At 35.2% G+C, this 72,089-nt stretch overlaps 3 protein-coding genes, 1 non-coding gene and 1 pseudogene across 6 annotated transcripts; 2 read left to right on the plus strand and 3 right to left on the minus strand.

Moving 5' to 3' along the window:
- The first annotated feature begins 35,644 nt into the window (after window positions 1–35,644).
- On the plus strand, window positions 35,645–39,616 carry LOL2 (lsd one like 2). Its single transcript, XM_039037854.2, has 4 exons — window positions 35,645–35,941; window positions 36,855–36,965; window positions 38,016–38,125; window positions 39,330–39,616. Exons 1-4 carry the CDS (start codon window positions 35,830–35,832, stop codon window positions 39,399–39,401), a joined length of 405 nt encoding a protein of 134 aa, XP_038893782.1. The 5' UTR covers window positions 35,645–35,829; the 3' UTR covers window positions 39,402–39,616.
- A 900-nt stretch (window positions 39,617–40,516) lies between these two features.
- LOC120083550 (DNA ligase-like protein) lies at window positions 40,517–42,898 on the minus strand. Of its 2 annotated transcripts, none has more exons than XM_039039349.2 (8): window positions 42,546–42,898; window positions 42,375–42,464; window positions 41,904–41,963; window positions 41,760–41,799; window positions 41,533–41,626; window positions 41,095–41,154; window positions 40,921–41,012; window positions 40,517–40,817 (listed from the first exon to the last, which is right to left on the minus strand). In XM_039039349.2, the coding sequence occupies exons 1-8, from the start codon at window positions 42,671–42,673 to the stop codon at window positions 40,731–40,733; spliced, it is 651 nt and encodes a 216-aa protein (XP_038895277.1). In that variant the 5' UTR covers window positions 42,674–42,898; the 3' UTR covers window positions 40,517–40,730. The 2 variants fall into 2 exon arrangements, with proteins under 2 accessions (XP_038895277.1, XP_038895278.1); XM_039039350.2 differs by having other exon boundaries at window positions 41,533–41,608; window positions 42,546–42,796.
- A 17,601-nt stretch (window positions 42,899–60,499) lies between these two features.
- On the plus strand, window positions 60,500–63,215 carry LOC120083879 (E3 ubiquitin-protein ligase RMA1H1-like). Its single transcript, XM_039039785.2, has 2 exons — window positions 60,500–60,660; window positions 62,298–63,215. The coding sequence occupies exon 2, from the start codon at window positions 62,342–62,344 to the stop codon at window positions 63,062–63,064; it is 723 nt and encodes a 240-aa protein (XP_038895713.1). The 5' UTR covers window positions 60,500–60,660; window positions 62,298–62,341; the 3' UTR covers window positions 63,065–63,215.
- Window positions 63,216–63,924: 709 nt separating this feature from the next.
- LOC120083349 (pentatricopeptide repeat-containing protein At2g20710, mitochondrial-like) lies at window positions 63,925–66,090 on the minus strand (annotated as a pseudogene). The gene is made up of 2 exons (XR_016531032.1): window positions 65,746–66,090; window positions 63,925–65,093 (listed from the first exon to the last, which is right to left on the minus strand). The product of XR_016531032.1 is annotated as a pentatricopeptide repeat-containing protein At2g20710, mitochondrial-like (transcript).
- An 82-nt stretch (window positions 66,091–66,172) lies between these two features.
- On the minus strand, window positions 66,173–66,245 carry TRNAV-UAC (transfer RNA valine (anticodon UAC)). Its single transcript has one exon. It is a non-coding gene; the product is annotated as a tRNA-Val (tRNA).
- Window positions 66,246–72,089: the final 5,844 nt, after the last annotated feature.

Raw genomic sequence — 72,089 nt, forward strand, 5'->3', positions numbered from 1 at the left:
AACGCTAATGCATTAGACAAGTGCCGCAGGAAAAGCTCTAACACATGGGCCATGCGTTGGAGGGAGTTCAACGCAAAGAAGATTCATTGCTCCAAGGTGATTGTGTCACATCACCACTTGCAAGTATGGGCACCTGCAGTAGGCGACGTCTGAAAAGCTTCCAAGAGTCAGGCGGCTAATCAGGGCATAGACTTTAATGCTGACCAGGACATGGACTTTAATGCTACCTATTCACCCAGTGGACGTGGCCAACGCCTATAAATAGATGAAGTCCCTCCAGAGTTAAGAAGTTCAAAAATTATAAAGATCCTTACTCTCTGTATATTGTAGTCATAATCCTAGTTCTGTAGAGGCTGTGTTGTGGTACCAGACGATCAGAAGGGTTGAGAAACACCACCACCGCCAGTCAGGGAGCGGAGGAAGCTAATCTTGAGAAAGACACTTCATCCAATTCCTAAACAAGTGATTATACACAACGAGATTGAGCCAAAGAAATACAAGAGATTGTATTCTTTGGCTTGACTCAGTTTCCTTCTTCTCATTTATCACTTTCATTCCATTTGATTAAATATTGCTTTTGTAAAGACTCTCTGTTTCTTTATAAAATTCATATGTTTGATCCATCATACTTGCCATTGTTTATTTCTTGTTTATGTTGAATGCATTGATATTTCATGCACAACTTCATTCTAAAGCTCAAGCCAACATGACAAATTGGTAAAAGCATCTTTAACTTAGATTGTTCGAAAGAATAATTAAGTTGCATGGGATGCCTAGTACAACTAGAGATAGACTTACTGGTGTCTATTGCATTTTGTGTTAAACGCATGCATCCTAGAGATAGGCTTTGTATGTTATTTGCATTGAGAAATGTTGAATGAAGTCTAACGCAGAAACAAAAGATAAGCAAACCATCCCATCTCATTCACATCGCATCCTTGTTGTGTACACTCGTCTTAGACCGACGCGTCCACTTACATTAAACTCCATTCTCACATGATCCATCACCAACTACTCAACTCTTTTGCATCTCTTGCACAGGCACAACAATTTAGTGTAAATAATACATTTCTCACATTCATTTAGGAAAACCTCTATAGTAGATACAACGCAAGGTCTGAGTTTGGTTAACTGAATCCCTAAGTTCGACCCTGGACTTACCGGAACCTAAATTAGATTTATACTTGGATCTGGTTTAGGAAAACTTGAACGTCATTATTAGGAGTTGTGTGCGTTCTATGCATATATCTAACGCCCAACGCGTTACAATTATTTAAACGCATCGAAGTATAAATGCATCACTTATACTTGGAACTTATTTCTTCACTTTATTTTATACAATACACTCTAAGAGCAAATCACGATAGCAACGAACAAGTTTTTGGTGCCCTTGTCGGGGATTAAGAAACAAAAATAACCAGAAATTTCATTTGTATCTGTTGTAGGAACACTTTGGTCGAAGGAGTATTACGAGTTAAGCCTAAGCTTGTGAACGTTTATGAGTAGGGAGAGCACTCCTGAACTCAGATACAACCCCGAGATTGAAAGGACCTTCCGACGTAGGAACCGATCTAACCACCGTTGAAGGTTGAGGCAGCAATTTCTCAGACAACAGAACAGGCAACAAGTAATGGCGGAAGAACAGGAAAATCAGCAACTAGCTCATGCTGCACAGAATCCAATCCTGATGGCGAATAGCAGCACGCGTCCCATGAGGGAGTACGCGTCCCCTGTACTGTATGATTTCTCTCTAGGAATCATATACCCAACGCTGGATGGAACCAGGTTCGAGATGAAATCTGTTATGCTCCAAATGCTCCAGTCTGCTGGAAAATTTAGGCGTGGTCGTGGTAAAGATCCTTACGCCCACATGAAGCATTTCCTAGAAACGTGTAATTCATTTGTGATTCCTGGAATCACCCCAAAGGCGATCAGGCTGTCTTTGTTTCCCTATTCTTTACGTGATGACGCAAAACAATGAGTGAGCTCACTGGAGCCTTGTGAAATCACCACTTGGGAGAAGTTAGTGGAAAAATTTATGCAAAAATAGTTCCCACCTACCACCAACGCGAGGAGGAGTCGAGAGATTATGAACTTTGAACAAGAAGATGCTGAGACCTTAAGCACCACATGGGAGTGTTTTAAGGGCTTGGTCAAGAATTTCCCGAATAATGGACTACCTCTAACTATCCAAATAGAGATGTTTTATGGAGGACTGAATAGAGCATCGCAGATGGCAACAGACGCAGCAGCAGCTGGTGGACTTATGGACAAATCTTACACTGAGGCTAAAGAGATACTAGATCGCATTGCTAAACACAGTATGGAATGGGTGGATGATACATATGATTGAAGAGCTGATAGGAAAAAGAGATCTCAGAACGTTAATTCTATTGATGCCAACGCAATAGCCACACTTTCTGCTCAAGTGGCTACGCTGACCAGCTTTCTGCAGAACATAATACTGGGAAGCACATCAAATGAGCAGAAGGTGAATCAGGTAGAGGCATTTGGGCAGTCCATGGTTAGTTGTGTGGGCTATGGAGATCCTCACTCCTATGTTGAATGTCCACAAAATCTTCAGTCAGTATGCTTCATCAAAAACAACTCATTCTCTAATACATATAACCTTGGATGGAGAAACCATCAGAATTTTTCTTGGACAGGAGGAAATCATCAAGAGCACCACCCAGGGGAGAACCATCAGCAAAGGAATGGACCACCGCCTGCATTTCAACAAACACATCAGCAACATCAACAGCCCTTTAATAAAGGAGGATAGGCGTCGAGCTCAAGATCTCTGCTTGAGAATCTATTGAAGGAGTACATAACCCAGAATGACGCGTTGCTGAAAAGCCAGGCGTCATCTATCAGAAACTTGAAAATCCAGGTAGGGCAGATAGCGAGCGAGTTGAAAAATAGGCAGCCTGAAGTTCTACCTAGCAATACTAAAACACCTGGGAATAATAATAGGAAGGAGCAATGTCACGCGGTGACGCTGCGAAGTGGAAGAGCTCTTGAAGAAAGAAGAATGAATTCAAGAAATAACAGTCCTTTGAAAGAACGCATCACATATTCAATGGATCAGAAAGAAAGATCGCCTAAGACTACAAGCCATTCAGAACCCAATACGTCTAATGCGGGCAAGCATGAAGTGACTTTGAACACACCATTTCCTAGGCGTCTGATGAAGAAGAATGATGAACAACAATTCAAGCGCTTTCTTGAGCTTCTAAAGCAGCTGTATATTAACATTCCACTGATAGAGGCTTTGGAGTAGATGCCAACATATGTAAAATTTTTTAAGGACATTTTGACGAATAAGAGAAGAGTCAATGAGAAGGAAGTAATAGCGCTAATGCAGGAGTGTAACGCGTTAGTAAGCAAACTTCTACCAAAGAAGCAGAAGGACCCTGGGAGCTTCACAGTTCCTTGTTTGATAGGAGGATTGGATGTGGGTCATGTGTTGTGCGATCTAGGAGCCAACATTAATCTCATGTCACTTCAATTTTTAAGAAATTGGGGATTGGCGAAGCACAACCGACTTCTGTTACTCTTCAACTCGCTGACAGAACAATTAAGTACCCAGAAGGGAAGATTGAAGACCTTCTAGTGAAGATTGACAATCTTATATTCCCAGCAGACTTTATTATCTTGGACTATGAAGCAGATATGGAGGTACCAATTATCCTTGGATGCCCCTTCTTAGCTACTGGGAAAGTTTTAATTGACATGTATAAAGGCGAATTAACTATGTGCGTGGACAATGAAGAGGTGAAGTTTAATGTGCTCAACGCATTAAAGTTCCTAGATAGTGAAGATTGTCAACTAAACAATATTGAGTTTCCTGAAGAAGAGACTCATGTATATGAGGTCCTCGCGTTAGAGGAGAACCTGAAAGAATCAGAGCCGCCAAGTCTGAGTGAGCGGCGGACAAAACCAACGCGTCCATCACTTGAAGAACCACTAGAACTTGAGTTGAAACAATTACCTAGACACTTGAAATATGCATTCCTTAGAACCAACAATACTTTACCTGTGATCATTTTCGCAAATCTTACAGAGCCTAATGAGCAATCTCTCTTACAGATGCTGAAAAAGCACAAGCGTGCAATAGGCTGGACGCTTGCGGATATCCGTGGCATTAGTCCATCTTATTGCATGCATAAGATTAGGCTAGAAGAAGGGAAGTCGGGGTCAATCGAGCCTCAAAGAAGGCTGAACCCCATGATGAAAGAAGTGGTTAAGAAAGAAATTCTAAAATGGTTGGACGCGGGAGTTATTTGTCCTATATCTGACAGTAGCTGGGTAAGTCCAGTCCAATGCGTTCCCAAGAAAGAGGGAACGACCGTGATAGTCAATAGCAATAACGAACTCATACCCTCGAGGACTGTCACGAGCTGGCACATCTGTATGGATTACAGGAAACTCAACGCAGCAACTAAGAAAGACCATTTCCCCCTTCCTTTCATCGATCAAATGCTTGACAGACTTGCGAGCAAAGAATTTTATTGCTTTCTCGATGGATACTCTGGTTACAACCAGATTTTGATAGATCCGAAAGATCAAGAGAAGACTACGTTTACTTGTCCCTTTGGAACATTTGCATTCAGACACATGCCCTTTGGGCTGTGTAATGCACCTGGGACATTTCAAAGATGTATGATGACTATCTTCTCTGACTTCCTAGAAAAAACCGTTGAAGTCTTCATGGATGACTTTTCTGTCTTTGGAGACTCGTTCCAGTCATGCCTAGATAATTTGGAGGCCGTCTTCGCGCGATGCAAGAAAACTAACTTGGTGTTGAATTGGGAGAAATGTCACTTTGAAGGAATTGTCTTAGGTCACAAAGTATCTAAGGCTGGCTTGGAAGTAGATGAAGCCAAAATAGATGTCATAGCAAAACTTCCACCACCATCAAATGTTAAAACGTAACGAAGTTTTCTAGGGCATGTCGACTTCTATAGACGGTTCGTTAGAGGTTTCTCTCAGATTGCGTGACCTCTAAGCGCATTACTAGAGGCGAACTGACCCTATGACTTTAATGAAGATTGCACTGACGCGTTTGAAACCTTGAAGTATGCATTGACGACAGCTCTAGTATTGGTAGCACTGGACTGGACGCAGCACTTTATTCTCATGTGCGACGCGAGTGATGCGGCAATAGGAACAATGTTAGGGAAAAAGAAGGGTAATTTGATACACCCCATCTCCTACGCGTCCAAAAGACTAAATGACTCTCAGGAACACTACACCACTACTGAAAAAGAAATGTTGGTTGTAGTGTTTGGCATTGAAAAGTTTCGATCTTACTTAGTTGGTGTGTTAGCCACCATATACACCGACCACTCAGCCATAAATTCCTGATGAGCAAAAAGGACACGAAGCCAAGGTTGATAAGATGGGTGCTGCTGCTATAGGAGTTTGATATTGATATCCAGGACAGAAAGGGAACAGAAAATTAGGTGGCTGACCACCTGTCTAGGCTAGAGAATCAAGAAATCCAAGCCCAAGAAGGTGAAATCAAGGACGCATTTCCTAATGAAAGCCTGTTTAGAGTTGAAGGCAGGGAACCTTGGTATGCGGACATAGTCAATTATTTAACCACCAACCAATTCCCTGGGAAGTTCAACTCTCAACAAAAGAAGCAGTTAATTCATGACAGCAAGTTTTATTTTTGGGATGAACCGTTTCTATATAAACATGGCCCTGACTCCATAATGCGTCGATGCATTCCGGAGGAGGAAACATAACACATATTAGCTGAGTGTCATGACTCTCCGAACGAAGGGCATTTCGGTGGGTAAAGAACCACAACGAAGATCCTTCAAAGCGGATACTCTTGACCCACCCTCTTTAAAGACGCGAGGAGTTTGTTCGAAAATGTGACCCCTGTCAACGCACCGGGAATATTTCTTCAAGGGACGCAATGCCCTTGAACAATATTCTCGAAGTTGAGCTGTTTGATGTTTGAGGCATAAATTTTATGGGACCTTTTTCTCTGTCCTATGGCCAACAGTACATCCTGCTTGCAGTAGATTATGTATCTAAGTGGGTAGAAGCAGTAGCCTGTGCTAGGAATGATACGTCCACTGTATCTAAGTTTCTTACCAGGAACATCTTTACACGCTATGGAACGCCAAGAGCCCTGATAAGCGATGAAGGTACGCACTTCATTAATCATATCATTCCAAATTACTTGCAAAATATAATGTCATGCACAAGATCGCCACTGCTTACCACCGACAAACAAATGGTCAAGCAGAAGTATCAAGTCAAGAAATTAAGTCTATCCTGGAGAAAGTCGTTAATCCGACGTGGAAGGATTGGGCACAGAGGCTGGATGAAGCACTCTAGGCCTATAGGACTGCTTACAAAACTTCTATAGGTATGTCTCTATACTCTCTTGTATTTGGAAAAGCCTGTCATTTACCTTTAGAGTTGGAGCACAAGGCGTTTTGGGTAGTTAAGAAATTAAACATGAACTTGGATGCCGCAAGCGCTCAACGCAAACTTCAGCTCAACGAGCTCGAGAAGTGGCGATTGAACGCATACGAAAACAACAAGCTGTACAAAGAAAAGACAAAGCGTTGGCATGACCAACGCATCAGTAAGAAAGAACTTGTTGTTGTCCAAAAAGTTATATTGTTCAATTCACATCTACGTTTGTTTCCAGGAAAACTAAAATCCAGGTGGTCAGGACCCTTTATCATTAAGACAATCTTTCCATATGGATCTGTGGAAATAACGTGAGAAGATGGCACCAACGCATTCAAAGTAAACGGCCAGAGAGTGAAACCTTACTTTGAAGATGGACTGGAACGCCAAAAGTCATCTCTCGCACTACGCGAAGCCAATTAAGGCTCGCGACGAAGTATCCCTGCGTTTGCATCGCCATATATTCCAAGGACACATCCTCTATTCTTATCTTTTTGTATTCTGTATTTTGCGATACGTTTGAGTTTGTTGATTTATTTGTTTGGTTTAAGATTGTTCTTTGTTTTTGCTTTTATAAAAGTTGGAAACTTGTTTGTTTTTCTTTAAAAGTTGTGTATAATCGAGTTAGGAATAACGGGCGTGTTAGACGCAAGTCTAACGCATGGCCCAGTTGAGGGGACGCGTCTCGAGAACACAAAAACACTCGAGTATTTAGAAAACCGAGATGTACCTTCAGCTTTACATTTATTACAAACGTCAGGCGCCGCCTGACATTAGCCACTAACCCTCTCTCTCAGCCTATAAAATGACCCAACGATTCAAAGCCTTTTTCTTCTTCATTTTCACTCTCGAGTTCTCTGAAACAAAAGAAAGAAAGAAAAAAAAACCTCTCCATCTCCCTCGCTTCTGATTCGCTCGAGCTTCTTCGGCCACAATGTCGCCCGGCTCAGATAGCCAGAACCAGACCATGAGCTTTGGGAATGACTCACCGATAACTTCTTTTTCCTCATTCTCTTTTTTTATTTCACCTTCTATGAGCCCTAGAAAAACCACTAAAACCCTCACCCAAACCAAACTCACATATGGCGAAGCCACCTCTTCCCAGCGGCCGCCTGTTTCGAAACCTTCCACAACCCCCACAAAACTCGCTTTCAAAGCCTCCAAAGCTATCGTTACCCCTCCAACCAAGATCCTTCAACCTAAACCTAAAACCCCTCAACCAAAACCCAAAACGACCCCCAAGCCAAGGGCCAAGACACCTGCAAAACTAAGGATGCGTCCGTCATTTATGGCCGCCTCCAAACCCTACACTAAGCCTGCCTCACCACCAGTCATCCCTAACATCACTATAGTGGGTGCAACACATAATCCACTCCCAGCCTACGTCCACAACGCACCATCACCAGTGGTGCATCCACCACCTCCACTTTCTATTGAGCCCTTGGCCACCATTTATCCAGTGGAATCAGACGCGTCGAGCCAACCACCTCATTCGTCCATCCTCATATCTTCCCTTGGGATGCCTCATATCCCAGTGGGTAGCCCTTCATTTATTCCACCCATACCACCCTCTGACAGTCCTGCATCAGAGCGCAATCTTGAAGAGTTGGCAGAATTGGCTCGACTGGACGAGCAAGAAGTTTTGGTGCGATCTTGGCGTCCCTCAATCAAAGCCAAGAGGAAGAGCAGGTGATGCGTTTAGACCCACCTAACGCATCACTTGAGTTAGACGAAACGGAGCGGTATGCTATGATGCTTGAAGAGGAATTAGAAGAAGAAGAAAGGGAAGAAGAAAATAGAGAAAGGAGAATTAGCCCTAACGCATCTCAACCACGCCTATCCGACGCGAATGAAGGGCCTTTAAAATAAAAAAGAGTAACAAGAAAAAGAAGATTGATATTTGAGGAAGAAGAAGATGGGCAATCTGCATCCGGACCTGAGGATGCAACGCATGAAAACAGCTCAAGGCACGACGCACTAGAGCAGGAATTGGAAAACTACCAGCCCGCAAGGCAAGGGCAAAGGAAGACGGATCTCCAAGAGGAATTGAAGAATAAATTGAGAGAACTGGCAAGGGAAGCAAAAGAGCATGCAGCAGGAAAATGCAAGGTAACCGACGCGTTACCTAAGAAGACCTCGGGAAGAAAGCGTCAATTTAGTGACATACTCGTAGAAAAGTGCTTCTTTCCCGAACGCCACCCACTGCCAATTTACATAACTGAGACAATAAACGCTTTGGGGTGGAATTAGTTCTGCGTTGGGCACACCCGTATTTGGCCCAACCTCATCCGCATGTTCTACAACAGTGAGTTTGATATGGAGAAGAACACAGCTTTTGTTGATGGGGTGTTAGTACGTTTCTCAGCTGACAAAATAAATGAAGTGTTCAACATTGACAGTAATTCGGACGCGAAAGGAAATCGCATCTTGGAGCAGGCTACGCCAAGCCAGTTAGAAGATGCGTTAAGGACGGTAGCCAAACCTGGAAGAAAATGGCAAACATCGAGAAACAGGGTAAAAATGTTAGCTTCCAGGAATTTAACTCCAGACGTGAATTTGTGGTATTACTTGATCAAACGGAGCATCATGCCTACAATGCATGATGAGACATTATCAAAGGAACACGTCCTGGCTACCTATCAGTGCATCCCTTTGGATGTTGGAAGAATTATAAGGGATCAGATCAAAGCCGTCAAGACTAAGCCACGAGGGCAACTCTACTTTCCATGGTTAATCTGTGCACTATGCGAATGCAGGGGCATCCCTCTGGGGGATGATCATGAAGATATCGATGGCTTGATAGACATAAAGTTAGTAAGGCATTTACTTCGCGGTTTGCCGCATCAACTTGCCTTACATACCAAGGAAGTGGCAACCAAGCCTCGATCATCCAAACGCGCCCCCAAAAGAAGACGCGTCCAGATTATTGAACACAACGATGAAGCTTCAGAGCATGAAAAACATGAAGCTGAGCTTGAACTTCCGGTTGAAGAAGCACAACCACCCCTCAATCTTACTTTCCATGACTCACCATTGGCCCCGCCAGAAGGGAGTCCTGATCAAACGCACCAAGAACTAACTCATATAGATCAGGACATCCCTTATTCCCTTCCTTCGCCCCAACCAAGTCCAATTCCCAACTTTATGCCTCCTCCAATAATTTTTGAGCCAACTGGGCTAAGGTCAAGCAACGCAGCAAATTTTGAAAACCCAGTTGGAAGAAATGAAGAATCAACACCACCTCAACGCAGTGCAGACTTAGAAGAGTTGAAAACTTTTATCGGTGATCAGCTCAGACCACTGGCCGCATCTATCGAAGGTCTTCAGCAACAGAATCGGGTTCTAAGGGATTATCTAAGGCAGCAAACAAGACGTATGCAAGACCAATTTGTTTACACAGCACAATACATCAATCAGGTCTTGGTTGGAATGTTTGCTCTGCCTCCACTACCTGCCCATCTTAGAAACCCCTTGCGTTTCATGGATGAAGACCCTGAAGAAGAACGCAGAGATGATGCGCCAGCACAATAGAGTTTTGGGGTGTTCGATTATTTTTATTTTGATTTAATTGTTCTTTTGTATCTACTTGACTTGTTTGTTTACTTCATGTGAATTTATGAAAATGAATGAGAAATTCCTATCATTTTGTTCCTTGCGTTTGACCTTGGAATACTTGATTTTTATTCTTTAGATATTTTCTAAGTCTTGTGCTGTACCTGACCTCAATGATATCAACTATATGAAATCCATAAGTATAGAGTAGGCGTTAGGAAAATCAACAAGGCCTGAACTTCTCTAAAAAGGTTATGTTTACTTTCTAACATGTGCAAACTTTAAGTCTTAAACTCCTTTCAGACTCTCAAGGCCTTTTTGAAATTTTATTTCTCTTTTAGCAATGAGGATTTAGCTCGTCTCCAAATTTGGGATGAGTAGCTCATATCCAAATTTAGGGATGAGGGAAATCCGAGTTAAGATGCATCAAATGGGTACATCACAAATAAAAGGGAACAAAATAAGAAAAATGTTAAACGCAACTCCTCTATCATTACTTCAAAAAAAAAACCTTAAAATGGCATGAGTTTAGTTGGAACAGGCACTTAGCCGTAGTTGGATGCTTGCATGACACCCGTGGGGGCAAGCCAAAACGAAGTTAAGTCTCCTAGACCAACACGTCCCATATAACTCCTCTATCTAGTCTGAAGAAATTATATCTTGAAATGCATGAATATTAGATATGAGTTTAGTTGTTAAGGGTTTTCACCCGTAGTTGGATGCTCGCATGACACCTGTGGGGACAAGCCAAAGCGAAAGTGGGATACCTGGAACAACGCATGGGTAAGTAAGTTCATAATTTTTTTTCTTTTTATCCGACATTTATTGTAAAAAGAGCATCTAACGCATTGCTGGTTTAAAAAAAAGGGGGGAATGTTTTGAGAAATGAAAGGAGTTGTGATAAAAGGCCTACTATACCTGAAACTAAATGTTAGTCCTTTTAGAAAAGAGTCAAGCTGAGTTATATTTTCCAAACTCTTATCTCAAGCTTATGACTGAATATGATGAGAGGCGAACTCCGCACACTTAAGACAAAGGAGATGACAAATAATTATTTTGGAATGCTTGAGGACAAGCATTGTTCAAATTTGGGGGTGGTGATAACTTGTAGAAATACAAGTTATTTTTGCTCTTAAGTTGGAACAACTAAGGTTTTTAATGATAGATTCTCCTCATCTTTTAGAAGAAACACATGGATCTATTCAAACATTAGCAAACTCATGCAAAAAAAGTTTTATTGCTAAATATCGCGGCACTAACACATTGTATTGCAGGATTTCAATGCAAGGATTAATGCTAACGCATTAGACAAGTGCCGCAGGAAAAGCTCTAACGCATGGGCCATGCGTCGGAGGGAGTTCAACGTAGAAAAGATTCATTGCTCCAAGCTAATTGTGTCACATCACCACTTGCAAGTATGGGCACTTACAGCAGGCGGCATCTGAAAAGCTTCCATGCAGCAGGCGGCGTCTGAAAAGCTTCCGAGAGTCAGGTAGCTAATTAGGGCATGGACTTTAATGCTGACTAGGACATGGACTTTAATGCTGCCCATTCACCCCGTGGATGTGACCAACGCCTATAAATAGATGAAGTACCTCTAGAGTTAAAAAGTTCGGAAATTATAAAGATCCTTATTCTCTATATATTGTAGTCATAATCCTAGTTCTGTAGAGGCTGTTTGTGGTGCTAAACGATCAGAAGGGTTGAGAACCACCACCACCGCCAGTCAGGGAGCGGAGGAAGCTAATCTTGAGAAAGACACTTCATCCAATTTCTAAACAAGTGATTGTACACAATGAGATTGAGCCAAAGAAATACAAGAGATTGTATTCTTTGGCTTGACTCAGTTTCCTTCTTCTCATTTATCACTTTCATTCCATTTGATTAAATATTGTTTTTGTAAAGACTCCTTGTTTCTTTATAAAATTCATATGTTTGATCCATCATACTTGCCATTGTTTATTTCTTGTTTATGTTGAATGCATTAATACTTTATGCACAACTTCATTCTGAAGCTCAAGCCAACTTGACAAATTGGCAAAAGCATCTTTAACTTAGATTGTTTGAAAGAATAACTAAGCTGCATTAAGTAGGACGCCTAGTACAGCTAGAGATAGACTTACTGGTGTCTATTGCATTTTGTGTTAGATGCATGCATCCTAGAGATAGGCTTTATATGTTATTCGCATTGAAAAATGTTGAATGAAGTCTGACGCATAAACAAAAGATAAGCAAACCATCCTATCTCATTCACATCACATCCTAGTTGTGTACACTCGTCTTAGACCAACGCGTCCACTTACATTAAACTCCATTCTCACATGATCCATCACTAACTACTCAACTCTTTTGCATCTCTTGCACAGGCACAACAATTTAGTGTAAATAATACATTTCTCACATTCATTTAGGAAAACCCCTACAGTAGATACAATGCAAGGTCTGCGTTTGGTTAACTGAATCCCTGAGTTCGACCCTGGACTTACTAGGAACCTAAATTAGATTTATACTTGGATCTGGTTTAGAAAAACTTGAATGTCATTATTAGGAGTTGTGTGCGTTCTGTGCATATATCTAATGCCTAACGTGTTACAATGATTTAAACGCATCGAAGTATAGATGCATCAGTTATACTTGGAACTTATTTCTTCAATATATTTTATATAATACACTCCTAGAGAAAATCACGATAGCAACAAACAAGATGTACTAGGGCCTGTATGTATGAAGGCGATGCATACCTAAAGGGTGCTCAAGTGAACGAAAGAGGTGCACGCTCAATGGGTTATGTGTATATGAAAGAGGTATATACATAACCATGTGTATGAAAGAGGTGCACATCCCTACATTCATAGAGAAGACCTAGGGTGTATGAAAGTGATGCATTCCCAGAGGGTTCAATGTATATGAAAGAGATATACATCAGACCTAATGTGTGTAAAAGTGTCACACGTCTAAGGGAAAGGTAAAAGAGTGAACCAGTTAATAGAAATCTTCTGATCCTACTAGTATAGAGTTTCAGCTATTGTAGCATTCATTAGACATAAATGCTTAGCCTGACCCCGATGGTGGGGTTACTTACTGAGTATTTTATACTCATTCTTTCTTACGTTATGTTTTTCAGGTAAGAGCAAGGATGTACCGGCGGGTGATAGAAGAAATTTGTGACCGTGCCATTGGGACCAAAGAAATGCTTGTGCTCACGTTTTCATGTTTTAGTATTTTAAAATTCCAGTCTTGATGTGAGAATTTAGAGTTTCATGGTTGAAATTTTTATTTATCATACTTCATGAAATTTATTTTGAAAGATTTTTAGTTATTTGGATGTTACAAAAGTATTTATGTAAATAAATTCGTTTGATTTAATTAAAATTTGTGAGAGAGTCGTTTTGAGGTTTATGCATATATGAAGCAAAGACCTAATGGCAGTTCTAGAAATTCGGGTCGTTACAAGTCTCCTAGAACTTAACTTGCACTCAACAATAAAATCAATTCAAAACAGTCATTGAAGCACAATTTAACATTAATTTTGAATTTATTCGTACAAGAGTGAGTTCAAAGCCCTTCTAACTAAGTCCTAGCAATCTGGAATTGTAAGACCCTAACACTAAATCTAAAGTGGGAGGTTAAATAGATAAGAAAAATCCTAAGTAAGGCTATTGGAGCAAAGAGTGGAAAACATTAATAACTAAATTATCCAAAAAGGTGACCAAAAGACCAAACGCATATGGAAGGCTTAAATATGTTGAATGAAAGAGTGCATGGAGGATGGAAGTAAGAAGACTTGAAAAATGGCCAAGGGCTTGCATACAACAAATGCAAGGGCATGCGTTGGAAGCATGCGTTGAGTGAGCATGCTAGGCGCGCAGGCCATGCGTTGAGGCCAAGCACATAGGTCATACGTCGAGGCCAAGTGCACAGGCCATGCGCCGAGGCCAAGCGCGTAGCCCATACGTCGAGAGCGCCCTACCTATGCATCGAGCAGGCAATCCGGACGCCCATCCTATGCGTCGAGCGCTACCGAGTCTACCGAGCAGCCATGCGCCGATGCTTAATGCCAAGCGCACACCCATGTGGTGAGACATGCCCACGCAGCCGAGCACACCTATACGACCAAGAGCGCCTATGCGACCGAACGCACCTATGCGGCCAAGCGCGTAAGTGCCTAGGCAGCACACGCATGCGTCGATGGTCAGCATCGTGCGTCCATGCTTAGTAGGTCGAGCAAGCACACCTAGCAAGCCATGCATCAAGGGTGAGTGGCCACCCTATGCGTTGGTGATGGTCGACTCATGCGATGGCTAAATGGGACTTTGATGAAGGAAGGGTGAGTTCCTATGTGTTAAGGACAAAAGGTAAGGCTAATTGATGGAAAAACTCCAAGGGAAGATGCCAATAGTTATACGAGCATAAGTCTTAAACAATTTAAGTAGAGAAATATGTTTAAGTATTTAAGTGATTTAGGTGGCAAAAAGAGGATCACACAAAGTTCTAACAGGAGGTGGACAAAGGAGATTTCATGTAATGGAAGTCTTATCACCCTAAGTAGGAGGTGGGTGAAGGAGATTTCATGCAAAAAAGGGAATTTTGGCTGGCAAGCTGAGATGAGAACAACTCAAGGCTAGGCTGGGTAGGCTAATTGTTTACAGCTCCAAAGTGAGACAAATGGGAGTTGAGTTGTCACAAGGGGATGAGTTTGGAATGACTATAAATAGAGGGGTTGGGCGAGAGGGATTTATTCATACCATCACCAAAAATCTTGTGTTGAGAGCATATTTAGAGTGTTACGTTTGAGTAATTAGGCTGCTAAATTAATTGAAGATCAAAAGAAACAAAGGTTGCATTGGTGAGGCATTGAGTCAGCCCAGACGCACAGCCAACCCACACCCTGCGCGCACACCTTACAGCGCTGCGTCCGTCCGTCCACACCCTGTGACGCATCCTGCGCGCTAGCCCAGTGCAGCAACCCCACTGTACGACGCATCACGCCCAGCGCAACAAGCAACCGTGCAACGCACGCCCAACGCGTCAGCCCCCTGTGTGGCACAGCACGCCCACCCTGCCTATTGCCAAATGCCCAGCTGCCTACCACGGTCCAAATAACCTTTAAAGAGGCTAATTTTAGGATTTTGGCTAAATTGGAGTAGGGTAAGCTGGTATTTTCATTATATAATGGTATTTTGGCTATTTTGACATTTCTTATTGATATAACAAGTATTAATTGAGGAATTTTCATTGATATGGAGGAATTCTCAGGAAGGTATTCTCAAGGTGATTTTATTAGAAAAACTTGCTTGCGGTGAGTGTTTACTTAGTTTTATGCGTTAATATGTGGATAAATGCATATGTAAGTGCAAAATGCATGCTTATGATGTTATGTTGTTTGTCATGATATTGTTTGTGAAATTTCTATAGAAACTGAGATTATACCCAGACTACATAAGTTAGCATGCTTAAAAAGGGCACTTGACGGAAAAATATAGTCGGTCTCGGTCGGCGGGAAATAATAGTCGGTGACGACCGACGGGAAATATAGTCAAGTTACCTAAGCATGACTAGCGGAAAAAGAATTGTGGATGTGCATATTGGCGGGAAAAGTGGATTATAGGAAAGTTTCCATAAAAAGTTGTTATGATTGATAATATGTCCATGATATGAACATGCCAAGTATAGCATGGAACTGGAGGATGATGGTTGAATGAATGTACACATGATCATGCATAAATTATACTGGAATTGTGATTATGTGATTGATTTCCCAAAAATATGTTTTGCTATTTTAAAAGCACCACTCACTAGGCTTAGTAGCTCACACTCTTCCAAATGTTTTCTTATATTCCTCCCCCCCTAGGTGGCTAAGCGGAGCGTTCAGGAAGGAGTCTACAAACCACTATAATACTGGGACTTGGTAAATTCTCAGGGCACGGCTCGGATCATGTGATAAAAGAATATAGGAAATTGAACTATATGTATGAAAGATAGATTATTGTAAACATGTTAAAGTCTTTAATAGATAAGGGGGGGAAATGTTAAATTAAAATGTTGTCTTGGAATACTACTGGTGTATCCTCATGCATCCTTCCAAGTCTTGGGGGTTAAGGCTAGGGAGGGGGTGTGACAACTTTCAAAAAGTCTCAATCTGTTTTCCCCTACATAGGTTCATGCACTAACCGTCTAGTGCTAAAAAAAAAAAAAAAATCTAAGTAGTATTATGTCAATTAAGGTACCTGAAATTAAACTCTAGGGCCCTAAACTTGCATTTATTTTACCTAGAGGCATTAATTTTCACACATTACTAGAGGGAACTATACTCACTCTTTTCTCGCAATATCCTAATTAATCATAGTAAAGTTAACTTTTTCGACACATTACAAGTTTAAATTTTCTTTTTCATGATGTTATCTTTTCAATGCAACATTTCATCTGCAGATTTTAAAGTAGGCATATAAATTGTTTTTCTCACGGTATTACATTACAACATATCATACAAGAAATTATCTAATTAGTAGAGCCTTTTAGGGTGACAACAAAAATACAAGCCAAGCAATACAATTCTAAGCATGCAAGACCTATGTAGGCAGACAGAGAACTTAAACGTGCATGAAAGCAATAAAACTTTTTTAAAAAAAGCTAAAGACCATGATTAATCATCTCAAACATCATCAAGCAAGTGAAATCACAAGAGAATGCGTCATCAATTAGTCATATTAATGAACCACACAACTTGAGCAAACATGCATATAAAGCACACAAACAAAGTAGCCCGAGATCAAATGCTCAAGGGCTTCAGCCAAAACACAGACATCTCTACCCCAACTTAAAATCTAATATTGTCCTCAATGTGATAAATAAATAAAGAACATGGACAATTGCAAAGGAAACATAAAACTTCCCTAAAATTGGCACAATGGAAGGCGATGATATCTGGCTCATAAAATAAAATTCTCTTTATCTCCTCATTGAACTACAAAAACCTAAATATCAAAGAAAGCAATAAAAAGGGTAAAGTCTGGCTGCCTCGAGGTAGTGCAATTTTTTAAGGTCGTTATGCTTGACCCGAATCAGCTTTATCATCCATATTCACTATTAACAACCGTGTTAGCATCCCCCACCCACAATTAAGAGGTTGGCCACTAGCTTGAAAAATAACAGAACTAGAAAATGCAAGATGAACGGTAGTGGGAATATCAGAAACAAAATACTTTTCAAACTTTTTTTCGTGCTTAAGAGTTAAGGACCCTTTATCTATATCAATTATAGCTCTAGCACTCCATAATAAGGGTCGACCTAATAGCACAATAATTTTGAAGAAGAGGAGTTAACGCTCATATTAATTACATAAAAATCAAAGGGAAAAGTTACGCATTTGACTCTAAAAAGCATATTTTTAACTAATCTTACTGGCCTAACCAAAGAATGATCAGTTAACTGCACCAAAATATCAGCAGGGTGTAGGATGTGAGACTTTAACTCATAACAAATAGAAGCAAAATGTTTATAGAAAATCCTAGATCTAACATGGCATGCTAAAATTTTCTAGTGCCTATTTGATAGGGCACATAAAACATACCTAGAACCTCCTACTTAACACGTAGATTACTTGCTCCTGTTAAACTTCCTTTTCTTTATTTTCCTTTGATGGAGCTTCAACCCAAACCTTCTTGCCCCTTGTTAGGTATTTAAAGGATATATATTTTCTATGTTAATTCTCCCAAAATAGTGTTGATTATTTGCTTTAATTGCTAATTTTGTAGGTAAAACGGTCCTTGAGGTGTATAGAAGTCATTAAGAGAAAATTGGGCCAAAAAGATTAAAAAAAAAATGACCAAAAAATCAACTAAATTGAAGAGAATAAAATAATTACCAAAATTCCATCAAGTACCATCGAGTACCATCACGTATTCTATATTTTTTTAAATACCATCAAGCATCAAGTAAATGTTATTGAGTAATCGAGTAAGGCCATCGAGTTTTAGCATCATGACCCTAGGAGAGGCATTCCCTTGAAGACAGAACGCTTACTTCTGCCATCAAGTAATCGAGTAAGGCCATCCCTTGAAGACAAAATGCTCACTTTTGCTGTAGAACAAGGAAGGGTTGCAACGCTCCCCTACAGCATCGCAACGTTCCGGATTTTAACGCGATTCATCTCGCGTGCGCACGCCTCACGCAATGCAACGTCAAGCACCAGCGTCATGTCCCAACCGCGTCTTGGCTTTTTTTTTTGTGATTTAGCATTGTAACGCTGACCCCAACGTCATGACGCTACACTGCAAGTATAAATAGTTTTCTTTCATTTTTGCTGAAGAAAGGAAGCATAATTTTGATGGAGGTTGGAATTTCTCTTTGTATCAAGTAGTCTCTATGGTAATTTTATTTCCTACTTAGGTTATATTTTGATTTCTTTTTGGACTGTAATCAATAACTTGTAATTCTTCATGAATTTGTCTATGGAATTGTGAAGTAATTCAATCTTGTTTCTATTTCAAGTGTTCTTGCAAATTCTTTTGAGTTTTCTACTTATCTTTATCATTAGCAGTGTGATTTGAGCATTCTTGAATCCATTTTTAATTCTTGAAGCATGTTGAATGATCTATATCTTAAACATGTTTAGTCTAGATGCTTGGTTTTGTCACATTCACTCATGATTGAATGCGTTGCTTTCAATGTGTTTGATAAAATGTCTAGCCAATATCTCCAAGAGATAATAGTAATTGTGTATTGAATGACTTTCCTAGGACGCACTAATCACTAGATTTGAAGAAATTCGATTAATTGAATAAGCTATCTTAACAATTAATCAACACAATTGAATCCTAGAACTTAATGCACGTGGTTTCTCTTCTATATGGCTGCTATCGAACCCAATAGAGATAGAAGCATGTAGATTAATTAGGATAAGGGTTATCCTACATTAATCGTTGATTAGGACGCTTTCTTAACTAGGTTATTGCTAGTTGTCTGGCTTTGTAGAGACTAGTTTAATCTAGTTAAGTAAGTAGTGGCGAGCATAATCTGATTGTGAATTAAATTTGTAAAATTCAATGATAAGAATTGCATTGAACGTCTAACTTGGATTAGAAGTAAGATTGTTCTAAATTTGGTTACAACTATCCTTTATCTTTCGATTTTTAGCATGTTTCTTGTTTTAATAAAAAACTCCCGTTTTATAGCTTTCATAATTAAGCATGGTTAAAGAAAAGATTAAATAACATTTTCCTATGGATCGAAATCTTACTTCCACTTTAACTACAAGTTAGTTTAGGTTGTCGTTCGACTATAAATATTGTTTGTTTCGGGTTAGGTAGAACTAATGACACCTACTTAGCTCCGAGCAAAATGGTGCCATTGTTGGGGAGATGGCTAACCATTTAATCTTTTTCTTAGCTAAAATTAACTAACAAACTTTAAAACACCAAAATATTTTCTTCTTTTTGTGTCTACTTATTTTAATATGGCGAATATGAACATCTACTATGCATTTCAAGCGATGTAAGCGACCCATCAGAGAGCACAAGAGGTAAGGAAATTTAATGAGTTTAAGAGTGAAATAAATGAACTAACCTCTCTTGTTCGAGTTGTGCTTATTGAACAGATACAAGTTTTGCGTGGTCCTGAATGCGAGTACTACCCAACTTGGGAGAAGCCCGACCGAACTCCATCATCAATGCCGTCTTTCTCTACCAATATAGGTAATTCCTCAGAAAATTTAGTTGATGAACTATCTGACTGTTCTTGTGAGTTGGTGTGGAAACATTCTTATCTTGCTCAAGAACCATCGAGTTTTCAGTAGAATGGGTTTTATTCGAACACGAAGTTAGAGCCAACGTTCAAAATCTGTGTTACCTCATTGCCCAGATTATCGATTCGGTTAGGAAAGTCGAGGAGTGTTGGGAAGATACATTTTCTGAGAACACTGAGTTAAGCGGTGGAGGAATTCACATCGACAATCTAGAAGAGCTGTTGATTCTTTGAAATTCCTATCAAGGAAAGATATTGGATTTAGAAATGTGTGAACTTGCTAATGGCTTTTCTGATTATGAGCATAATTCAATTGAGTTTCACCTGGAAACTCAAGCCTCCATGCCAGTTGAGGTCCATCAAATGCCTGAGCTTGCACACTCCATGCTTACATTGGAGAACCATTCAGAGCTTCTCGTCGTCTGTGGCATTGAAGTCGATCTAATTGAGGAGTTTTCCTGGACCGACAGTGAACATGATGTTTATCCCACGCCATGTTCAAAACAAGTAAGTAGGTATAAGTATAAGCCCGTACCACACCTTAAGGAATCTCAGGTAAAATAGTTAGAGCCTTCCAAGCCTAGAACCGTACTTTGTCATGGAATTTTGCATCTTTAATTGTTGCTTGTATTTTCTTTATGAGTCAAAGTCAGTTGTTGAGTCTTTTGATTCTTTCTTTTTCTCTTTTTTACCAAATATAAGAAAACCCAAATTCGACCTGTCTGGTTCTCATAAAAGGTTGAGTTCTCTTACGACCCTTCTAGGCTATATAGATTCATCCAAGAGAGGACCGAAGAAATATGAGAATTTTTATGTACCTTGAGAGGCATAAAAGACGAATCACGTCGAGCAATCGACGTTAAAAATTTTTCCTTCCTAGAGGTAACTAGGCGTTTAAAATAAAACACGATTTTTTTTAGTTTTAGTTTTCATTTTTTTTGGAATTAGTTTCAGTTGTAGATTTGAATTTTACTTCTTTATTCTTAATAAGGTAGGATAGTCTTAATTTCTATTTAAAATAATAATAATAATTTAGGGCACAGCGTTGCAACGCTGTGTAACTAACGTCGTGACACTGCGAGGTAGAAACACGTTTTAAAACCAGTTTCTATCATTCGAAGAAAGTTCATACTCGATTCCTTTTTCTCAAACTCGATTTTCTCTAAGAGATCTTCCCACCCCTCATCAATTTTTCACCCAAAACTCCAAATCCAAGCGATTTTTTCTTCAAAATCTCTTCATTCTCTTCACTTTTCAAGGATTTCTTCCTTGAAATTTTCGGGGTCACCAAAATACCCATTTTAGGGCTTTCTCTCTTCCACTCAAATAAAAGCTTCAATCAACCCAAGGTAATGCATTCCTCTTTCTTTTAACTCTTTGATGATTATCTTGATAGTGATTTGAGTTTTGCTTGATGAGATTTGAATTTTGGTTCATGGGACTTGAGATTTTCTCGTTTGATACATGATTTGCTTGGAATGAATGATTTTTGCTTTTAAATTGTTGAATGTTTGATAATTAGAAATAATATGCTTGGGAATTTTTCTACGTGCAGGGGTCTAATTGATTAGTGGTGTGTGATTATTTTGCTTGAGAAACCTTTTAGAAGACTGATTTAGGATTCTCTTAGGTTTTAACCCTAATTCTGAAGGCTTTACTTGGAATATTTTCCATGGGTCCTAAGCCTAAAAGGGAAAAAATGTTTCCATATCTAGTGGTAGGCATTCTCCTCCACATCCCGTGTCTAATAACCCTAGGTTTGTTTCAGAAGGAGTTGATAGTAGATACCACCAAGTGGTAGCTCTTAGGAACCTAGTGCTAGAGAGAGCTTTGACCTTAGAGCCCAATTTCTATCCTCAAATCACTTCCAAAATATGGGAGAGAGGATGGAAAACTCTAGTAGCTAACCCTGGTGAAGCTGTCATTCCTTTAGTTAGAGAATTTTACACCAATATTGACCTCGATAGAGATGTATACTTAGTGAGAGGTGTTAGAGTCTATCTTTCTTCCTTCAAAACTAATGAAACCTTTGGCCTAGCTCAGTTTGACGATGAGTATGGACGATTTCTATCTCAACCACTAGATGAACAAGAGATTATAGAAGTCCTCTGTGGGCAAGGAGCTCAGTGGACACGTTCTAGTGGAGTTGCATTAAGGTTTAGATCTACAGACATGTCTGTAGTAGGTCAAATTTGGCATGCTTTTGTATGTTCCAGATTGATGCCTGTACTTAGACTAACCAATGTGACTCGAGATAGAGCCAAACTTCTCTACCGTCTCTTTCAGGGTATGTCCATTAACGTTGGAAGAGTTATCCATGCTTCCATCCAACGATGTGGATGGTGTTCTACAACGGGTAGCCTTGGACACCCTAGCTTAATAACTTTATTGTGTCAGAGGTTCGGGGTAGAAATACCAAGAAATAAGGAATGTATAGGTCATAAATCTCCAATTTCTAAGACGTCCATCTTAGTCTTTCGAGGCCGTGGATTTAAGGAACTCCACGACAAAGAAGAAGAAAAGCTAGGTGGGGAAGATGAGCATTTTAGAGAAGAACCACTTAAGGTAGAACTTCCCAGCCATCCCCATGAGCAATCACCTAGTAATGAAACATTAGGTGAGCAAGGACTTAAAACCGCCAGTGAAGCCTTAAGGGTGAGCCGAGAAACCGCTCGCCAAGTTAGGCGTATGCAAAAAGCTATCAATTTCATGTGTGAAAGAGACTGTCTCTAATACGCTAGCATAGGTTTTCAGTACGACCTTCAGCGAGAGCCCGATTCACCTGACTCGGACTGACATTGGCCACACATATATTTCCTGGTGTCTTCTTCATTTTTTGCCCTATCTTTTATCTTTCATTTTAATTTTCATTTTCTTGCTTTCTTTTATTAGCTTTTTAGGATTGAAAATTTTAGACTAACTTTCTCTTTTTCTTGTAGCTTTTCTTTTCCTTTCTTTTTCTTTTCTTCTCTCTTTTTTGTAGGAACAATAAAATAAAAGAAAAAGCAAAAATTGATGCAAGGAAAGAACAACAAAGAACAACGGAAACAAAAAAACAAAGAATTGTCGCTCTTATCTTAGTTTTATAAACATCGAAGACAATGTTTAATTTTTAAGTTGGGGGTGGAGGTACATTGCATGTTCTTAACATTTTCTTCTAGGGTTGTAAAATGAGCCTTAAAATTTTTTTGCTCCATTATCTCTATTATCTTTGCATGTCTAGAACCCTTGAGCACCTGAGCTCGGGTTATGTGGATTTTATGATCTTAATGAAATTTATCTTGATTAGGCTCTATTACATTTCTATGACATTCTTTTTTATTCTCTTAAGAAACACAATATCATTATTTTGGCATTTTTCCTTTTATACGACTCTTTTTTTTTTTCGCTTTCAATGCATGACTAATTACTAAGCATGTTCATTCATTCAAGAATAACATTCACTTTGTTTGTCATGATCATTTGTTTTTCTCAATATTTTTTATTCTTATCAATGATCTTTGATGACACATTCTCTCAAGCAATGATACAAATCAAATTTTAAGCTTAAAATCTTTTCTAACAAAATTTTAAAACTCATTTTTCAAAAGAATCTTTCTTTTCCTTTTAACTTCATAAAAAATCGAATACTTAGTCTTTTGATTTATTTAAAATCTAAAAACTCTTAGAAACATCATAACCACTTAATTTTCTTTGTTACCTCAATAGGAAAAACTTTGGTCTAAGGTAAACTATCTTGTTTTAGAGGCAAGACTAGACAAAGAGGATAAAAAAGGGTCGAGTGTTTTAAGTAATAAAAAAATAAAAGCAAAATTACTAGCACAAAAAAGAGAGAGAGAGAGAGAGAGAAAGCTTGCTTTTGCTTATTTATCTGAATCTTTACTAGCATGTGTGTGCATGGATAGAGGTGAAAAGAGCTACTTCCATCGTATTAGTTAGGGCCGGCAAGAAAAGAGCGATAGGGTCTCGGTGGTGTGAGTGTGAAAGTTATACCTCTAAGCAAAAGAAATGTCATTTACATTTTGAGTGCGTGAGTTTAAAAGGAACCCTTGTCCTAGAATTATCTCTCTTTTTTGCAAGATAGATATTCTTTATACCAATAACCGAGCCAGTGTAGGGCAAAGAGAAATTGAGAATTGGATATAGCCTTTTTACTAGTTTTAGCCTTTAAATAAACTAGAATAGAGTAGGCTTTTCTTTTATAGCTTTACAAGAAAAAGAATGCTTTCTTTTCAAAAATAGGCTCCAATACTTTGTTAGAAAAATTTTAAAGGTTTAAACGCCCATTTGTATCATTCGTTTGTTTGATTATCGGAAAGAGACATATGAATAAAAGTTTTGAGTAAACCATATGAACATATTAACATTTTTGAATGACTTCTCTAAATGAATACACAATTGATATTCATGTTTTTATTTGAATGTATGCATATTTCTAGTTTAAACTTGCTCAGAATGACCAAGAGTTAAGTTAGGGGTGTTTTGTTAGGTCTTTAAAGGATATATATTTTCTATGTTAATTCTCCCAAAATAGTATTGATTATTTTCTTTAATTGCTAATTTTGCAGGTAAAACGGTCCCCGAGGCGTTTAGGAGTCATTAAAATAAAATTGGGCCAAAAACATAAAAAAAATGACCAAGAAAATCAACTAAATTGAAGAGAATCAGAAAATTATCAAAATGCCACCGAGTACCATCGAGTATTCTATATTTCTTTTAAATACCATCAAGCATCAAGTAAATGCTATCGAGTAATAGAGTAAGGCCATCGAGTTTCAGCATCACGACCCTAGGAAAGGCGTCGAGCAACGCTTGAAGACATGCTTACTTCTACTGTAATACGGGCCAGCATTGCAATGCTCTGGATTTTGATGCGATTCATTCTGCGTGCGCGTGGCTCACATAATGCAGCATCAAGCACCAACTTCACGTCCAAAGCGCAACACTTCTTGGCTTTTTTTTTTTTTTTTTTTTTAGATTTAGCATTGTAATGCTGACCCCAGCGTCACAATTACCCTGCAAGTATAAATAGTTTTCTTTCAGTTTTGCTGAAGGGAGGAAGCACGATTTCGAAGGAGGCTGGAATTTCTCTCTGTATCCATTAGTCTCTATGATAATTTTGTTTCCTACTTAGGTTAGATTTTGATTTCTTTTTTGGACTGTAATCAATAACTTATAATTCTTCATGAATTTGTCTATGGATTTGTGAAGTAATTCAATCTTGTTTCTATTTCAAGAGTTCTTGCAAATTCTTTTTAGTTTTCTACTTATCTTTATCATTAACAATGTGGTTTGAGTGTGAATCTGTTTTTAATTCTTGAAGCATGTTGAATGATCTATATATTGAACATGTTTAGCCTAGATGCTTGGTTTTGTCACATTCACTCATGATTGAATGTGTTGCTTTTAATGTATTCAATAGAATGTCTAGCCAAGATCTCCAAGAGACAATAGTAATTTTGTGTTGAATGGCTATCCTATGATGCACTAATTACCATATTTGAAAAAAATTTGGTTAATTAAGTAAGCTATCTTAATAATTAATCGATGCAATTGAATCCTAGAACTTAATGCACGTGTTTTCTCTTCTATATGGCCGCAGTCGAACCCAACAGAGGTAGAAACATGTAGATTGATTAAGGTTAGGGCTATCCTACGTTAATCGTTGATTAGAACGCTTTCTTGACTAGGTTATTGTTAGTTGTTTGGCTTGCGAGCTCAGGTGGCTTAGTAGTATGCATCGGGGAGTTCTCAAGGCAACAAATAGTAAAAGTGACTCCTACTGTCTAGGAAGAGAGCTTTCCACACTGAGCATCTAGCGTGCTAATCGTGCTTTCCAGTTGGGAGAGCTAATTGGCCATGTTCTGCATGTGAGAGAGGGTTGTCTCTTGGCTCTGCATGAGCTTTGAAGTAGTATTTGCTAAGCTCTTCACTATATTCTCCATAGAGGGTTGTCTCATAATACTCATTTTCATAAATAATATCGTGAGCAACATTGTATGCAAAATTATTGTCAATTTATATAAGTATGGTTCCATATTTTTCCTGTCATGACATATAATTTATCAAGATCTCTTTAATATCCTCATTTAGTTCAATATTCTTATGAGTACTCATATTCAAGATTTCTTCTGGAATATCCATATTCTTAACTGAGTTATTTTTATTATTGACTACTTTTTCAAGGATTTTAATCTTTGGAACCCATTTGTTTACCATGCTTCAGGCATGATGTATACTCATTAGTAGGACAGCTTCTTGCATTGGGATATATATATATATTATGGTGTATTTGTAACCAATATATATAATTTAGCCATTTTCTTGCTACTGTAAATGTTCTATAAATACATCTAACATTTGATTTGCAATATTTTACAAATGAGTTATCTTTTGAACTTCTAGTTCAAAGTGATCTGTATGATGATCAAAAAGACATACATATGCATTCATTCAATTTCTTTTTTCAACTTTCTTATTTCCTCCCTCCTAATGTTGGATTCATTAAAATCATGCAATAAATACTCACCCATCAGACGTTTAAGATATTTAATAGTTGATGGGGAATCAAATCCAACATATATTCCTAACCTCTTTTGAAGACCCATCTTAGTACGTTGTGGTGGAACATATACTACACATCCAAAAATTCTCAAATGAAAAATACCTGGCTTATGGCCATAAGCTATTTGTAATGGTGGGTACTTATGATAAGCTACTAACCTAATGCATGCAAGTGATGCAACATGCAAAATAGCATGTCCCCATATAGATGTAGGAAGCTTAACTCTCATAAGTAATGGTCTAGTAATTAATTGCAGACATTTTGTAAATGATTTTGCTAAACAATTTCGTGTATGAACATAAACTAAAGGATGTTAAACACTTATCCAATTGACATATAATATTTATGATAAGCTTGGGATGTAAATTCATCAGCATTATCAATACGAAAGGTCTTAATTGTATAATTAGGAAATTGTGTTCTTAACCTAATTATTTGAGCAAGTAATCTTGCAAATGCAAAATTTTGACTTGATAATAAATACACGTACGACCATCTACTAGATCTGTCTATTAAGACCATAAAATTTCTAAATGATCTACTTGGTAGGTCAGTAGGTCCACATATATCACCATGAATTAGTTCTAAAAATGTAGGTGATTCAGTCCTGACTTTAGCGGATGATGGTCTAATTATTGATTTGCCTTGAGAGCAGGCATCCCATGACAATTCATTAGATTAAAGAATCTTCTGACTCTTCAATGGATGTCCATGTGAGTTTTCAATAATTCTTCTCATCATTATAGACCATGGATGACCCAATTGATCATGCCAAATTGTAAATATGTCTGAACTCATGAACTTTGGGTATATTGTTGCATATGTTTTAATTACTCGTATATGAGTAAATATAATCCAGAAGATAAAGCAAGCAACTTTTCCACTATACATTTTTCATGTGAAAAAATAGATATAATATAAAGATACTCCATATTATTCCTACTATCAGTCTCAGTATGATAACCATTGTAGCGTATGTCCCTAATATTGTATTAACTTTTTCTTTCAACATTGTCAATTTAAAAAAAAATGATTTCTACTAGTAAGTATTGTATGCATAGTTGCATTGTTTGCCAGAAATATATCTTTTTTGCTCATTTTTTAGTCATTCAACATATGAAAAATATCCATACTTCTTCATTAAACAAAATAATTACAATCAGAGAAATGAAACTTTAAATATTAAAAGTTTAATCTTACCTAAAATTAAGGTAGATTCTAAAAAAAAAAGAAGTAATCTTGGATATTCTCAAAATTGAAAGAAACACTTGTTATGCCATCAATTCTGCCAATTTTTTCTTCAAGAGATTAAAAAAAAAGTTCGACACATCCAAAATTTTCATATTGGATAGGTAAAATATATCATTTTCCTGCTATGCAAAACTTGCTTCCATATTGTCCATTTTTCTTGAATTATTACGTTGTGGAGTTTTTCCTTTATAATCATCATTTCATGTGGTTCTTTTGAAATATGGGTGATTATAACGACCACCACGAAAAAAATATTTATTTCTTCCTCTACCACGGTCATGACCTCAACCACGACTACGATTATTGGAATTCACAACATTCACTTCAAGAAACGGTGTTGCTTCCAGTTGGTCGAGATTCATGATTTTTCATCTACGATTATTAAAATTCACAATATTCACTTCAGGAAATGTTGTTGCTCTATTTGGCTGAGATTCATGATTTCTTTTTAATTAATAACTCGTTATTTCATTCAGTCACGAGAAGGCATTAGATGAGTTCAAATACTTTTTAAAATATTTCTCTCGATATTGCTATTGCAGGAGCATATCCGAGACACAAAATGTAGAAAAATATCTTCTCCAACATATTGATTTAAAATCTTAGAGCTTCAAGTGAATCCATTCATAACGAGCTCTAGAAAGAATAGGTGTTTTGTGATGATCATATTTTGATGGTATCTAGATATATTCTGGTATCAAACACTCATGAAAAATAATTATTATCATTAATATTAATGCTACAAAGTCTAATTTTGTAAAATTTGTCATGGTAATGTTATCAACAGACATTGTATTTATATTGAAAATTTAATACATATATCAAACATGCAAAACAATAATTTAATTTACTAATTATAACGAAGACGGAAAAACAAAATACTTTAAGGACCTAACTTTAACGGAGAAAATAACAGGAGTTCGAAATGTGATGTCACCTTCACACCTATTGGACCAAATAAATTTGTTCACTACGTTCTTACTCCTATTACTACTAGAGAGTAGCAATAGTTACAATTCCATGATCGTCTATAAAGAACCGATATCTAGTTTGAACCGTTGATGAATTCCATGGTATTGGGGGAGGGTTTTTTTACAAAGTTGGTAAAATGGTGCAGAATGTAAAAACAATAAATGTAAATGCAAAAGTGAAAATGAAAGTGACTCAATTTTTAAAAGGATTTAACCTAGGTGTAGGTGTCATTTTAACATTCTTGGTTGTTTATTGGCCTTAAACAAGTGCAACATAAAAGCCTAGAGATGCATGCCCTAATTTCTTGACTAACAATACAATCAATTCTAAACGTAGAATTAATTAGGTTTGGTAGCATCCACATTAATCAAGCACTTGCATAACGAAAGGAAAATTAGCTAAGATGAATTAATAGTTCGTAAAACCTAGATTATTAATTCATTGGTTCTTGAATTTAGCTATCATGCAATATTATGAAAAAGATTAATCTAATTAACCTAAATCATACACAAGCATGCTTAGTTCTTACTCTTTGAAATTAACCACATAGACATGTTCAAAATCTTGAATTCAAAGAATTAAAAAGAGTTGGCCAATAACCCTAAAATTCAACGCATAGAAATTTATTTATCATTTAAGAATGAAATTACAACAAGCAAACCATCAAGAAATCAGAAATTACATCAAGAAGTGTAAAAATTACAGTCTTGTAACCAAGAAATGTTAAAATTCAAACCTAACCTAGACTAGAAATGCTTACTTTTGGCCTTGCATTTCTTCAAGATACATTAAGGAATAGCAAGGATGGATGAAAGGTGTAAAAAAAAAAAAAAAAAAAAAAGGTGCTTGAAAAGTTGAGAGAAAAATCGAGTTGAAGCGAATCTTTCGTGCAAAAGGTCTGAAAAATCCTTTTGTAATCGAGGTAGAGTGTAAAAATGCTATACTAAGCATAATAAGGTTGCCTTTTTTCTTATCGAAGCGTAATGCATAAGGTAATCAAGTTGAGGGTTACGCTGGGCTGATGAAGACACACGCACGCACATCTTAAAACTTTCGTCAATTGTTGTAGCGTAACTACGCTGTGGGTAACGTAATTAAGCAACCTTATTTTTTCTAGCTTCTGCCTTCAAGCGTAATGTTCGAGCATAAGGTTAGCACAATTACCCTACTGATCAGTGGCTATTTCGTAATTTTTCTGTCCTTTTAATATTTGATGCAATAAAGCTTCAAATTAACTTCTTTATTATCCCCTTTTTGCTCCAATTGACTTTTCTACCCTTTGAACGATTATTACCTACAAAATACAACATTTAATTCATAAAAATACATGAACAATAATAGATTAAGTCGAAAATCATTTTGTTCACTCAGTTCATCGAATCAAATCTCAAGTTTTAACAATCATCAAGTAATGCAAACAACCACTTAAGTAGTCTAAATTCAAGCATTAATTTGAAACTCGTTGTAAAAGGTTTTTCAAGTTAGGTCATGAATGAATGAATGAAAACGAAGCCTTGAAATTTTAAAATCAAAGAAAGCCTGGAAAAGTTTTATCATACTCCCATTTCATTGTTCCTCTACGCTGGCTCGATTACTGGCTTTAGACATACCAAACATGCAAAAAAAAAAAAAAACACTAAGATAAGGGTGCCTTACTCACGTACACAAAAAATAGAGGGCATTTGTTTTACCTAGAGGGCTAGCATTCACATTCCCATTGCAGGGGACCAGTCCACATTTTTCTCACGGGGTCCTAACTAAATACATGGGAGGTAGCTCTTTTCACTTCTATTTATGCACACACATATACTTTTATTTTATTTTATTTTATTTTCTACTAGCTAGCATTTTTTTTTAACTTACGTTTTTTTTTCAGCACCTATTTCGCTTCTCTTTCTTTTTTTATCACACCCAAGACTTATTTTATCCACTTTGTCTAGCATTATCTAAAACAAGAAAATGTTACTCTCAAGCCAAAGGTGGCCATTTCAAGGTGACAACAAAAATCCGAGAAAGATAAATCGTTTCTAAAATTCTAAGATTAAAAAATTACTTAATAAAGTTCTCAAATATGCATGAAATAACAAGAAAAAATCGTAAAATTGGCTCAAAATCATGAAAGAATTTTTCATACTAAGATCATGAAAGCATAAAACTCAATAAGTGTATCATCAACTCTCATTAAAAAGAAACGAAAAAACTGAGCAAACAGATCATCATGCAATTTCCAATCATTCAAACAGTCACTCAAAGCAAAAACTTTCTCTAATCAGCAAAAATACAATATTCGAGCTCAAATGCTTAAAGGTTATCCAGATGTACATTAAGAATATAGAATATATCATCTTTGAAATTTAGCATCAACTAATCATTAAGATATCTAGCTAAACTAAAAACAACATACATGATAGTGAACAGACATGCGAAACACCTACACCCAACTTTCAAAGCAAACATTGTCTTCAATATTTAAAAAAATAGAAACTAAGGCACAAGGACAAAGAAAATGAAGGTGAACAAAAAACTCCCCGGATTTGGACGAGTGCTTTGGTTGAGCATGCAACACTTCTCTCAAAGTACAAGATCATCTGTAAAGAAGAAACATTCACAATTTTCTCAGTTATTTTAAACTAAACTAAAACTAGGATAGACTACAAAAAGAAAAACAAACAAAAACAAAAGAAAGAATTAAAAATTTGACGTTTGGCTGCCTCCAGGAAGCGCAAATTTTTAGGGTTAGCCACTCAACCATTCAGCCTGATCATCTTGGATTGGAGTTGATTGGCTTTCTCTATTCGTCCATCTTTATTGAACTTGCTTCTCCATCACCTTGCGACAATAATAGTTCATTTGAGGCAAACAGGTTAATGGAGGGATTTTCATTTAATTTTTTTTTTAACAATTCCTTCAAATTTGATAGACAATGATCTTGCACCTACATCAATTTTTGGTAGAGCAGTTTGTAAGAAAGGTCCACCTAAAATGACAGAGTTCCTAGGGGAATGAGCATTTTGTTCGTTGTTAAGAACATAAAAGTCGATCTAGAAGATTAGGCCATCTACATTTATAGAAACATCATATACTACATCTAATAGCTTACTCAAACTATGGTTTGTCCAGTTGGATTACAACATTTGTGCTTTTAAGATTTAGCAACTTAAGCTCATAAAACAAAGATGTAGAAATAATACTCACAACTACTCCTAGATGTATTAGAGGATTCTGCAGCTTCTTCTTACCTACAGTGCAGGGTAGGCAGAACATACCTAGAACATCTTGTTTCAAGGGTAGCTTACTTGGTATAACCATTGTTTCTAGAGTAAAAATTATCTCTTCCTCTTTATTTACCCACTACTTTGAGCTCGTTTCAGGAAAGCTAACAGTCACCAATCCAGTGCTCTCAGTAGACTTAACTTTTTCTTCTTTCTTCTCAAGACTTAAGAGTCTACCTGGAAAAGGAGTAACAGGAATATAAGCTTTAAAATAAAAAATTTCTAAAGAATCAGAACTAACCTGTTTAGAGCTCCTAGGTCCTCTGGGTCTACAACTGTGTTCGTCAAAACCAAACAATTGATTGATTTTTTTTTCCAAAAATTAAATTGTCAGATTCAGATTTCATAAATTCAAGTTTCAAAGAGTCTAAAGATCGAGGATAACAAATTCAAAAGGTTCAAATTCAAAAAAATCAAGAGAGTAAAGAGATTCAGTATTCACAAAATTATAAGATTTAAGTTCAAAAGGTTCTAAGCAAGCAGAGACACTGACTATAGTCAGGGCACTTACACTCTGGCACTTACATTCTTAAAAGAGTGTTTCGGTTGTGCAGAGAGCTTACCACATTTGATATTAATTTTACTCATCGTGGTGGCCAACTCGATTTGATTGGCTAGATGTTGCATACCTTGCCTTGTCTTTTTTTGGAAAATAGCATTTTCTTCTTGTATCTTCTTTGATTCATGTTGGAAGGTGCTTACATCTTTTTGAAATGACAATATAGTGGTAGTCAATGATCTCACCATATCCTCTATTAGTGCACTAGAGCTAGATGTACTCCCTTGCTAATCTCCTTGACCTTTCCAATGGAGGTTGGGATGGTCTTGCCACCCAGAATTATAAGTGTTGCTATATGAGTCTCGTCTTTTCCCTCCAAGAAAGTTGACTTCCTTTATAGGGGTTTAGGCTTTTAACTGTGCTTGAGCCATTTTCTACACAAGAATAATGGGATTAGTAAGTTGAGAATGTAACTCTTTTATCTCTTCTATGTCGGTTAAGTTGAATCCAGTTGATCTCAAGCTAAATTGTTGAGAATTTTCTACCATAGTTAAAATCAATCGACTTGCTTCCGATGGTGTCTTATCGGCAAGAGTTTCTCCCGCCACCGCATCGCTGGTGCTCTTGTCAAAAGCAAGCAAATTGGAGTAAAAATACTGAATTAAAAATTGATCATTAATTTGTTGGTAGGGAGTGGTTGTTTATATCTCTCCCAATACTCAAATAAAGTATTCCCACACTTTGCTTGATTCCATAAATTTCCTTTCTAATTGAGTGGGCTCTAGAAGCCTAAAAGAACTTTTTAAGGAACTTTTTCTTAAGGCAACTCTAAGTAGTGATTGAGCCGAACGGAAGATAGTATAGCCAATTCTTGACGCCATCCTTTAAGGAGAAAAGAAGGCCCTTAGATTCAATTGCTCCTCTATCATGCCATGCGGTCTCATCCCAGTACATACCATATGAAAGTCTTTGATGTGCTTGTAGGGATCTTCTCTAGGGATTCTTTTGAAAATTGGCAATAAGTGAATAAGTCCTAGTTTGAGCTCAGATGAGATGGTAGTCTCTGGATAGACTATACATAGCAGTTGCTGAGTCATATCCGGTTATGTTAGCTCTCTTAAAGTTCTTTCTCTTTCTTCACCCATGTTGACTACTTGCTCTTGTACCTCTTCTTCTTCTTGGGTTTGAACCTCTTGTTACTCTTCTTTTAAATTCTATTCTATCTCCTCAATTGCTTCTATCCTCCTCTCCTTTTGAAGTCGACACTCTTCTCAAAAAATGTCTACAAAAAAGTCAAGCACAAAATTCCTAGAGGAGCAGGTCATACAATAAAGGAATTCAATTGCACACAATCTCTTTTTGGGTAATTATATATATATATATATATATATATATACTAAAGGGATTCAAAAATTGACTAACTAGTTGCCTCAGTTCTCCAAAACAACGCTAATTTAATCGAGCTAGAAATGTGACGTCGCCTTCACACGTATAGGACCAAATAAATTTGTTTACTCCATTCTTACTTCTATTACTACGGGAGAGTACCAATAGCGGTAAGTCCGTGATCGTCCACAGGGGACCGATGTCTGAACAATTGATGAATTCCATGGTGTCGAGGGGAGGGAGTTGTTTTGCAAAGTTGGTAACATGGTGCAAGAATGTAAAAACAAGAAATGTAAATGCAAAATTGAAAATGAAAGTGACTCAATTTTTAAAAGGATCTAGCCTAGGTGTAGGTATCTTTTAACATTCTTGGTTGTTCATTAGCCTTAAACAAGTAAATTTGCTTGAGAATTAATGACTTACCCCATGCAACCTAAAAGCCTAGAGATCATGCCCTAATTTAATGACTAACAATTCAATCAATTTGTAATGCACAATTAATTGTGTTTGATAGCATTCACATTAATCAAGCACTTGTATTGCGAAAGGGAAATTAGCTAAGATGAATTAATTGTTTGGAAGGCCTAGGTTATTAATTCATTGATTTTTTAAGTTAATTATCATGCAATATTATGAAAAAGATTAATTTAATTAACTTAAATCATACGCAAGCATGCTTAGTTCTTGCTCTTTGAAATTAAAAACAAAGACATGTTCAAAATCTAGCCTTCAAAGAATTAAAGAGAATTGGCCAACAAAACCCTAAAATTCAATGCATAGAAATTTATTCATCATTCAAGAATGAAATTACGACAAGTAAATCATCAAGAGATTAGAAATTACATCAAGAAATGTAAAATGCTTACTTTTAGCCTTACATTTCTTCAATATACATCAAGGAATTGCAAAGATGGATGAAAAGCGAGAAAAAGAGAGAAAGAAATGTGCAGAGATATGAAAAGTTGATAGAAAAATCGAGTTGAAGTGAATCTCTAGTGTAAAAGGTTTGAAAAATTCTTATATAAACGAAGTAGAGCGTAACGATGCTATAGCTAAGCGTAACAACGCTGACCTTTTTCTTATCAAAGCGTAATGCATAGGGTAATCACACTGAGGATTACGTTAGGTTGATGCAGACGCGTGCGCGTGGATCTTTGAATTTCCGTCAATTAACGTAGCGTAACTACATTACCCTATTTTGTTAGCTTCTGCCTTCAAGCGTAATGCTGGAGCATATGGCTAGCGTAATTACCCTATTGATCAGTGATAATTTCGTAATTTTTCTGACTGTTTGATGCAACAAAGCTCCAAATTAACTCCTTTTTTATTTGTTTTGCTCCAATTGACTTTTCTACCATTTGGATGATTATTACCTACAAAATACAATATTTAGTGCAGAAAAATACACGAACAAGTATAGATTAAGCCGGAAATCATAGCACTTTTATGGTGCTATGAAACGTGTTATGGAATTTAGGAGCGAAACACGAGAATTGATAAAACATAATATAATATTAAATATATAAAATAAATAACTAAAATTTAGAAAAGAAAGAAATAGGATAATATGGAAATTCAAAGTAGAATTCCGAAATAAATTTTCTTACAAAAAATGTATGTCATTGCAATATTCATAATAAGCCACTATTTATAGATAATGGGTAATTACTAATTAGGATGTGATATTTCATGGACACTAAAGGTGCTTTGACATTAAACACATGGAGTAATTATAGATTGACACTTGGATTGATGGTAGAATGCCATTGGTCTTATTAGGACACTAAGCATTTAGACATTTATTTTCTAATATTTATAATAATAATAAAATTTTGTCAATACAAGTGTAGCTCAACTTACCTAAAAAATGCACTATCATCAAGATTCGATATTTGAATCTACCACCATCTATGTTGTTAAACTTAAAAAAACAAAAAAATAAATTAATAATTCAACCTAAAATGGCATAAGGCTGAATTGTTTTAAACCACAACAATTTATCAATTGTTTTCTTATGCCGCACAAGAATCAAGAAAGTAATTGAGAAGTCAGTGCGTCCATTGTTCTCCCCATTAGCGCGGGACGCCGTTGTGGTTCACAGTCCTCCCATACAATACGAAACATGATCGATTCTTAGACGACAGATCGAGCGAATGGATGTCCTTGAAATCGAGAAAGACGACGATGACGGGCCTCCTCCTGGATGGGAACCCATCACTTCGCCGCTTCCGCCACCACCGCCGCCGCCGCCGCCGCCACTTTCTTGTGAGTGCTTCCGAGGTTTATTTCAGATTTTGTGTTTCCGAATCTTCGTCTTGGTTGTTAGATTCGATGCATTTCATTATTTTCCATCTCTGGCTCTTTATACATCTGATTGAACTTCTGCTGATTGACTTCAAAAATTTAAGCTGACATTTTTCTTCAGTAATTTTTGCACAATATCTTCTCGTGTTCATGTTTGTGAGCGAATCGATTTGGTGGTTTCTTCCCACTGCTTATAACGGTGAATGTGTTAACCTAACTTAGCAAGAAAACACTTTTTGAAATTAGTCCAATTCACATCTGTGCAGTTTGCGTTATTAATCCGCTTAAGCTATTTTAGTTCACACGTAGTTTCAGTTCATGGAATTGATGTTCATTCAACAAAAAAGCGCAGAGAAGTTAGAGATTCTTGTTGAGTTTTTTTGTATGGTTGACACTAATTTAGTTGGGTTAATGTAAAAACATTGAAAACTAACTTAACATCCAACTTAACTTCTCCTTCCTGCCCATTTGCGTTCACAGGTTCGCGCCCATCTCGGATTCATGAGACCCTGGACGAAGTTTGACGACGCATTGCAATTTTTTTTTTTAATACAAATGCAAATTTTTGCCCATTGTTAAAATTTCATGATCTTATGATTTTTCTTGAATGTGAAATCACGTTCAAGGTCTCATCCATTCGTGATGGATGAAAACCCTCAATTGCAAATGTTATTTAACGTTGGTTAGTATTTGTGACGTAGATAAAATGTTAATTTTCGTTGTTTTTAGAATCTAAGTCATTTAACATTAGCGAAATCAAATTTGAGTCATTGGTACAAAAATCTCATACCTGTTAGCATGTTTTATTGCAAGTCCCAAATGTTGTAATTGTATGTATTAAAAATCTTCTCACTGGAAACGTTTTGATCTGCAGCTGATATGGCACAAATGGTCTGTGGTACCTGCCGTCGCCTGCTTAAATATTTAAAGGGAGCCATATATGTTCAATGCTCTTGCTGTTCAACAGTTAACTTTGTGTTAGAAGGTTCCTTCTCTTTTTCTTCGTTTTAGTTTTTACTATTATTTTCTTCCTTAAAAGTTGTCTTGTTCATATGCTGTTAGCTTTTTGCTAATTTGCAAGAACCCCTTTTTCCACATATGTTGGTTTCAAAATGCTATTAGCACTTCCGAACTCTATGCTCTTCAATTCTGTTTTCTTCCTACCGCATCCTCTTTCATTAGGGAGTCAAGTGTTCGGCTTTAGTTCTGAATATCTGTTTCTTGTGCTAGTGCTGGGTGGTGCCTGTATACCACTTTCTTTTGACCTATATGCAATAATTGAGGGAACGGGTTATAGTGTTAAAGGATTTACATTATGTGATTGTGCCTCCAAATATTATTGTAGGATCTACCATATTTCTCAGATGGGTTATAGATGAGTTTAGGAGGTTTTACTGACATTGAAATCTGGAATCATTTTCCCCCATCCCAACATACAAGTTATCCACATCCTTGTTGTTGGAGCCACCAGGTACAATTGTTGAGTTCCATCCTCTTAGCATTGAGACGAGCTAATAATAAAAAAGTTTGTAAATTAAATAATTTTATATAGCCTGAATCCAAATGTTCATTACTTTTTTCATTTTCTTTCTTTTCTCATTACGTGCACGAAGTTGAAACTTGAAAGCAAATTCTGGCTTTCGAAGTGTTTCTACTATGTGTGTAATTGTCCAAGTATTCTGTCCTTCCCATTGTATTCCCGTTGTATTAGAGTCTGATTCTGCCTGAAAACTCTCATTTCCGAGAATTGGATCAGGGGATGTGATCAATCATTTCGAGAACTTAAAAATTGAAATTCATGTTTAGAAGAAAAAAATACTCCAGCATCACGTTTTTTGGCTGTTCAAATCTATATTGTCTTGGAAAGTCCACGTCTGTCCCAAGCCCCAGACTTGGGAGTCAGTTCAAGTTTATCTATTTTGTCATTTTGTCATGATCTATTATCCAATATTAACTCAAGTCTTTATAACAACTTGCTGTCAATGTCTTATGATTCTAGTTTTCCTTTTCCTTAAACACTTCATTCTCTTTCCAGCTCATGAGGTTGGACAAGTTAAATGCGGTTCTTGTGCAGTGTTGCTTATGTACCCATATGGAGCATCATCGGTTAGGTGTTCCTCGTGTACCAGTGTAACAGAAATTGGGGTATGTCAATCCTCATTCTAGCAAAGATATTGCTTAGAATATGCTTAAATATGTACGGTACAGTCTTAATTTTCTGGTTGTTTCATACATTTACTATGTTGATGCACAATTTGATGAACTAGATCCTTTTTTAATCATTGGTTGAGAAATTTGTGCCATTTCTAAAACAAACACAGATGCATAAAGCATGGATGTGTTGAAACTAATCCTTCCCATCACTTAATGTGTTGGCAAGGAGCATGGAGTGGAAGCTATTTCTACTGCCTCCTTGATGGATGAAATTATATTGTAATGTGCAATATGGATCGAATTAGTAGCTTACCAATTCACTGCAATTGATAGCATTAGAACCCTTTAGAACAGTTATATAGGTTCGGTTTAAATATCAAAGTAGTTCATTTCCGTCCTTGTACTTTTAAAATGTTCATTTTGGTCCCTATACTTTCAACTTTGGTTCATTTTAGTCCTTGTACTTTCAACTTTGGTTCATTTTGGACCTTGAATTTTCAAAAAGTGACCACTTTGATCTCTTAAAAATGAAGTAAAAATGAGAATGCCATGACTAAAAAGGTTACTTTTTGGAAGTACAAGGACCAAAATGAACATTTTGAAAGTACGAGGATCAAAATGAACAAAAACTAAAAGTATAGGGACCAAGGTTTAATACTACTTAGGTCTAGTACTCTCAATTTTGGTTCAATTTGGTCTCTCTGTTTTTAAAATGTTCGATTTAGTTTCTATACTCTCAAAATTTGGTTTAAATTGGTTTGTACCCTTTAAAAAATTGGCCATTTCGGTCCCTATTTGCTAAAAATTTAAAAAAATAAAAAGAGCTAAAAATGAAAATTAAGAGACCAAAATTGCCGCTTTTCAAAAGTACAGAGGTCAAATGAACATTTTAAAATGTATAGAACCAACTTGAACTATATGTGAAAGTACATGGACTAAATTGATCTAAAATTGAAGGTACGGGGACCAAATTAGTCTTTTAAGTCTTCATGTGTGCGAGTGTACTGTGTATATGTAGATCTCTATTATGCTTTTGTTGCGAGTTCTTCATATTCTATGGAAATGAGGGTGATGATTAGGGTAATTTCAACTGTTACTTAGCTTTGATACTTGATCGATTACTTTTATCAGTTGTAAAAATGAGAAATCATGAACAATAAATTTTCACCCCTGACGGCTTTACGTGGCTGTGCAGGTGCATAATAGACGCCCACCGTGGTCTGTCCAGCAGGGGCAAGCAGCCCTTCCTACCAACTTTGTCCAGTAGAATTTGTTCATTTACTTGTGTTTAGGAAAGATGTGACATTCTCTGAATTTTTCTTTTCCTTTGATCGTTAATCAGCAGGCAGAGAAGGAAATCAATATTATCATTCATTACTGGCATTTTTGTTTCCTTATTATTAATTATTGAGTTTATGTAAAGAAACTTAGGAACTGACCTTCCCAACTTCTAACATTTTTTTATCTCAAGTTTTTTTTTTACTTGTTTTTGCCTTGTGATTTGACTTCCCGCTTATGCTCAGTGTTTATGCTGCTGATTGGTGCCTTATTAGGTGCTGCCAACCTCTGAGGTGTTCTTCATTGTAGTTTGTAAATGATAGGAGCCTACCGTTGTGGCGTAAATTAATGAGATCAGTCGTCTACATTTTATCTTCTATTTGGAGATCCTTTGAGGTCTGGGGTTAAAATTTTTCTCATAAGCATTTTCTTTTCTGGTTTGAAATTTAAACTTGAATATTTAGACCCAGTTTAGTAACCTTTTTTTTTTAAATTAAGCCTATAAATACTACTTTTACAAGTTAAAATTTGAAAACTAAAAAAATGTAGCTTTCAAAAAATTTGTTTTTATTTTTTGGAATTTAACTAGGAATTCAACCATTGCACTTAAGAAAAGTGTAAATCATTGTAAAAAATAGAGAAAATACTTAATTTTCAAAAATCAAAAATTAAAAACGAAACAATTACTAAATGAGGTCTTACTAATTCAAATTCAAGATATGAGGATTTGGCTTTTGATAGATCCAGTAAATGTTGGGTTGGGACATAAGGTAAGATATAGGGTTTAATAACATATTGAATTTATGTATAGAAAACAAGACTGTCATAGATGTCCGAAACACTTTACAGAGATGATGCAATCTTGGAAGGTTAAAAATTGAATTATTACTCTTGACCTTTCATGACGGTTCAAAACTATTATTGTTGTGAAAATCTTTTAAGAATTCAGAAAAAAATTTGGATTTGAAATGTGGTGATCACTTAGAGCTAAAATTCTCCACCACTGTTTTAAATCTCAATTTTCGTATCAAACTTGAGGGATAGAATTCATTTGAGATCGACTGAATTAAAGAGGCAAAGGGGCTACCGCCATAAGGCCAACAATTAAAGATAAGGAAACGACCCTTATGACTCAATTTAGTATTTCAATTTACAATCCAGACTATTAAGAGAACTACTGATCCTCAAAGAGAAATACGTCTGTACGAGAATGTAGACTAGATAATTGCATCAAATTGTTTGCGAAAGATAAGAGCAGACGAGTGCTAAAGGGAGTGATGCAGAGTATTCATTATTGAATGTTTTTCAATCCCTACCTTCAATCATCAGCTGGGAAGTCCTCATCTGAACCAGTTTCAAGAAATGAACCAAGAGTCTTCCGCAAAAGACTGAAAGTCTTATCATCCTGTGTTACAGATCCAAGTGTATAATTAAAGTGCCCATTAGCATAGAAGGGGGAAAGCGTTGGTACTAATTTTATGAATTACAGGTCGTATTATAATTTATACCTGCTTTTTCCTTTTCAAAGACTCCTCCAACTGAGCAATCTTTTCAGCACAAGCTTTCTCTTGTTCAGATATCAAGCTCCTTTCTCTCTTTCCTGTTACAAATACGAAGAGATATAGATAATAATCATAATAATAAAACGTTTTGTGCTGATTGATGCATAACTTCATGCTTACTCAGTTGTTCATATTTTACAAATAGCCTTTCTTTCTCCTCTTCAAATTTGGAAATGGTATCTGCCAAAGCCAAACATCATCTTAGATTAATAAAAGGTATTTAAAGAACCGTCTTGAAGAACAAAGAGGTGGCTTTTCTTAGAGCTCCAATGGTGTAAGATCATAGCCCATAGTGAATATACAAGAATATTTGCCAGATTGAAGTTTAAAATGAAATAAAATTGTTATTTTCAATACCAATATATCATACTCATTCAAATTATCTGCAGATAGGATTCCAAAATCAGATAATGGAAAATTATAAAGCATGGTAAGGATTTGTTCATACATTACGAAGGTCCCACGCCAGTTGATATTTATAAATAAAATGAAAATTAGTCTAAACAAGAATAGTAAATAATGCGTATTTCTCAGTATAATACTCGAAGTGGATGTTACCTTTTATGGCTTGGAGATGTGTAGCTTTCTCTTTTGTGAATTTCTCGTAAAGTGCTCGGAATTTAGCAGTTTCATCCTTCAAACAGTTTTCACACTATAAAGAAGCCATATTGATTTTAACAAAACATCTGGAAAATGCATCAATACAATGAAACTAGAAAGAAAATATAATGACTTCAAATTTGTGCTTGAATGGCCTCTATTTCAAGTTGTCGTTCTCCACCAACCTCTTTTGAGCTTTTCGATAGAGCTTTTGCAAAATTTTGCCTGAAATCGGTTGGAGGAAATAAATTGCGTTCATTCGTTTATAACTAATTCAATAAAAAAACAAAAGCGAGCAACATCGTGAACTCGTCAGGATAGAAATCTACCTGTCCTTCTCAAGTTTAGATTTCACTTGCTCAATCATTGTTCTCATCTCAGTCGCTACACTGTCAATAATATGAAATTAACATTCAAAGCATCGTTTTAGTGCAGGAAAATAATAAGAGTATTAGCTCAGAAAATGAATGAACTCCTCTGTCATTAAAAATGCGGCATGGATTGAAGTTGTTAAACGGTCAAATGTTCGAGAGAAGAAGCAAGTCTGATCCAATAACCTAACTTGAACAGGCTATCATTTCAAGTTTATAACGAATCATATCAAACAAATCATAAAATCAAACTACCAGTGAGGTCAGTTCAAATCTACCAGAAGAAGGAAAATGAAGATGCAAACGAGCAGCCGTATACACAGAAATTCGAGAATCGGAAATGAGCACAGAAGAACACACAATTCCAGCAGCTCCAGTCAATTAACTAATCATTAATAAGTTCCGATCGAGCAAAACCACTCAAATTACCTCGAGATCGTCTCTTCATTCTTCTTCTGGTCGTCCTTATGAGCTCTCTCTTTGATCTGATTCAGCGCCGACACTATTCCTTTGAGATCGCTGCATACCGTAAATATCATTGTCAAGATTGTCCAAAATATCACCAGAAAGTGGAACAGAAATGGAAAAAATAGTACGTACTCGGAAAGGTCGAGATCGAGGTCGAGATCATCGTTGGTTCGCTTTCTTTGATCGGAGCTTGTGAGATCGGTGTCGGAGACTCGCTTCCTGACTCTTGCTTTAGTAGTAGGAGTTTTCATGTTCCCCATGTGGATCGAGGTTGAAGAAAACTTTAGAATTGAAGATGGAGAACCGTTCTGTTTCGAAGCGTTTGAAATTTTGAATTACCAAGACCTGTAAATGTCCCGCTGAATCGTGATGGCATTTGGCGCGCCAGTAGCGCTAATCATTCGTGTCCACGTGGATACTCACAATTTTGATATGTTGGTAAGTTCAAAATGGAATTGGGGATTTAACTCGAACCTTTTAAGTATAGACTTATAGTTGAGTTATGTGAGATATATATATGTTGATTATTTATAAATATTTATTTTTGAGTAAGTGATATGTTGATAATTATACTTAGTTTGGTCTAACACCTAAATATTAGTTATATTACCCAATATATAAAAATAAAAATAAACGTGGCTTGGTAAAATATATTATCCAAATTGGGTTGATCAAATCCCTCTGCAAATGCTATAAAAATAAATGTAGGTGCAGTTTGGAGAGAGTTACCTACCTTCAGTATTGGGTATTGGTGTGATACTTAGGGATTTAGCTGGAGATTTGATTGTTTTTGGTCTTGAATGCCTGAATACCTTCTTTGATCCTCTCTTAATGGAAATGAAAGCTATTTTTGAAGGTGTTAAAGCTTGCGAGTACATTGGGCTTCCCCAATATTATTGTTGATTAGATTGCTCGGTAGCTATCAATTTAATCAATGGAAGAACAAAATCTCATAGAGAAATTCAATGTTTGACAGAAGAAATTTTTTTATTTAGCTAAGGGTCTTAATACTATTTCCTTTACTCATGTTAGAAGAAATCTAAACTCAATAGCTCATGAAGCTGCTAGGAGAGGCAGATGCTTTAAAAAGTTTGGTGTTTGGTGTAATAATTTCCCAATAGGGTTACTTCCAAAGATACTATTTCCAATTTATGCCCTTGAGGCTTAATAATGTTGGGAAAAGACCTCCAATTTCTACGGGAAAAGTTAAGCAGAAAAATAACAAAGAGTAAAATTAAAAACACCAAGAATTTACGTGGAAAACTCATGCTCTTCAAAAAAAAATTTCACACCATTTTTCTTTTTTCCACTCTCAAAGTAGAAAATACAAAAGAGAAAATTTAATTAGTATACATAAGCTTCAAGTTCTTTCTAATTAGGATGCTTTAAAACAAATGAGTCTATCTCCTTTTATAACTTAGGAGCCTACCCCCTCTATCAAATTTTAACGACGTGGGATTTCACATCTAGCCAAAACCCAACAAATACTAAATTAGTAAGATATTTGAAGAGTCTACATTTTCTGAAACATCCATTGTTTTCACTGACAATCATAATTCTCAACTAAGAAAATTATAAATAACTCCACCATAAAGAGTAAATCAATTGGAATACCATCTTCCAAGAATTTTCTTTTCCGTCCCATGCCAATAAACCTTGCTGATATTTATGGTGCAATTTCTACCTACTTGGCTCACCTAGAAGTCCTTCAGCCATCGACACAACTTCCACCACACACCTTGCATAACCCCCAAGTCAATGAATCGTGTGTAAACTTGTGGAGCCGCTAACATCACATCCTCTATAATGGTAAAGTTATCATACCACAAGGATGATTTTTCGTCTTCTACAGAGGGGATCACTATCTCCCTTTGCGAGAAAGGCAATGTTAGCATCTTACTCAGAGCCTTTTGATAAACCTGCTCCATTAGGACAATCCTTTTTCATATCTTGAATAATCATTTATGAAAGAGATGAAATATTCATACTCTACTCTTACTTTTACATTCATCGAACCACAAAGATCTGAATGTATAAGCTCCAAAGTCTCTTTAACTCTATAACCTTTTTCAAGAAAAGGTCGTTTCGTCATCTTGCCTTCAAGGCATGACTCACATACAGGTAAAAGGTTTTCTTTTAAACCATTTAGAAGTCCACTTTTGACCAATCTCTCGATTCTATTGAGATTAATGTACCTAACTTTAGATGTCAAAGGTGGCCATTTTCTTTAAGAGAAATCATTGGTCTCTTCGCAGTTGTTGCTGAACATTTTAGTATTTAAGACAACCTTTGTAACTAATGACGAAACTAGTTTTAATTGATTCTTTAAGACAAAGAAAGTAAGGTTAGAATGTATATTTCAGGATTCAAAAGAATGTTGAAACTATTTTTGTGGTCAACATGCTTCAGTTAAGACAAAGTTAAGCATGTTGACCACGAAAATAGTTTTAATTGATTCTTTCCAAGTTGCATAACTAAATTCAGGCAACATTTTAGCTTTAAGAAGGTTTAGTGAAGCGCTAGATATGTTTCCTAATACAAAACAAATTATCCATTTAGACACTTATGCAAAAATATCATTTTAGTCTAATCAATTTTAGTAAAATCTTAATAATGAACCCCAATCATTAGTCCATTTTGTAATGATGCTTCAGTGGTTTGGACAAAAGCCATCGAAGGATGGTCCACTAAATTGAGACACTTCTCAACCAATCATCACACTAGAATAACTCTTACTCCTATGACGATTAGTCACTATTAGTTTCGTCAAGAAATCATTAACCCGCTTAACAATTTCTATAAGTGTGACCCTTCATTAGATCCCAGAGTTCCATCCCAATAAGCTAATCGAAGGGAAATGCTGATTGGAGAAAAAATTAAAGCGATCCTATCCAGAAACCATTTCTGAAGTTCGCCCTAATAATGACCTAATGCACAAGCCATCCAAATGGGATGCTCCTAGGGCACTATGAGGCCATGCAAGAAGGTATCACGATGCAAACCAATGAAGGAGACTGTAGGATATGTTGACACACATCTCTCTCCCACTTTCTTTAAACACTTTCTCCATTCACCTTGATATTAACCTATACTGTCACACCTCCCCCCCTCCCGAGCTCACCTTTTGAACCTGAAAGTAGGCGTGAGGATGACAGATACCACCCTTTTATGATACCTACTGCCCATCTGATCCTTTTGCTCTCTTACCAAACTTTAAGCCAAGTAAATAAGCAACAACTGTTTGGCTAAACTTGTTTTATTACAAATAGTATAATGCTTATACAACTTCCATAAATAACTACAAATGTTTACAACAACACTTAAATTCGGAAGTGTGGCTGTTACGTGGCAGACCTTGACCCTAGCGGCACCCTGGAACTCCTCTCTTTCGCTACCTAGGAAGAAAACATCAAAGAAAAGCATGAGCTTCAAGAAGCCCAGTGAGTGGTAACAACTTAATAAGTCTCTTTCAATTTATAGCAATAAAAGCATATCATAATACGAGGTCAACATTCAAACCTTAGTCTTGAATGAGTATGTTCTCAACCCTACCTACACACACGGTAGATAGTTAAAATTAATACTTATCATAAACGCTTACTCTCCTATGTGCACATAGATTCTCCCCTTATGGGCTCAGAAGCTAGACCTGTCGACCCTCTGGCCATCCCATACGAGGTTCCTCTCACAGGCTCAAGAACTAGGCTTTGATCAATGATAAGTGTTAAAATTTGTTAACGATAAATCATTTTTTCAATTTAATCATTAGTAAGAGTTAAAATTGGTCAATGATAAATACAATATAATATTTAGTAAACTGGCTTAGAGAAAAATCTTTCTAACTCCTCTTCAAAATGTCTACTATCTAAAAAGGCTTAAGGGAGCTGAGTTATGCTCATTTTGATAAAATTTTAAAAAAATAAAGAGAATAATAAGATAATTCAAATAAAAAAATCATTTTTTAATTTATAGAGAGGATTATCACAAGATTTTAAAAAAAAAACATAAAAATATTTTGGTTTATATTAAAGTTTTAAAGTAAAATGATTATTTGTTTGAAATATTGAGCTAATTCGACTTGTTGAAATAAGTTAATTTGGTCCTATCATATCTACAGGTTAATAATAAAACAAGAATAAGAATAATAATAGACAAATTAAGGCCTCCTTTGATAATTATTATTTTTTTTTTTTTGAAAATTAGGCCTACAAATACCTTTACCATCTCTAGATTTCTTACTTTGTTATCTACTAATCTCTACCATGTTTTCACCAAATTCAGAAAACTAAAAGAAGTAGTTTTTAAAAACTTTTTCTTTTTTTAATTTGGTTGAGAATCCAACTCTTGTACTTAAGAAAAATATAAATCATTGTAAGAAAAGGTGAGAAAATAGTCTTAATTTTCAAAAACCAAAAATCAAAAATCAAAATAGTTACCAAACGAAGTCTAAAAAATTTCAAATTTGTACATATCTCCAATCATTCATTTTAATTGTACATGATTAACAAGAGCAGAATAAAAGTTTTTTTTCTTATGCAAGTAATTCTTATCGTTCCCTAATCAAACAAATCCTTAAAATGATAGGCATGTTAAGTCAGCTATCATGGGCACTCTCACCCATACTGATCAAGGGATTGTCGTCATAAATAAGAGTTCACAACTCACTCAAGATTAAGGTCAAGTCTCTTATGGTCATCCTAGTAAAATATTAGTTTTTTCAAGTAATAGTGTTACAAAGAGAAACTAATTTTTTTTTTGTTCGGTCTATATATAGACTGAAGGAACTCTTAAACAAAAGTACCCATGAGCAGAAGTAGATCTTTCTGATTTCATTGTGATAGAATTACCACACATACATTCTAACAAACAAATATACATTATAAACACTAATTACTGGCATGCTTTAACAAAAAATACAAGAGACCGAGAAAACGTACCAGTTGAAGACTTTCTTCAATTGAACTCGATCCAACGGAAGCGAACTCCTCACACTTCTTATTGAAGGAAATCAAAATCGAGATTTCCATGAGCAGCGGAACAAGACTATTCCAAATTACAATCATGAATGAACATATATTTACAACTGACTTCAAACAAACAGTTATACAATTCATATAGAGAAATTACAACATGATTAAATTCAAATGCATAAAGAGATCAAACTCTACGCACAATGACAGAAATGTCTCCACGCTCCGTTGCGCACGAATTCTCGAACAACAGCAACCTCGAACGTCCGATCTGCACGATCGCAACACCGCACAAACACAGCACGAACACTTTGCATTCAGTCCTCAGCGATCACCTCGGTCACAAACAACTTCGCAACACGAACGGCCTCCAGAAAATCTTGACGGTGTCGAGTTGAGTCTGACACCACCAACAAGGCAACCTTGGTATTATCGGTGTGAGAATCCAGAGGGTGGGCTCTGTTCAGACTTGGTATGAGGCTGGTGAAGGAGGAAAACACCGATCGCGTACGCGACTGGGCAAGTGGGAGATGGCGGAGACCTATCGTATAGGTCGCTGCCTAATAGTTTAGATAAAACTATGCGATCGTCTAGCAAAAGCTATGCGATCGTTTAGTCTATCGTTTAGCTCAGTCTGTCGCCTACAAACACTACACGATCGTTTACCTTGGGCCAGCGATCGTCTAGCAAAACTATGCGATCATTTAGTAAATACTGCACGATCGTTTAGTTCTACTCTGCATGATCGTTTAGTTCGTCCAACCGTCGTTTAGTAAATCCGTATTTACTTGACGACTACGTGAGTTTCTTTGGCGCGGAGAGAAAACTCAAAAACCTTTTTTTTAATCTTTTGTAAAAACTTCTCTTTAAAATCACTTTCCTTTTAAACCCACAGTTACCATGATTCAATAACCACCCACTACTTTAGTTATTTAAAAGAAAAAGAATTAATTATCCAATAATTAATATTATTATAAACATAAATGATAACCAACTTATCATACTATATTTATAACCTATCGTTTTAATATTTCATCTCATGAAACATATAAACCATAGTTCTTTTTCTATTCCATAGCACTTAATGTAAATCTCATTTACATCAATCCTCTGCTAGATGTATCTCATACATCATACCGATTATATTATATATAATCAAAATACCTCTTGTCAATTTGAACATTTCAAATCAATACCAAGAGCTGATCCTCAACTGAATCCATTGAGCTACCAAGGGGACCTTATGGACCTGTAGCTCGAAGCTCTAACAGTACGTGAATAACTGACTAAACTCTTTAGTCACGGGATCCACCATCCGTTAACTGCCAGGCACTCCATTAAAGACCGACAGCTGAACTCTCCTTACCATAGATATATTATGTGTCCATCTTAACCAATCAGAAGTGCGATAACCCTTCACAGATCGTTCGTAAGTACAGCTGAGCCAATAACTGTTATGACCCTGTAGTTACATCTGTCACCTTAAGTACCATTGATCTCTCTAATGAACATAAATCATAGTCCTATTATGATTGAGTCTTCTCTTCCAAAGAGAAGTTGTGGCCACTATGCTCAAGCCCTAGAATCAGCCCTTAAGGGAACAATCTCTCTACTTATCCCTACTTCGAAAAATGGGTGAATTCCATCTTGTGGATTGAGTTCCTAGCTCCTAGATCAGACAAGTCCCTAAAAAGGTAGACATGTTGAGTTGATAATTTGGCCACTCTCACCCATACTAATCAAAGGACCGCCCTCAAAGGCAGGAGTTCCCAAAACACTCAAGATTGAGGTCGTGTCACCTATGGTCGTTTAGGTGAGATACAAGTCTCTAGTATCAATGGCGTTATATATAGAGTCTAGTCATCTCATGGTTCAAGTCTTATACGAACTCTTTGTATAGGATACCTCCGCTCCACGTCTCCACATGAATGGTCAGGATCAACCATCTGTAGTAGTTTACAACACTTGCAAACCTCTATAAAGCGGGTCGTATCCGTAGTGTCACCAAGATCAGGTATCCTACCTTAATCCTTATACTACAGACCTATTTAGGTTATCACTTAAGGCATGATCTACTTATATATCACATATACATGCTTAAGTTCACATAAGATAACCAATAAGCTTTGTTTATTGGATATGAGTAAATGCCAGAATTAAATAACACTTATTTTATTCATTGAACAATGTGTATCTTTACAAAACAACGAGACTCCAGGAGAATTAGGACACCAATCCCAACACTTATTGTCTAGCAAGTAGTCACCTAGCAGCACCACGGTCGTCTACATGATCAACAGTGCACGAACAAACAACAACCAAGGACAATACCACCACTCGAGTAAATAGTCAAAATGATCTATAGGATATGGATAAGGTTGGGTACCTTATTCTAGTAACACTATTGGATGTGACCTGCTTTGTAGTTGTTACAAATAGTTGTAAAGTGCTACAAACGAAGTGATCCTAATTCATTTATGTTGGACATGAGGAGTGGGGGTGTCCTTCTGCAAAAGAGTTTGTACAAGATCGGACCACGAAATGAGTCACTCTCACTTTATATCACTGTTTACTGTTTAAGACTAACTATTTCAAAGCGATGTCCTAGGTAACTTGACCTTAATCCTGAGCTAACTATGAACTCCTGTTTATTTAGGATTGCCCTTAGATTTGCATAGGTGAAGGTTGGCTCAACAACGTCGGCTCAATATGACTGTCATTTCAAGGATAAGATTGGATAGATAGCTAGGGACATAGGATGCAAGAGGGAATTCACTCTTACTCGTTTTAGGGATAGTAGAGAGGTTGTTCCCTTAAGTGTTGATTCTGGGGCTTGAACAAGGGATCCCGCCCTCTCATTTTTCATGTGAGAGACTCAATTTTATGATTGGATCACAAAACAATTGTCATTAGGGGATCAATGAGGACTTAAGGAACAAGAGGTAATTTTGGGGGTAAAATAGAGATTTGACCCAGTCGTTATTACGAACAACCTGTGAAAGGTTAACTTACTAATCATGGTTATATCGAGTGGACATAATATATATACAATGAGGGGAGTTCAACTATGGGCTTTAGTGGAGTGACCCATTAGTTAACGAATGGGGGTTAGATCGATCTAATGAGTTCAACCGATTAATCTCGGATCGTTGGAGCCCATGATCTGTAGGTCCATGAGGTCCCCTACTAGCTCGGAAATGGATTAGCTCTAGAGTAGCATGATAAGTTAATTTGAAATGTTCAAATTAGAATCAAATGGAATTGGAGAAAATATATTTAAAAATGATTTAAATATATGAAGATGAATTTGTGTAAAAATCAATTTAATATCGGATATTAAATTAATTAGAATTATTTAAATTGTTTAAATAATTATTTATTATTTTATTAGAAATTAATTTGTAAAATTAATAAATTTTGGTTTTAGAAATATAATATGATTTTAAAATCAATTTTGGATTTTTGGAAATTGAAAAATTACACAAACTTGAAAAAAGGGGTTTTCAAGTTCATCTTCAACTTGCTCACTAGGAACCCACTACCTTTTCCTTGATTTACTCCAAGCATGAGTTGCATCCCATGCAACATATCTCTTTGTATGAAAGTCTGCAATATATTGAAAAAATTAGAGTAAAGAATTGACTGATGAACCGATTGAATTTTTGCTGAAAAATTCGGATGAACAAGGTGTTCTTCAATAGGTTGGTTTAGTGAGCTTTCTTCATATTCCCTTTGATTCAAGCTTATTTTGAGTCTCACAACTCAATCTAGAGTACCAAGAGGATAGTAGGGAAGATCTCGTGGTGGTCTACACAAGGATTTGGAGGATTTTGCAGCTGGAAATTGAGATTTTGATTGTTCGGCCAAGGTATGTTCTTGAAACCCATTATACTCTGTTTTTAGCATGTTTCTTTTTTACCAAAATTAATCAATTAGAATGCTTATAGATCCCAAACTCTTCCGCTGTGTGTTGGTGTCAATCCAACAGAACTCTCCCATTGTTTGCCTATTACATTGCCTTTTATAATATTCAAGGGAATCTTATCATACTCTCTTGTCTTTTAGTAGAAAACAATCTTTGATTGCTTTTCTTAAATTGTTATGTCACGTCTTCTCTTGCTTTTCATGCTTGTGCATTGTTGCATCACATCACCTTGGAAAATAGATCCTTAGGTTGTCTTATTTAGATTTTAGGGAGCATCTCCAAAGCTTCTTGTTCCATTTTTTCATAACTTGTATACTTCTTCTTTCACACCCATTTTTTCTTATTCTCCCTATCCTTATTGTTAAATCATCTCCTTCCTCATCCACGACCTCAGTCTTCTCTTTTCCCATCTCTATATTATCACTCTAAGCCCTCATTCACACATACCTGAACTCCTATCAGGTCCAACCTTTTTTCTTAAGTAGGTCTCCTTTTCCTTGCATCTTCTTCTTCTTTATATTTTGTTAGTTGAAATTTATTTTCTCATGGCTAGTGATAATGACTATAATTTAAGTACATTTGATGACTTTGGTGACTACTTTGATGGAGATCAATTAGACTTTTCTTACCTTGAGGTTGTGGGATTTGTGTCCTACATCTCCTAGATTATAAATTATAATTAAAAAAAGGTTATTATTTAACAAAATAAGATATTATTTTATTTGACAATTAGTTAGTTCAATCCAATAAACTAAGTCCAAAATTATTAATGTAAACTTGAACAATGTGTGTAGACATATAAGGTGGATCATGTTCAAGTTATAACCTAAATGGTCTATAGTATATGGATAAGGTTGGATACCTTATCATGATAACATTATGGATACGACCTACTTTATAAGTGTTACAGTTGTTGCAAGTGTTACAAATGAATTGATTCAATTTATTCATGTAGAGATATGCAAGTCAGTTATTCTATATAAAAAGTTTGTATAAGACCGGACCACAACATAGTTAATCTTTCTTTATAACACCATTAATTGAAAAGCTTAATGTTTCATAGGATGACCATAAGTAACTCAATCTCAATCTTGAGTGAGTTATGGACTCTTGCCTATGAGGGACTATTCCTTGATTTATATGGGTGAGAGTGGCCCAAGTTTCCTACTCAATAAGTCTATCATTTTGGGAACAGGTCCAAGTTAGGAGTTAGAAACATAGCTACACAAGATGGAATTCACTTCTTCCTGCCTTTAGGGACAATAAAGGAGTTGTTTCCTTAACTGTTGACTCTGAGTCTTGAACAATGGGGCCTCTCCCTCTCATTGGCCTAAGAGGGATTTTGTTTATGGTTGGATCACAAATAGGTTATTCATTAGATGATCAGTGAGACTTAAAGAATAAGAGGTAATTATAGGGCTAAAACAGTAATTTTACACTGAGCGTATTAACGAATAAGTTGTTCATTAGGATTAATGGAACTTCAGGAGATTGACGCGATTACATTGAGCACGCATTATGCTAATCCTTGATGCTACGATAACAAAAAGCCAGTGAAATTACACTTGGTTATAGCATAGTTACGCTGCGAGTACTATATAAAAGAAATTCTTTCTCAATTAGGTAAAAGAGATAGGAGAGTTAAACCATCTTAGAGAGCATTTTTCTTGATTTTGGCCATTCTAGGACAAAACTTATGAGATTATCTTCAATTTTGGCTTGTAATTGTAAATTTTGGCATCATGAGTTGGATTTGATGAACGACTTAAGGCCAGAACATCGATTTTTTAGGTTTGTAGGATTTTTCTTTGGATTTTATGAGATTTGTTATGCACTTTTCTTGAATCTTGTTGTTTCTTATTGATTTTTTTTTATTTATTTTCTAGAGCAAGCATATAGATAGATTAGATTGAGAACTTGATTTTTTGTATTTTTTTTTTTTTTTTTTTTGCTATACATAATTTTTAATGTCCTAATTGCATTGAAAGCATGCTTAATTTAGTATAAATAGATTTTAGTTTCAATTATGACATGATTTCTAGTCTTTTAGGATCATCTAATTGATAGCAGAACCTAAATATTGGAAATGCTTAGGTTAGAATTGGCCAATCTTGCCTAATGTCCTAACCAATCCAAGAAAGTAATGTGGTTAATTAAATGAAAGGGGTTGGCATGACAATATTTAGTTAGTTTAGAAATCGCATGTTGATTTTCATAGGGAGTTTGTACGGGCTTTCCTACATTCGAATAGGCTGAAGAAATAGTTAATGCAATAATGTTTTTATAATTAATCAATGATTAGATTCATAGAAAACTCGACGATCTCTAAACTGGTGAAGATAATATAATGTTCAATCTCTCTCTTTCTTAATCTATCTTACTTTTCTAAATTTTAATTTTAGCATTTAGTTTTCCTGTCAACAAAACAAAACCCCCATTTTTATTGCTTCCCATAGTTAAATTGAGCTTAGAGGAGATTTAATTCTTAGGCTCCTTGTAGTTCGACCTCGACTTGTCGCTCGTGGTACCTAGTATTATAAGTAGTCGATTCAATGAAATCATAAATATTATTTGCTTAGTAAGTGTTTATAGGCGGCGATAAATCCGAGCTAACACACTCTCATCCAATTATTACACTAGAATAATTCTTATTCCAATGATAATTAGTCACCATTTGTTTGGTCAAAAAATTATTAACTTGCTTAACGATTATTGTTTATCTAAATACTTTGCTAATTTGTCCAATATAACACTTATATTGGATAGTTTAACAATATATGATCATTATTTATTAAACACTATAATAAATGCTAATCATTTTTTGCATGCCTATAAATTATTTGACTAATTCACCTTTCAAGTCGGTTCCCAAATAGGAGTATTTCATTTTCGTCAGCTTAAATACCTCAATCTTAGACATAACCTTTCTTGACAAAGGTCCCTAATAGGCAAATATTTTTAAATTTAATCTTTTATGCATTCATTTTAATTTTCTTAAAAAAATTAACCTATTTCTAATCATATTAGAAATATTTTAACATAAGATTAAGTAAATTATTTTAAACCATTTAAAATTATTTAAGCCCTTATGTTGCATTAACTCTTTGTATAGTTTTTAATCTATCTCATTAAACATATAACATTTATATTTTAATAATTATTAAAACCTATAACATGCATTTTAATGACACTAGTTAAATATAACTATTATATTACTAAGTAATATCATGCTCAATGCATTTCCATTTTCATCATATAATATAACAATTATATTGATCACTAATGAAAATCATGCATATCCCATCATACAATATAACATTTATATTAAGGTATGATGCATGGACATGCTTATTAATACATGCCACTATATAATATAACATTTATATTAAATATAATGCATGCACTCATGCAATTATATAATATAATATTTATATTAAATATGATGCATGAATATGTTTATTCTAAGGTAAAATTCTAAACTATGTGGCATATTATATGCAACATATAATTAATATAATTAAACTTACATCTCATGCATATGCATTAAGACTATATTATAGCTTTAATAGGAGATTTATTTAATAGGAAATCTATTTTTTGATTGAGTGCTTGAGTGAGGAAATTTTTTACAATATTTCTAAGGTCATCTCTGTCTATTTTGTACATGTTAGCAGAAAGTTAAATCTTATAGCACATGAAGATGCAAAGAGTGCTAGGTGTTATAAATCTTATAGCACATGAAGCTGCAAAGAGTGCTAGGTGTTATAAAGTTTATGGTGTTTGGAGTAGTTGTTTCCGAATTGGGTTGTTTCCTTGGCCCATAATGATGTAAGCTTGCATAATTGCCCTTGAGGTCTAATAAAAGTATTTTTCCTTTAACTATATTATAGCCATAGTAGACCAAATATTGATATCCTAATAAAAACATTGGTATCCAAATAAAAAATACGACAACCACGAGATTTAGGGCACCAAATCCAACCGGTGTAATATGGAACTATGTGGAATAAGAGAGATTAAGCTTCAAAAAAAATAAAGTACAACTTTCTATAAAAAAAAAAAGGGTGTGTGAGTGCATGTATAGGGGTAAAAAGAGCTACCACATATTTTTTTTTTTAAGGAAATGATCGCGATGTGATGAACGCAATTCTCCGAGACCGCTGCCACCCCCCAAACTTAGAGCTGCAAGCTAAAAGCAAACTCAACAGGAATGTGATAACAAATGCTTGAGTAAAGGTTTGCACATAATAAAACTATAGACTTTCACAATTTGAAAAGGCTATTAAAAGTAAGGGGTGCCTTGTGATACTAATCAGAGGACGCGGTGAATTATTTGTACCATCATAGATGCATCGCAAAGAACCGCAGTCAGATAAAGAGAATTCCAAAAGGATAATGCATAAAAGATAACAAGAAAAGAACCTTAAGTAGAAGAATGCATGCGACACTGCGTTGGAGTTCATGCGATTGAAGCCATGCGTTGAAGGATGTGGAGGATTCTTCCATTGTAATTGCGCACTGAGGAGAGTTATTATCGCACCTACAAGGAACAAACATGCCACAACCAAGGAAGCAGCTGCATATCCAAAATAACAATAAAAATAATAAACTAAACTAAGAAAGCAATGTAAAAGATAGAGTAGAAGACGTCCCTGGAGAAATTGGAGTGTTGTCATTGTAAGGGGTCTCCTATGCAGGAGATGGTTCTCAACTGCTTGGGTCAAGAGGGTCGCGTTGACCATTAGAGCTTCCAGCAATTGTTGGACGCATGATGGTTGACATGCGTCTAAGACTGCTTCCAGTTCATGCGACAGATAACCTTTCTATCTCGGGGTCAATATTTGACTTTCGACGCATCGCCTATTCTTTAAATATTGTTTGCAGCTTGATCGCACAATCTACAATACGCCTAAGATTGAAAGGGTGCCTACGAAAACACAAAACTTCACAAAACACTAGTTGCCAAGTCCCCGGCAACGACACCAAAAACTTGTTGATATTTTTAGGAACAGATTATTTTATTTATTTATTATGGAAAAATGGGGTTGTACATGAATTCATGCGTTAGACATGGCTTATGCGTTTGCACCCATGCATCTGAGGTCATGCGTCGGAATAAAGATACGTTAAACTAATATGCAATGACCACGTGTTCCTATCACAAGTTTTCTTACGCTCGCGTCAAGTATAATGCAAACGCAAGTTTCTCGGGTAACCAGAGGTCGAACACAGGGACTTGTCACTCAATAATTCTTGTGAAGCAATGCGTTTGCAAGAACTCATAGAACTATCATGCTATTACAAGAAATAAATTACAACATGCTATTACAAGTTTTAAAATAAATGATAACATGCTATTACAAGAAATAAATTCAAGAAATATCACCTTTGAAGAACCTTTCTTCACGTATCCTCCCTCGAACGGTCACGAACAGCTTGAATACTTTCTTCAAGAATTTCCTCAAACAAAATCCCGAACACAACCACAATGGAATCCTTAGTCTTCTTAGGATGAGAACCCAAGAGTGGTGGGCTCTGCTTATTTTGGTTTAGAGGGGAAAAGGCTTAAGGTGGAGGAAGAAGATTAATAAGTATCACACAAGAACTCATAGAACTTTTCTGTAACTCTCTCTCAGTCGTTTAGCCAAATTGTAAATCGTCAAGGAAGAAGAAAAACAATTTTTCTTGTGTTCCTTTTGCCATAAAATAATAACCATCCCACTAAAGTGAGTGAAGAGAAAAGATGGGGAAGGGAATTGTAACTCCTTTTCTTATTATTCAAAATAATGATAATATAATATAAATAAATATGATAACTAACTTATCATATTATATTTATATTAAATTATATGTTATATCAAATATAACACGTAACCTATAATTTTAATATCATATCACATACAATATAAAGTATAGTTTGTTTTCTCTATTATATGGCATTTAATATAAATCATGTTTATATTAAATTTAACAACTATGAATACCATTCATAGAAAATATATTTGAATCTCATTCAAATATTTATTTCCTCTCATTAAGCTATAATGTATCAAATACATTATGATAATTACATCACATATAATTGAAATAATTTAATTATATTGTATATAATTAAATCCCTCTATTAATTTGAACAATTCAAATTAACCAAAAACTTATTCTCAACTAAATCTTTTTGAGCTACTAAGGGGACCTCATGGAACTGTAGCTTGAAGCTCCAACGATACATGAATCATTAATTAAACACTTTAATTACATTATTCACCATCCGTTAACTTTCGGGCACTCCACTAAAGACCGACAGTTGCACTCTTTGTACTACAGATATATTTTTGTGTCCATTGGATATAATCAATCAACAGTACGATGACCCTTAACAAATTACTCGTAAGTACAACTAGACCAAATTACCGTTTTCCCCTATAGTTACATCAACTTCTTAAGTACCACTGATCTCTCTAATGAACAATAGATTATAGTCCTACTATGACTAAACCTCTCTCAGGCCAGGAGAGAGTGTGGCGCCACATTGTTCAAGACCTGGAATCAACCCTTAAGGGAGCAATTTATCTACTTATCCCTGTTTCAAAGAATGAGTGAATTCCATCTTGTGTAGCTGTGTTCCCAGCTCCTCAATCAGACGAATCCACAAAATGGTAGGCTTGTTGAGTCGGCAATCTGGCGACTCTCACCCATACAAATTAAAGAACCGTCCTCATAGACAAGAGTTCACAACTCTCTCAGGATTCAGGTCATGTTACCTATGGTCATCCTGGTGAAATGTAAATCTCTATTATAAACAGTGTTATATAATGAGACTAAACACTTTATGGTCTGGTCTTATTCAAACTTATTTGTATAGAATATCCCTGTTCACATGTCTAATACATGAATGATCAAGATCAAATTATTTGTAGTACTTTACAACAATTGTAACACCTATAAAGCTGGTCATACTCGTAGTGTCACAAGATAAGGTACTCAATCTTATCCATCTACTACAGACAATTTAGGTTATCACTTAAACATGATCCATCGTATGTCTCCACATACATGTTTAAGTTACAAAGATAACCTTAGATTTTAGTTTATTGATTTGTGGTTAATGCAACTAAAATATCATATATTTTATAAACAAAGTGAATAAAATATCATATATTTTATTAATCACATAAAGAGTTTGTTCATACAAAGTTTACAAACTATAGGATCCTACGAGATTTATGGCATCAATCCCAATAGATTGATGATTTGAACTTTCAACATATAAAGAAGGTTACTGCAAGCCATTACGAATTAAATGCTTGATTGGATGGAATGAAATCCAATTAAAATCACTTACATAAAGAAACTTTTGGATGTAAAATATAAATAAATGCAATTTGAATGTCAATAACCTAATCAAGCTTAGTTCCATAGTAATTAGCATGACCTTCTTCTTTAGAGGACAAAAGCTCAATCTCTATCCACGTAATTGTTGTACTAAAAAAATTCAATCAAAACAATTCATTTGAAAATGATGAGAAGTGACTTCACTACTTTTTCAATGAAGATTCATTTATCTCTAAAAGGAGAAGAAAAGAAAAAGGTCTAAATTTTCTATACTCGACATTTCAAAAAAATTGAAGGAGAATTTCATTTTACGTCACGATTGATTAATATTAAATTGAGACGTTTTCACTATTAAAAACGAAATTGAAAAGCCACAAGGATACCTAAAATTGGCATATATTACTCGTGGAAGATTTTTTTCTTTTTTTTGACCATGTGGAAGATTTTCTTATCGAGAATATTAAATTACTAACCTTGTGTGGGATTTGGATATTAGATAAGGAGATAAGAGAAAGTAGAAGGAAAGAAGTGGCCTTGGCAAAGGTTCTGTGGACAAAAATGTGGGAAGAAGACATTGTATTAAACTTATGTCGATATATCGATATTTTTAATGGTATTTACACATTTTATGTGGATTCACATGAGGGGTGAATCACTATTTTTATTGTACCGTAAAAAAATTTATCAAACATAACAAATAAATAACAAAATATTAGTGATATAAATAATAGACATCTTAACTTGTTTAAAAATCATATAATATTTATTTACAAAATTTTAATTTATTTTTTTAATTTTTTATCTTTGTAATATTCTCATAAATATCCATCGAAATTGACTTACAATCGATATTTTCATCAAAATTTATGTAAAATTAAGGCTTCAATATTTCTCTCGACCTCGACATTTTAAACTTTAAAAGAAGAAGATGAAACAATAATAATAATAATGAAAAAAAATGCAATTGCTGACAGGGGAATGACAGATGGCGACAACAATCATGAGAAGGATAAAATTTGGAAGAGAGGGAGAAAGAAGAAAAATGATAATATATATATATATATATATATGTAATTTTTTTAAATAAAAAGTAGTGTCACGTCAGCTTCTATTAGTAATTAACAAAAAAAAAAAATCGTTATGGATATTAACTATTAAGGGTGCTATCAAAAGAAAATTTGATAGGTAAAATTATTGGTTTAAAAAGTAGGGATCTAAATGCAACTAACCCCAATCTTAAGGGTCAAAGAGTATATTTATGTGTTGAAATTTCAATTTTATGTTTATTTAGTATTTGAATTTTAAAAAGTGTCAAACAAGCATTTTAATTATTTTTTTTTTATATCTAATAGGTTCATGAATTTTTAAACTGTCTAACAGAACTTTAAACTATCAATTTTATATCTAATAAATTCTTAAATTTTTAAATTTGTGTTCGAACTATTTAAAACTTTTTAAAAGCTACAAATGTACTAAACAGGCATTTATAAATTTAGACTTTTGTAAAAAAAAAAAAAAAAAAAAAAAAAGAATATATAAATTTAGAGTGCCATTAAACATTAAATTCGATTTTATATCTTCTAGACAATTAATTTCTTAAAAAGAATGAATATGTGAAGGACATATTTGATCAAAATTGAAATAAAGGGATCTATTAATTAAGTTAGTGAGATAGGCTTTTGGATTGGGACCACGTCAGAATTTTACAGCTTTACATAGAGAAAAACTACACGTAAGAAATACTCTGGTTATACCATATACATCACCCAAATCATACTCCTGCGTCCTAACACACAACACAAAAAATAATAATAAAATAATAAATATATAAATAAGAATATGTTTATATATTTAACTTCGTCTATAAATACATTCCGCCTCCGCCCGCCTCAAGAGCACTCATTTCCCACTTTTTGGTTTCGAGAATTTCATGATAACCATTTTCTGGAAGCTCTTCAACTTCAGAGCTCTCTCGCACTGTCATTCTTCTTTTTCTTCTTCTTCTTCGCTACGCCTCTCGGTAACAGAGCTTCTTTCTTAACTTAAGCCTCTTTTTTCTTTCTTCTTATCACTTTTGTCTTTTCTCTGACGTAAAGCAGCTTCTACTGGAAACTGGTTTTCTTTTTCTTTACAAACTTTGGATTTGGTTTGATTCAATTGTTTGTAGGTTTTGTTTTCGATTACCGCTTTATTGAGAAACTGTGATTGATTATTCGAATATGACTGCAAGCAAATCAAATCTGCTGTGTGTCTCTTTTGTGAAATGCACCATTTCCATTCTTCAGAGTTGGAACTGTTTTAGGATTAAAATCACTGGCTGTTCTTTACCTTTTTCTGTTCCTTCTGTTCGGTAATATATGATCTTGAAATTGGTGTCCAGTTCATCGATCTATGTGTACTAGCATTCTGAATTGCGTTAAAGATCGGCTGCTCACGTTCACATATATGAAATTAAACCTCTGTTTTTTACTCTTTTCAGAAATCTGTTTCTAACTTTGAAGATCTCGTTTGATATTAGGAACGATGATTCTTAAATTCTGCTTGTTTACATTGGCATGATTGGATGAAGAATATTATTTTTGAATTCACATGGTGAACATTTGACCTGATTGGATTCAGAAATATTAAGTTCCTTTTTCTTTTTTTCTTTTTTTTTTTTTAGTACTTTTCTTTGTATACTTTAGGACCTTCGAACTTCATTCTTTTCTTATTTCATTCGTAATTTTTCTAGCTTCTACTTAACATTTCTCCTTTTCATAAAATAATTAATTTTATCATTGGTATTAATAAAAATCCAACCTGACAATTCTTCCATTCCATGAAAAAAGATCAAGAAGCTTGGCATTTATCTTAATTCATTGAATTAACAAACATCGTAAAGAAATGGGTTTTTGAAGTCAAAGGTTTGCTATCAAATATTGAGATAAATTCAAGTTGTTATTAAATGTTTGGAAAAAAAAAAGAACTTTTAAGCACAAAAATTTGGGAATAAAATTTGACATTTATAAGGTAAGAGATCAAAATAGATTAAATAAAAAGTTTAAAAAGTAAGTCAGGTTCAAGCTTAATTTTGAAATTATTCCCTCTAATTTTATGTTTTTTCAGATTAATATGTATTTTAACTTTCAGTCAGACAATTGTACATAAATAAGTCATAACCAAATTAAATATAATTTTTGTTTGGAATTGAATTAGATCCTTAACTTCAGAAGACACAACTTTTGATCTCGTTAGGATCTGACGAAGACTTCTGTGGTTTTGTACTACTTGGCCTGGCCATCTAATCACATTTAACAACATGGTTGGCCCACAACAAAGACAAGACTGAAGTCCTGAACATTTTCTTTAACATTATATGAGCCACAAGAAAATGTAACACGTTTTTCTTATTTTTGACATTTGATTTATTTGGGGATCAAGATATGTTTTAAATTTATTTGACGGTGTATTTGGTCCTGAAGTTGGGTTGGGTTGGGTGGGTAAAAAAAACCCACCCATCATTTCAAACGTCCCTTGAATGTTTCATCAATCCTTAGCTTCTCTTTTAAAATATTGTATGTATTTTATTTATTATTATTATTATTTTTGGAGATGTTCTTGCGTCTACATCATGTCTTTCTTGTTTTATTTTTTTTCTTTATATGATGTCCGTTACAGACCAAATCCTGGTGTGAAGCTAATTTGTGGAAGCTTTTCTATATATGGCCTTTGAGCATTACTTTCCCCATGGATGGAGGAGGCAGGTACCAGCTGCAATGGCAAACTCTGAGAAGTTTAAGCCTTGCTTTGACTGCAACATTTGCTTAGACTTTGCATCTGAGCCTATAGTTACCCTCTGTGGCCATCTCTATTGCTGGCCTTGCATTTACAAGTGGCTTCACGTTCAGAGTGCCTCCCTCACCCCCGATGAGCCTCCGCAGTGTCCAGTTTGCAAGGCCAATATTTCCCACACGACAATGGTTCCTCTGTACGGCCGTGGTCAATCGGCCGAAGATGCTGAGGTTGATGCCAGAGGGCTGCTCATACCTCCTAGACCATCAGCTTTCGGTAACAAGGCTCTGGCAACTATCAGATCTAATACTGCTTCTGGCCAGCAGTTTGCTTATGGAGACCTTTATCAAAACCAAATCTACAATTTTGATATGTATGACAGTTATGAAGAGGACTCCAGCAGCTCGTTGTTTAACCTCGAAGACAGCTCGGTTGGTAGTCTTCATCATCCTACGGCCGGGATGTTCACGGAGACAGTGTATGCTAGGTTCTTTGGGAATTCAGAGAACGTATACACACACCCGAGTTCTTATGGTCCAAGTGGGAATAGCAGTCCTCGGTTGAGAAGGCAGGAAATACTGGCAGAAAAATCGCTTAATAGGATATCTATTTTTCTCTTCTGTTGCTTCGTTTTGTGCCTTGTTGTATTCTAATTACAACTGAAGACTTCTGTAGCTTTTCGTTTGTAACTATTTTAGTGAAGAGTTATGAAACTTTGGTGTAATAGATTAGTTAAACACACCACATTATGTGTAGCTTTGATTCATTTCAAATGAGCAACTACCAATGGCATAGTTTGTTAAAGTAGAATGCAACACCAACTATTCGAGACACTAATTTAAATATTAAACATTTCTCTAGATTTGTCAAGAAGATTGTAAAGAAATATCTCAAAAGAAATATTCTAATAATATCCTAATAATTCTCTAGGACATAAAGATATCTAGAGAATTCCTTTAGATAAAGATAATCTCACATAAGTATCTAAAATAATTTAGATTAAGTCTAGAAAAATACACTTGCTTGATATCCTAGGATCTCAACACCTATAAGAACAATGATGGTTGTACTTAAATCAATACTCCCTTTTACTAGCACACTAAAAAAAAAATAAAAAAAAAAATTGTATTATTAGGTATTATCTTACAAGGGATGTGTTTTTCCACCTACAAGTAGGATTTGTATCTCCATTCCATTCATAAGTTAGAAGAAAAACAAGAAAAACTAGAGAGTTGGAAACTTAGAGTGAGGATGAATATTGAGAGAGTGAAAAAGGTTTCTCTAAAAAATAAATTTATTTATACTTTCCTAATAAAAATTTCTTCCTTCTATATGATTGTCTCTCTTCCTTCTGGTGAAATTTCTTCAACATAGTTAACCAGTCCTTCAATTTCGGAAGCAAAGAGTTCTTAAATATTTTTATTTTTCCATAGTAAAACTAACAAATGGTATCGATAGAGGTCCTTTTTCCTTCTTTTTTTTTTTAAAAAAAAAACACACACACACACAACAATTATTAAACAGCCCTTCACTGTTCTTTTAGAATAAAAGTAACAAGTTAAATTATGCACATTCAGTCATCACACTCTATCAATACATCATGAGGAGAAAGAGAGTTAGCTTTGTCCCTCAACAAATTAACGACTTCCTCAGCTTCTTTCACATCTTGCTTGCCACCCAAAAAATTTGCCAAAATTTCCTTGAAGTGGTTCAGTTCAGATGGACACAAACTGGCTGCTCTCTTCAGTGTATCAACTGCCTGAGGTAGTTGATCTTTCTGAAGATATCCACTCGCTAAATAGCACCATGACTCGACAGAAAACTTGCCTCTAGTTACTGTCTCATTTATAAGGTCTTCAGCCTTCTCCATTAGACCTTCTAATACGCGTCCATCAACATGTTTGGAATTCAAAAGTCGTAAGACAGTTTATGGGTTTCCCACTCCTTGAAAATAAGCTCAGCAGCTTCGATATCGTGTAATATCAAAAGTGATCTTATCATGCTGATGAAACCTTTGTTGTAGACTTTTTCCCTCTTGTAGAGATTCCATACACGGTATAACTCATCTTTCTTTCCACTTTTAGCATATAGTTTGAGGACATCAAATGCATAACTTCTCCTTTTGGCAGTTGCTAGACCTTCTGATTTCCTCAGCATGGAAATGGACTTGTCTATTAAACCAACTTTAAGGTAAGCATTCACAGCAATGACATAACAGTTCCAATCTAGAACAACATTGGTATCTGATTCTATTTGTTCGACAATCTTATCGATTCCCATAATATCAGATGCAGCAGCATATGCACTTAGTTGAATGCTATATGTGAATCGATCATAAGAAACACTCTTTTCCTTCATTTCTTGCTACAGAGGATCTAGTTTCTCAAATTTTCCAATTTGATAATAAAGATTCATCATGATATTGTATGGGCGGGAAGTTCAATCAAAACCCATTTCCCTGATCTTTTGCAGGATGACATTGGCTTTATCCACACACTTTTCATGGGCATAGCAGTTCAGAAGAGCTATATGAAACTGAATTTTTTTCAATTGACTAGGAATGCTATTGAAATAATCTTCTACTTGTTCCAACCCATGAACTCTTGAGATCAAATTCATCCGTGCCGCGACATCAACAGTTGATAAAGAAATGTATCTTTTATCACTCATCCATTTTGATATCTGAAGATGAAGGGGGTTTCAAGAGATGGATCAAAACAAAAAACACCGAGTAAAACATAGGGAATAATTCAATTCAACATGAAATCAAGGAGCCAATAATTCCCTACAAAGTGGTTTCTTGATATGTCAGAAAGAACATTGGAGAGTGATTTGTTATTCTTGCAAGTTAAAACTTTTCAGCAGAGCTAAGCTAACAAATTAGATAGAGAAAGAATTGGAAGAACGAACAAGCTAGGTGCAAGAAAGTGAACTCTGCAGTATAAACAAAGCATTGGCAGGGCGGCAAAGCAATTATCAATTACAAAAGAAAGCTATCAGACATGAAGTCGAGCTCATCATTTGTATGTAATCTACGAGGTAACAGAATACAAGATCATCTCCTTCAAGAGTCTAGTGTTGTTTCACGGCAATCTAATTCCATTGCTTCATTGGTTAGCGCCAATGAAACCCTGGTACCTTAACAAGTTCATAGGAGAGAGAGAGAGAGAGAGATCATGCTGGAAAAGAGATGAGCTCATTATTCATCTTAAGAATTCAACAATGGCAACTCGTTTGGACCCATTTGCCTCAATCAAAGAAATCATTTCACATAATGCCAAATTCATCATACTTTTGACAAAATTTTGAATAAGTTAAAACTTAGAAATCAAACCTCAAGAGCATGTTTGAACCGCTTGTAAAACGTAAGTTCCTTGATCATATTCTGAAGTTCTTCTCTCCGAACGGGCTGCCTTCTAGCACCCATTGATGAAGAACCGGAATCACAGAGATGTTAGGGTCACCCACCGGTGAAATCCTTTTGTAAAGTGAATCCTTCGCAATCGTAGAGTAGAAATACACCAATTCTCTCCGAGATGCAATCAAATGCATTCGTCTTCCAGATTGTAAGACCATCATTTCGAAAGCCGAAAGAAAAAAAAAATGGAGAAATTGGCGCTGCCCAAGTATTGAATGACAATGGGCTCTGGCTCTGCAGCTGACGGGCTGACGGCTGAAGAAAAACACAAAAACGTTCCCAAAATTGCTTCGAATATATATATATATGCAGGGAAAAAAGGAACAAAAATATTGGTTAAAAATGTTGCTGCCCAGGATCGAACTGGGGACCTTTAGTGTGTAAGACTAACGTGATAACCACTACACCACAGCAACTTTGTTAACAAGGTTAACAGAATAATTTTGTAGAATTAGCAACCACCATTTCATTTTGTAAAAATAACAAAATTTGTAAGTTCAATTAAGTTGGAAGAAAACAAAAAGGTTCAATATTCACATAATGATCATGTCCCAAAAAATGATATACCATCCACATACTTTATTGCATATATCACTGATATATTTGATTATGAGTGGTGATGTGGCAACAATATACTCTTTCATTCTCTTATTTAATTGTGTTGTGTTATTCTTAAAATTTGATAAAATATTTATCTTATATGATTTAAATGCATGTTTTCTATATCTAATATGATTGTTGATATACCCATTTATTATACTAGTCCATCACATGAAATTTATAATTTTATGAAATTTGTACGGGCAAAAAAGAAAAAAAAAATTATTTTCATAACCCCATTTATAAAATAGGAATACATATTTAGATTCCTTTCTCTTTAAATGTGATTTTGTAATAAATGTGAACTAAAAATTTTCTAACACTAAACCAATCTTTGTAATACAATAGCATAAGGATAGACAACAATACATTCATCATCTAAAATATATTTTTGAATTCTCAAAATTTCATTGTGAAACAATTTCATGGTGATATAAAAACCTTAGTAGTTTGTAAATTAGGAACTCTTTAGTTGCACCCCAAACGATAAATTCTAAAATCACCAAAATCAATTTGATGTTAATCTCATGAGAATGATTAGATTTGGATTGTCTTTTGATCAAGAACCAAGAGATAGGGAGAATTAGTTTCTCACATCAAGATCGAACACTCCATAAGCAAATTGATCATGGCTACCTAAATGTTTTTGGCATGTAACCCTGGCTCAAAAATTACATTTTGGTGATGAACCTCTGTCCTACGAGAGAATTTCATTTAGAGAAACCTAAAAATCAAAACTAGTCATACAATGTTCCCTTTCAAATCATTAAAACCTATCATGCTTAGCCAAAAAGACTTAGGGAATGTTTGGCACATAGAGTTGAGTTGAGTTCGGTTGGTAATTATTATAAGAGGAGAGTAATTGGGAGAGTTGATGCGAATAACGAGGTGAGAAATGTGAGTTAACACGAATAACGAGGTAATAAACCTCTTTAATAATTGGTGAACCAAACGGTGGGTGAGTTTTTTTACCCACTCAACCCAACCCGACCCAATTTAGAAGGCCAAACGCCCCCTTAAAAGTTCATTTTACCCCTAACTCAAAAATATATAATAAAAATAAAATTCCTAATAAGATATATTTAGGTCTAAAATGAAAATAATAAAATAAAGTATGCTTGCAAATAAAATAATACTAATGAACTTCAACCAAGCACAATGGTTTTCATATGAAACTAATTACAGTACTTTTGACCTTTTTTTTGTTGCTTAAATTCCCTCAATTAAATTATTTATATTTGTATGTAGAAATATAGAATTAACTATAATTTCTTGGTCTTAAACTCATAATTGGTCATGGAGATAACGTGAAGATATCCTAGTTCATATCTTATGGTTTCTTTGTAAACAAGAAAATTCATTTTTTGGAAAAGCATTGAATTTTCTGACAAAAGGAGAATTTTTAATTTTTGTGATCACTTTTCATCTTGATGATTGAAAATAACATTGTATGAACTGATGTCGATTTGTTTCTCTTTTTATAGATAAATCAAACCTGTATTAAAATTGACGCATAAATTTGATATGGGATCATTATCATCCAAATAGTTACGTCGTCCTATTATGATCAATTACACCTATTAAATTAAAAAGATATTTACCAAACCTTCGTAATTTTGTTGTCCTTTAGAGGATATTTAGGAGGCTGGAATGTAATTAGGATTATTAGGAATCAGAGAAGTGTTGCAATGCGTGATATATCAAGTGGGGAACGAAAATGAGATTGTGAAGTGTAAAGCGGTAGGAAAGAGGGTTGAGTTGAAAACTGAAGGAACAGAATGAGTTTGGTATAACAAATCGGACCCAAAAGCTCAATCTAAACATGAGTTTCTTTATGAAAAATTGGACAGAATAGCAAGAATTCGGGTTTCATTTGGATTTTTTTATGGAAATAATAAGAATTTTGACAAAACGTGTGTCACTCACATGAGACCATTTTTTATAATACCCGGTTTGTCCTTTGTGTGGTCTTCCATCAAATTGAATACAGTATAATTGCTATAGTATGAATCATTTTGGAAAGTTATAGTATGAATCAATCTGGAATAGAAATATAGTGTAAATAGGACAGTGTCGTTTATTAGTTTCTAACCTTACAAATTTTAGAGAAAAAAAGTGGCACATTTTTCACTCAATTTGAATTTTGTATTGGTAGTTTTTTCTCATAAGATTTGTATAACAACTTTTCGAGTCCATTAGAAAAATCAATCTTCGATCTTTTATCTCTCCATTTATTGTAAATCTCCAAATTTTACATTATTTTATTAATTTTTATTAATATATCATATTATTATCAACATATTTAATTCCAACTGAATTATTTCCTCATTTTCAATTTGTTTAAATGTTTGTTACAAATTTAGTTGTGTCTAAATAAATTTTCTTTATTTTATACATATTATTTTTTTATCTTTTTCTTTTCATATTTTTTATGTTTTCAATTTGTGTGTGTGCATACAATATTATTATCAGATTCAGTTTTATTTTCATCTTTTTTTTTTATCAATCTTTCGTGTGTATTCTTATCATATTTTATCTCATACTATATTATTATAGTATTATTGTAATGACCTGACTCCTAAGATTTATACTATGTTGTTACTAGATACATGCACATCTCAGACGGCCTTTTTTATGAATTGGCTAAAACCAAATGATAAAATAAATAACTTTTATTAAATCTAAATAATTGAAAATCTTTGATCAAGTCACCTAAAAAAAGTAGAACACTAAAACTTTTATCTAAAACATCTAACAGTGCAAAAATTAAAATTTCTAACAACAGCAAAAATGACATTTAAAGCATAAAAACATGGAAACGTGAAGGGAAGCATATGTTTAATCCTAGTGGCACGGTCATGGATTCCTCATGTCATTCATTGATATGTCCTTACCCTTACTTGCAAAACATAACATAATAAAGAATGAGTATAAAATACTCAATAAGTAATCCCACAATTGAGGTCAGGCTAAGCATTTATATCTAATAAATGCACATATTAGTAGGACATGAAAACCTTTGTTGGGTTTGATGCCCTTAAATCTCGTAGTCCTATAGTTTGTAATTGTATTGTACAAACATCTTATTTATTTAATAAAATATGTGATGTTTTATTCGACATTTAGTAGTATTAAACCCACAAACTAATAAACTAACATTCAAAGTTATCTTCTGTAACTTAAACATGTTTGTAGAGACATATAGGTCGATCATGTTTAAGTGATAACCTAAATGGTCGGTAGTAGATAGATAAAGTTGAATACCTTATCCTGGTGACATTACGAGTATGACCTGGTTTGTAGATGTTAAAATTATTATAAAGTGCTACAAATGATTTGATCCTGATCATTGGAGATATATGAGCGGGGATATTATATACAAAGAAGTTTGTATAAGACCGGATCACGAAATGACTAGTCTCATTATATAACGTCGTTCATAATAGAGACTTACATTTCACCATGATGACCATAGGTGACATGACCTAAATCCTGAGTGAGTTGTGAACTTCTGCATATGAAGGCGATTCTTTGATTTGTATAGGTGAGAGTGGCCAGATTTGCCAACTCAACAAGCCTACATTGGGGATTCCTCTTATTAGAGAGTTGGGAATACAACTACATAAGACGAAATTCACTCCTTTCTCGAGGTAGGAGAAAGTAGATAAATTGCTCCTTTAAGACGGAGCTTAAACAATGTGGCATCACACCTTCTCCTGACCCAAGAGGGGTTTGGTCATAGTTAGGCTATACTTTATTATTCATTAGAGGGATTAGTGGTAATTAAGGAATTAGATGTAACTACAGGGGAAAATGGTAATTTTGGCCTAGCTGTACTTACGAGGAATTATTGAAGGGTCATTTAACTGTCGACTGGTTATATCCAATGGACACAGAAGTATTTTTGTAGTGTGAATAGTTCAGTTGTGGGTCTTTAGTAGAGTGCCCAATAGTTAGCGGATGGTGAATAATTTAATTAAAGACGTTTAATTAATTATTCATGTACTGTTAGAGCTTCAAGTTACAGGTCCATGAGGTCCCCTCTGTAGTTCAACGTGAATTAATGAGAATCAATTTTTGGATTAATTTGAATTGTTCAAATTAATTTAGGGAATTAATTATAATATATTGTATAATGTATTTGATACATTATAATATAAAGTATTTATGAGAGGAAATAAATATTTGAATATGATTCAAATATTAATTATATGAATTTGATTCATATAATTAAATCTAATATAAATAGAATTTATATTAAATGTCATTGGTGAGAGATTAAAAATTATAGATTATATCGTATTTGATACAATATAGAAACTATTGGTTATATGTTATATTTGATATAACATATAGCTTAATATATATTATATGATAAGGTAGTTATCAAATAAATATATATTAAATAATTTATTAAAATAAATAAACAATTTTATTTTATTTTATTTTTTAAAATAATTTTTGGGAGAGAGTTGTAACTCTCCCCCCCTTCTTTTCTCTCTTCTACGTGATAGTGGATAAATGGGAGTTGTTATTCTTCTTCTCCCTCTGGCTTTCACATCATACAGTACACTGAAAAACAAAATTCTTCTGAATCATTCTCCTCCTCTCTTCTCTCATATTTCCTCATCCAATATAGCCAGAATCCACAAAACTCCTGTATTCTCACCTAGAGAATACGAAGGTTTCTATCATGGTGGTGTTCCTATTGATTCGAGGGATTTCACTTGAAGATCAGTCTTCAAAGGTAAGGGATTCTTTGTTGGAATATATTAGCAAGCAGCGGAAGCAACAAGAATCAATAAGCACTCTAATTCATTAATTTTGGCAGTAACTAAAACATGCTTATACAATAACAAGAGGGTTTCAAGTCATACCTTTGTAGAACTTCCTGAAATCTTGATTCTCAACTGTAAACTTCTCTAAATCTTGCTATGAACCAGCTCAAGATCTTCCCCACTATTCTCTTTGAGCTTTAGGTGAGTTGTGGGACTCAAAATAAACTTGAATGAAGGGAACTTGGAGAAGAACTCACTGCTACAACCCACTTGAAGAACAACTTCTTCAACATGAATTTTTCAGCAAAAACTCTATAAATACATGCCTCAATTCCACTCCAATTTTCTCCATTTATTGTAGGCCTTTCATGCAAGGAAGATGGTTGCATGAGATGTAACTTATGCTTGGAGTTATTGAAGCCAAATATAAGTGGTTTGGTGTGAGCTAGTTGAAGGTGTTAATGGAAAAATCCATAATTCCATTTTGTGTTGTTTTTCAAACTTTTCAATTTTTACCAAATGACTTAAAAAATCAATTTGATTTCAAAAAGCGAAAATATTATTAATTTTACAAAATTAATTTTCTAATAAAATTATTTAATTAATTTAATTAATTCTAATTAATTTAATATCAAATATTAAATTAATTTTACACAAATCCACCTTCATATATTTAAATCACATTTAAATATTAATTCTCCTATTCCATTTAATTCTTAAAATTAAACGTGTATTTATATCTCATATAATTACTAATTCCTTTAATTCTAATTTAAACGTTTCAAATTAACTTATCACGCAACTCTAAAGTTAATCCATTAACGAGCTAGTAGGGGAACCTTGCGAACCTACAGATCATGGGCTCCAACGATCCGAGATTAA

Source organism: Benincasa hispida, chromosome 8 (assembly GCF_027475165.1).
Source record: "Benincasa hispida cultivar pf3 chromosome 8, pf3_genome.v1.1, whole genome shotgun sequence".
Taxonomy (NCBI): Eukaryota; Viridiplantae; Streptophyta; class Magnoliopsida; order Cucurbitales; family Cucurbitaceae; genus Benincasa; species Benincasa hispida.

Coding starts and splice junctions, on each gene's coding strand:
- LOC120083550 (XM_039039349.2), bottom strand. CDS start 42,673: ATGGGGAACATGAAAACTCCTACTACTAAAGCAAGAGTCAGGAAGCGA. Junction 41,627..41,759: donor TATCGAAAAGCTCAAAAGAG/GTTGGTGGAGAA, acceptor GCTTCTTTATAG/TGTGAAAACTGTTTGAAGGA. Junction 41,155..41,532: donor ACATCTCCAAGCCATAAAAG/GTAACATCCACT, acceptor TGGCTTTGGCAG/ATACCATTTCCAAATTTGAA.
- LOC120083879 (XM_039039785.2), top strand. CDS start 62,342: ATGGCCTTTGAGCATTACTTTCCCCATGGATGGAGGAGGCAGGTACCA.
- LOL2 (XM_039037854.2), top strand. CDS start 35,830: ATGGATGTCCTTGAAATCGAGAAAGACGACGATGACGGGCCTCCTCCT. Junction 35,942..36,854: donor GCCGCCGCCGCCACTTTCTT/GTGAGTGCTTCC, acceptor TTTGATCTGCAG/CTGATATGGCACAAATGGTC. Junction 38,126..39,329: donor CCAGTGTAACAGAAATTGGG/GTATGTCAATCC, acceptor GTGGCTGTGCAG/GTGCATAATAGACGCCCACC.